The sequence below is a fragment of the Lontra canadensis genome, unplaced genomic scaffold (assembly GCF_010015895.1).
Source record: "Lontra canadensis isolate GAN:19392208 unplaced genomic scaffold, GSC_riverotter_1.0 scaffold192, whole genome shotgun sequence".
Classification (NCBI taxonomy): Eukaryota; Metazoa; Chordata; class Mammalia; order Carnivora; family Mustelidae; genus Lontra; species Lontra canadensis.
The window spans coordinates 463,715-535,803 of NW_022631186.1; the positions used below are offsets into that span (position 1 = coordinate 463,715).

The window sequence follows — 72,089 nt, forward strand, 5'->3', positions numbered from 1 at the left end:
AACCAGAAATGGACCAGGTCGACAATAAGAGCCCCCTCCTCAATTTACTCCCCATCCAACACTCCACCCATTTGCTTCCTTCAGCCACTTGCCTAAGTAGGAGTGAAGGAGAGGGCCATGGTAACCACTTCCACTCCTCTCCCCCACACACCCACATACCCTCATCCTCCTCTAGGGTGGCATGTTGGGAAACCCAGCCTTGCAGTCCATCTGCCTCAAAGCCTTGCAAGGGCCAGAGTTTCCTCCTGTCACAGGGAGATCTTTCAGCTACTTGCCTCCTCATTCACCCTGCCCCCTCCACCTGATGCTCCTCCTTCACCCTTCAGCTCCATGAACACAGGGGTCCACCTCCCCCCAGCATATCTGGACACAGAGGCTCCCTTCAACAATAATAGGGTGCCCCCACCTTTGGGTGGGCAACCTACAGTTTCCAGATGCTCCCATATCCCTCATCACATCTGACCCACCCCACCCCCAACCCTGAGAGGCAGCTGCTCTTATACCTATTTTGTCTATGGGTAAAGTGAGGCCAATAGGGGAACTAAATGCCATTTTTCAAACCCCTTTTCCACCAAGGCTCTCTCCACCCTTACTTACAGAAAGTAAGGAAGTAAGTGAATCTTTCTGTTCCCCTGACTTCTCAGAAAGTCTGCTTGCTGCTCCGGGAGACAGTACCTGCTGCACCCAGGCTCACTCTTCCTCCCAAGGAAAACTCTGGACAGTGAGTGGCACCATAGCCCCAAGATCGACGCATGAAGACTGCAGAAGCTGAGCCAGAGTCCTTGTGCACCGCCCCACACCCACACCAGCCTGTCTTATGGAGGGAGAGGGATGAGGAGGGGAGTATAGAAGAGTAATTTTAGGAGTTTCTAATCTGCCTTTCCCTGAGAATACACAACATTGTCTTCTGGGTTCCTCTGTGTCTCAAAATGGAGATAAAACTCCAAAATGAATTCTTCTGTGCCTTACTCCCTTGGTCCTCTTATTATTCAATAGAATTATCACCAATGAGGGCTAATTTCCAGGGCCTTGTTTAATTCCCACAGACCCCCAAAGGACCTTTTGTCTGGTTTGGTTATTGGATGGGGGGAGAACAGTTCCTGGGAGGCCCTGCTTTTATGGGAAAGAACTTGTGTGTCTAAGTAATCAACATAGCTAGCTCAAAGTGTCCCTCTTTTCTAGACTTCCAGTGTTTGGTGTTTTTCTAAGCCTCAGAGAAGGGATGGAAAAGAGTAGCAGATAACCTGCAATTAAAGCTTGGGAAACTCCTGAGTCACCACCTGTGGAAAAGAAAAGGGGAGAACATGCCTAAACTTCTGTCCACACACTTCAGTGAGGTGGACTTGTCCTGTATATGCCTCTCAGCAATTGTGGCCATTACCTTCTTCATCTCCCGTGCCCCAAGGTTAGAGATTCCCTATATCTGCAGGGGAACTTGGCCATCTAGCAGTCCCCACCACACAGTACCATTGTTTGGTAAGATCTTAATCCCTGATCCCAATAAGCTCTAGCCTAAGCTTTTCCTACAGGCTGAACAGTTTCAAGCATCCAAACCAGGTACCTCCAAGGTTAGGACTCACCTGTCAACCACGCTGGTCCTGGAAAGCAAGGACAGCCAGATTTCAGGGAAAGTCAAGTTCTAGGCAAAGCTACTTCTAGTTCAGTAGCTCTATAAATAGTTTTAACTAATGAACTTCAGGAGCACTTTAAATACATTGACAGAGCACCAGAGTTTCAAACAAACTTGACTTAATTCTCTCTTTCTAGCCAACTGAGTTCTTTCTTCACGATCATTGGTCAGTACAATTAAGGGCTGTCATACCAGAAGGAAATCAAAGATCCAAAGAAGGTCAGGATTAAAACAGTGGAGAGCTTCAGGTCCAGTAATTTTCACACTGTATTCTGTGACTCTTTTAGGGGTTTCACAGAGTTACCTCAAAGTCCACTGAAATTTCTAGGACTGATTTTTCCCTATTCCACCTATGGAAACAGATAAAAATGCTGAATAGTATATGTATATATATACATATATATGTGTATATATATACATATATATATGTGTATATACATATATACATATATATGTATATACACATATATATATATATAAATTTAAGAAGATTCTGAAAGGTGGAGATAAGTCAGACCAGCTAGGGACCTCAGAACCAGGGGGTGACTCACTTGAAGTGAGTGCTCCAGGTTTCTTCTTTGCCTTATATATCCCAGACTTTGTGCTGGAGCAGCCAGAAACCCAAAAATGCCAATGAGCATTAATATAAAAATTCGGTGAAAATCTTTCCTTCTCTAGCCAAAGAATCATGAAAGGGTCAGTCTAGAAAGATAGAAACTTCTGTACAATAACCATTCTACTTCAGTCAAATACCATGGAAAAAACTGTGGTCCCAGCCCCACCCCAGCCAGCAAAGGCAAAGTGGAGAACCTGGATTTCCACTTTCATCTTGCTGTAGCAAGTAACATCTTCCCCATTCATCATCATGGTGGTGTCACAGTAGGCCAGGTGTGGAGCTCAGACTTTCATCCCAGCTAGGCAGAAACACATGCCATCCCTGTCCCTTGCATCCCTGGTGGTATCAGAGGAAATCTAATGAAGTACCTGAACTCCCACCCCCACATAGCAGTAATGAGAAGCCCCTCAATACTGGGATATCAGTAGTGGTCCAGTGGAGAACCTTGACAGTAATGAGGTAGTATACACTTCTTCCTGTGGCATGCTGTCAGAGGAGGCCTGCTAAAACAGACTTTTTTTTTAAAACCCCACAGCTTCATTACATATTACTAAAAATGTCCAGGTTTCAATCAAAAATCATTCATGACTCAAGGACATCATACCAGACCCAAGAAAATATCAATTTGAGTTAAAAAAAAATGACAACAATGAGATGGCACAGATATTAGCACTATCTGACAAGGAACTTAAAGCGGTCGTCATAAAAATCCTTCAATGGGTATTTATAAGCATGCTTAAAATAATTGAAGAATTAGAAAGTCTCAGCAAATAAATAGAAGATATAAAGGGATACCAAATGGAAGTTTTGGAAGTAAGAAAAGAATAATGGAGATTTAAAAAAAAAAAAAAAAGCTCAATGGATAAGTTCCACAACAGAATAAAGAAGAAAGAGGAAAGAATCAGAGAACGTGGAAAAAAGGCCAATATTAATTATCTTGTCTAAATAAAAGAAAGGGAGATGCCTGTCTGGCTCAGCAGGTAGAGCATGCGACTCTTGATCTCAGGGTTATGAGTTCAAGCCTGCCATGTTGGGTGTGGAGCCTACTTAAAAAAATAAACAAGAGAAAGGAAATAAACTGAAAAAAATGAACAGAACCTTAGGGAACTGTGGGACTCCAACAGAAAAAATATTCATGTGATCAAAGTCCCAGAAGGAAAAAAGAAAGGAGGTGTGGCTGAGAAAATATTCAAAGAAATAATAGCAAAAAAGATCTTAAAAATAGTGAGAGAGAAATGACACCTTAATTTTTAAAAAAGATTTTATTTATTTATTTGACAGAGACAGAGAGCACAAGTAGGCCGAGAGGCAGGCAGAGAGAGAGGGGGAAGCAGGCTCCTTGCTGAGCAGAGAGCCCGATGCAGGGCTCAATCCCAGGACTCTGAGCTCTTGACATGAGCAGAAGGCAGAGGCTTAATCCACTGAGCAACCCAGGAGCCCCTACGACCCCTTAATTATGGAGGAAAAAACAATTAGAATGATAATGGATTTCTCATCAGAAACCATGGAGGAGAGAAGAAAGAAGTAACAAATTTTTTTAAGTGCTGAAAGAAAAGAACTATTATCTCAGAATTGTATATTCAGTGAAAATATCCTTGAGGAACAAAGAGCAAATCAAGACATTCTCAAATAATGTAAAACTAAGAGAACTTGTTGCCAGCAGACCTACCCTAAAAGAATGACTAAAAGAAGTTTTACGGACCGTAAAGAAATGACAAAAGAATGAATCTTGGAGCATCAGGAAAGAAGAAAGTACAATGAAAATGAAATATGAGTAAATACAACAGATTTTCCTTATCCTCTTGAGTTTTCTAAAGTGTGTTTAACAATTGAAGCAAACATTATAACAATATCTGATGTGGCTCTCAATGTATGTAGAGGAGTCATTTAAGGCAATATTACAAATAGGGGACAGTGAAGAGACAATAAAGCAGGTAAGGTTTTTACACTTCACTGAGTAAAATATTAACACCAGTAGACTGCAGTAAGTTATGTACATATCAAACCACTAAAGAAGCTGTGTAAGAAGATACCTTCAAAAGCACTAGAGATAAATAAAATAGAATTCTAAAAAAGTTAAAAATAAAACGTACAGGAAGGCAGGAATAAAGCCAGAAGTGAAGAACAGACAAGACAAACAGAAAACAAAATAAAATGTCAGACATAGGCCCTAATATATCAATAATGACATTAAATGTAAATGATTTAAATATATTAATTACAAAGATTAGCAGAGTAGATTTAAAATGACACAGTGTATGTTGTCTACAGGAAATTTACTTCAAATATCTAATGATCTGGGGCGCCTGGGTGGCTCAGTAGGTTAAAGCCTCTGCCTTCGGCTCAGGTCATGATCCCAGGGTCCTGGGATCGAGCCCCGCATCGGGCTCTCTGCTCAGCGGGGATCCTGCCTTCCCCCCTCTCTCTCTGACTGCCTCTCTGCCTACTTGTGATCTCTGTCTATCAAATAAATAAATAAAATATTTAAAAAATATCTAATGATCGGTAGGCTGGAAGTAAAAGGTTGGGAAAAGATATGTCATATATACATTAATAAAAAGAGATGAGAGTGGCTATATTAATTTTTGATATGGTAGACTTCAGAGCAAAGAAAGTTACCAGAAAGAGAAAAGGACAAAACATAATAATAAAATGTTTAGGCTACCAGGAAGATACAACAATCCTAAACAGTGCTTCAAAATAGTTGATGCAAAAACAGAAAACAAAGGGGAAGTAGACAATTCCACAATATAGTTGGAGATTTCAACACTGTAGCTCAAAAACTGATGGCAAAACTAGACAGAAAAAAAAATGAGTAAGGACATAGAACTAAAAACACCATCAACCGGGAAGATCTAATTAACATTTAAGGAACATTCTACCTCACAAGAGCAGAAGACAGATTCTTTTCAAGCACCCATGGAACATACACCAAGATAGATCATATCCTGAGCCATAAAACCAACTTTAATAAATTTAAAATAGTTGAAATCATACGTTATGTGTTTTCTCAGTACAACGGAATCAAATGAGAAATCAAAGCCAGAAAGAAAATAGCAAAGTTTCTAAACAACTGGCAATTAAACAACACAATTCTTAACAATGCATAGATCAAAGAGGAAGTCTCAAAAGAAATAAAAAAAAAATACAGGCAACAGGGTGCTGGGTGGCTCAGTCAGTTAAGCCTCAGACTCTTGGTTTTGGCTCAGGTCATAATTTCAGGCTTGTGAGATCAGAGATTGAGCCCCGCCTTGGGCTCCAGCCTCAGTGCAGTCTGCTTGAGATTCTTTCCCTCTCCCTCTGCCCTTCTCCCCACTCATGCTCTCTCTCTCTTTCTCTCCAAAATATGTAAATAAATAAATAAAATCTTAAAAAAAGATAATCTTTGACAATAAACTTACAAGTTAAAAAAAATACAGGCAACTGAATGAAAACCAAAATGCAACATACCAAAATATGTGGAACAGAGCTAAAGCAGTACTGAGAAAGAAGTTTATAGCACTAACAAACTGAGGGTTTTAGAGGGGAGGGAGGTGGGGGGATGGGTGCACCTGGTGGTGGGTATTAAGGAGGGCAAGTATTGCATGGAGCACTGGGTGTTATACGCAAACAATGAATCATGGAACAGTACATCAAAAGCTAATGATTGTGATTAATATAATAAAATGATGGTGATTAACATAACATAATAAAAAAATTTTTTAAGATAAATGCTTACATTATAGATTGGGAATTATTTCAAATCAATAATCTAAGTTCCTACCTCAAGAAACTAGAAAAGAAGAGCAAAATAAAGCAAGCAAAAGGAAGGAAATAATAAAAAGGTAGAAATCAATAAAATCAAATACAGGGAAACAATAGAGAAAAACCAATGAAACAAGAAGCTCTTTGAAAAAAAAATCAGTAATATTTATAAACTTCTCATAAGACTGAATAAAAAGAGAGAAGATCCAAACCACCAATATTTGGGATGAAATAGGAAATAACATTTACAGATTCTGCAGCCATTAAAAAGATATGAGAATACTGGGGCGCCTGAGTGGCTCAGTGGGTTAAAGCCTTTGCCTTCGGCTCAGGTCATGATCTCAGGGTCCTGGAATTGAGCCCCACATTGGGCTCTCTGCTCAGCAGGGCGCCTGCTTCCTTCTCTCTCTCTCTGCCTGCCTCTCTGCCTACTTGTAATCTCTGTCTGTCAAATAAATAAATAAAATCTTTTTAAAAAAAGATAAGAGAATACTATGAACAACTTTACATTCATAACTTTAATAACTAGAGGGAAAGATTGGACAAATTCATCAAAATCCACAAACTACAAGAACTCAACCAGGAGGAAACACATTACATGAATAGTCTTATAACCACTAAAAAAATTGAATTTATAATTTAAAACTTCCCCAAAAGAAAAGCCTAAATGGACTCATTGGAAAATTTTACCAAATTTTTTAACCATTCTTCCAAAGAAGAATTAATAGTAATTTTATACAATATCTTCCAGGAAACTTAAGATGAAACTGATTCTATAAGGCTAGCATTACCCTGAATTAAAATATGTAAACCAAATATGGGGGCACCTGGGTGGCTCAGTCATTAAGTTTCTGCCTTCCACTCTGGTCATGATCCCAGTGTCCTGGGATTGAGGTCAGGCTCCCTGCTCAGTGGGAAGTCTGCTTCTCCCTCTCCAGCTCCCCTGTGCTTGTGTTCCCTCTCTCGCTATCTCTCTCTGTCATAAATAAATAAAGTCTTTTTAAAAAAATAAAACCAGGGCACCTGGGTGGCTCAGTGGGTTAAGCCTCTGCCTTCAGCTCAGGTCATGATCCCAGGATCCTGGGATCGAGCCCCCCATCAGGCTCTCTGCTCAGTGGGGAGCCTGCTTCCCTTCCTCTCTCTGCCTGCCTCTCTGCCTACTTCTGTCTGTCAAATAAATAAAAAATCTTTAAAAAAAATAAAAAAATAAAACCAAAGACAATACAACAGTAAAAGAAAAAGAAAATCATAGACCAATATCCCTTTTGAATATAGATGTAAAATTCCTTAAAAAATATTAGCAATGTTATTCAACATAGTACTAGAAGTCCTAGCCTCAGCAATCAGACAACAAAAGGAAATTAAAGGCATCCAAATAGGCAAAGAAGAAGTCAAACTATCACTCTTTGCAGATGATATGATACTATATGTGGAAAACCCAAAAGACTCCACTCCAAAACTGCTTGAACTTATACAGGAATTCAGTAAAGTGTCAGGATATAAAATCAATGCACAGAAATCAGTTGCATTTCTCTACACCAACAACAAGACAGAAGAAAGAGAAATTAAGGAGTCAATCCCATTTACAATTGCACCCAAAACTATAAGATACCTAGGAATAAACCTAACCAAAGAGGCTAAGAATCTATACACAGAAAACTATAAAGTACTCATGAAAGAAATTGAAGAAGACACAAAGAAATGGAAAAATGTTCCATGCTCCTGGATTGGAAGAATAAATATTGTGAAAATGTCTATGCTACCTAAAGCAATCTACACATTTAATGCAATTCCTATCAAAGTACCATCCATTTTTTTCAAAGAAGTGGAACAAATAATCCTAAAATTTATATGGAACCAGAAGAGACCTCGAATAGCCAAAGGAATATTGAAAAAGAAAGCCAGAGTTGGTGGCATCACAATTCCGGACTTCAAGCTCTATTACAAAGCTGTCATCATCAAGACAGCATGGTACTGGCACAAAAACAGACACATAGATCAATGGAACAGAATAGAGAGCCCAGAAATAGACCCTCAACTCTAAGGTCAACTTATCGTCGACAAAGCAGGAAAGAATGTCCAATGGAAAAAAGACAGCCTCTTCAATAAATGGTGTTGGGAAAATTGGACAGCCACATGCATAAAAATGAAATTGGATCATCTCCTTACACTGCACATGAAAAAAGACTCAAAATGGATGAAGGACCTCAATGTGAGAAAGGAATCCATCAAAATCCTTGAGGAGAACACAGGCAGCAACCTCTTCGACCTCAGACACAGCAACATCTTCCTAGGGACATCGCCAAAAGCAAGGGAAGCAAGGGCAAAAATGAACTATTGGGATTTTATCAAGATCAAAAGCTTTTGCACAGCAAAGGAAACAGTTAACAAAACCAAAAGAATGGGAGAAGATATTTGCAAATGACATATCAGATAAAGGGCTAGTGTCCAGAATCTATAAAGAACTTAGCAAACTCAACACCCAAAGAACAAATAATCCAATCAAGAAATGGGCAGAAGACATGAACAGACATTTCTGCAAAGAAGACATCCAGATGGCCAACAGACACATGAAAAAGTGCTCCACATCACTCGGCATCAGGGAAATACAAATCAAAACCACAATGAGATACCACCTCACACCAGTCAGAATGGCTAAAATTAACAAGTCAGGAAATGACAGATGCTGGCGAGGATGCGGAGAAAGGGGAACCCTCCTACACTGTTGGTGGGAATGCAAGCTGGTGCAACCACTCTGGAAAACAGCATGGAGGTTCCTCAAAATGTCGAAAATAGAGCTACCCTATGACCCAGCAATTGCACTGCTGGGTATTTACCCCAAAGATACAAACGTAGTGATCCGAAGGGGCATGTGCACCCGAATGTTTATAGCAGCAATGTCTACAATAGCCAAACTATGGAAAGAACCTAGATGTCCATCAACAGACGAATGGATAAAGAAGATGTGGTATATATACACAATGGAATACTATGCAGCCATCAAAAGAAATGAAATCTTGCCATTTGCGACGACGTGGATGGAACTAGAGGGTATCATGCTTAGCGAAATAAGTCAATCGGAGAAAGACAACTATCATATGATCTCCCTGATATGAGGGAGAGGAGATGCAACATGGGGGGTTAAGGGGGGAGGAGAAGAGTAAATGAAGCAAGATGGGATTGGGAGGGAGACAAACCATAAGTGACTCTTAATCTCACAAAACAAACTGAGGGTTGCTGGGGGGAGGGGGTTTGGGAGAGGGGGGGTGGGGTTATGGACATTGGGGAGGGTATGTGCTATGGTGAGTGCTGTGAAGTGTGTAAACCTGGCGATTCACAGACCTGTACCCCTGGGGATAAAAATATATGTTTATAAAAAATTAAATAAATAAATAAATAAATATTTAAAAAAATTTTCAAAGAAAAAAAATATTAGCAAAGCAAATCCATGAATGTATAAAGAATTATGCACCATGCCAAAGTGAGATTTATTCCAGGTATGTGAGGCTGTTTCAATATTCAAAATTACATCAGTGTAATGTACATACCAGCAAATTAAAGATGGAAGAATCATATGATACTATCAATTAGTACAGAAAAAGCATTTGACAAAATCTAATACTCATTTATGATTAAAGACTCTCGTCAAGTTAGTAATAGAGGGGAACTACTTCAACCTCATAAGGAACATCTAAAGCATCTACACCTAATGTCATACTTTATGGGGAAATACTATATTTTCCTACTAAGATCAGGAACAAGGCAAAGATGCCCATTCTTACCACTCTTATTTAAAATCCTAATGGAAATTCTAGCCACTGCAATAAGCTAAAGAAAATAAATAAAATATATTCATACTGGAAAGGAAGAAATAAAACTGTCTCTATTCGCAGATGCCAGAATTGTCTACATAGAAAATGCCAAGGTATCTACAAAAACTTTATAAAACTAATAAGTGAGTTTAGCAACATTGTATTATGTAAAATCAACATACAAAACACACAAAAATCAAGCACACATTGATATACCATCAATGAGCATGAAGAAACGTGAAGTTGAAAACACAGTAACATTTACAATCATTACAAAGAAATTGAAATCCTTAAATACACACCTAAAAAATTATGTACTAGATCTATATGCTAAAAATGTTAAAGTACTGGTGCAAGAAACCAAGAAAGATCTAAACAAGTGGAAAGACATGCTGTGTTCATGGAATGGAAGACTCAATATGGTAGTGATGTCTATTTTCCCCAAACTGATACAGAGTTTTAATTCAATTCCTATCAAAATCCTAACAAGATTATTTTGTAAATATGGAGATTATTCTAAAAATTTTATGAAGAGGTAAAGGAATTAGAATAATTTAGACAATTTTTAGAAAGAAGAATTAAGTGAGAGGAACCACTCTGCCTGGCTTCAAGACTTATTATATAGCTATAGTAATTAAGACTGTTATATTGGTAGAGAGATAGGTATATAGAACAATGGAACAGAATGGAGACCCCGACATAGTCCCATGCAAGTATAATCAACTGATTTTTTTAAACAAAGGTATGAAAGCAATTTAAAGGAGAAGCTATAATCTTTTTAACAAAAAGTGTTGGAGCAATTGGATATTTATAAGCAAAAAGGAAAAAAACCCTCAAAATGGATCATAGACTTAAAAATAAAATGTAAAACTGTAACACTTTTAGAAGAAAACATAGGAGAAAACCTTTATGACTCAGGGCTTAGGAGTTTCTTAGATATGACACCAAAAGCACAATCCATAGGGGGAAAATCAATTAATAAATTGGATGTTACCAAAACTTAAAATTTTCGCTCTGCAAAAGACTCTCTTAATAGGATGAAATGACAAGCTACACACTGGGAGAAAATATTTACAAGCCACATGAACCATATATCTAACAAAGGACCGATATCCAGAATATATAAATTAAGCTCAACAGAAAAAACCCAAACAATCCAATTAGAAAACAGGCAAAATAGATGAAGAAACATTTCCCCAAAGAGGATATATGTATGGCAAATAATCACATAAGAAGATGTTCAACATTCCTTGCATTAGGAAATGCAAACTATGATTACAATGAGATATTATATACTTATCAGAACAGCTAAAATAATAAATGGTGACAATGTCAAAAGCTGGAAGGATGTGGAGAAAATAAATCTCTCATACATTACTATGAGAATGTAACATGTTATAGTCACTCTAGGAAATAAGTTAACAGTTTCTTTAAAAGCTAATCATATATTTGCCATAAGACCCAACAATTACATTTCTGGGCATATATCCCTGAGAAATGAAAATTTATGTCCCCACAAAATCTCTACACAATTGTTCACAGCATTATTTGTAATAGCCCAAATCTGAAGGCAACCAAAATGTCCTAAAATATAGATGAATGGTTAAACTGTGGTACATCCATATAATGAAATACTACTCAGCAGTAAAAAGGAACAAACTATTAATATATGCAACAACCTGGATGGATCTCAAGGGTATTATTCTGAATGACAAAAAGCCCACTTTAAAAGGTCACATACTGTGTTATTGCATTTATATAACAGTCTCTGAACGGCAAAATTATAGAGATGAAGAAGAGATTAGTGATTGCCAGGCATTAGAGGGGGTGGTGGTGTGGGGGGAATAGGTGTGAATATAAATTGGTAGCATGAGGGATCTTTGGGGTGATGGAATGATTCTATATCTTTATAGTTGTGGTGGTTATACGAATCTACATGTGATAAAATGGCATTGAACTACAGATGTACATTGTACTAATACAAATTTCTTTGTTTTGATATTGTACTATAGTTACCTAAGGTGCAGTCAATAGGGGAAACTGGGTGAAGGGCATATAGTATCTCTCTTTATTATCATTCCAATTTCCTGTCGATTTATAATTATTTCAAAATAAAAGTTTAAAAAATTTAATTAGCTGGGAAAAAATAGTCCAAATCCCTTTTTTTGCAAATAAGGAAACTGAGATGCCAAAAGGACAGGTAACTGGCCCCATGTTTCACAACTGTCAGTGCAGCACTGAGACTTTGCAACTTTTATTACTGTCCTGAAACCTAACCTCTCAAAACTCATTAACTTTCACCAGTGTACTTTCCAGCATCAACTTGTCCACACTTCCATCACATTCTCTTATACCAAAGTTCTTCTAGTTCTTGCTGGTCAGATTTCCCTTAAGAGTCTTCCTACCTACTGGCATTTCCCCTCTAGATGGCTTAACCTTTTTTTTATTTCAGCCATACACTACCAAGGTAGATTTTCCAATCTGTACTTCTAATTTGTTACACTAACCCTTAGGATCTAGCTTAATCATGCTTCAAGGTTTCTTAGAAGCTTCTTGCCTACTTCATGATTTTTGTGTTGAGAAATGGCCCATTCACCAGCTAGGCCTAGCAGTTCAAGTCCACTGCCAATCACTACATGGTGCCGCCTACTGAAATAGGGGAAGGATATTCCACAAGTCTAAAGTACCTGTAAAATAGTCAGGCTGAGATGTCCAGCAAACAACTGGAGAGAGGTCAGGCCTAGAAATACAGATTTTTGAGTTATCGGGGTATGGAGAATAGTTAGAACCATGAGGAAATTTCTTCTGAGATAGGAAGATAAACAATTTTACATAAAGGAACAATACCATAGCGGTGGATAAAATCAGTGTTAACTAGAGAAGAATGAAGGGGTCCAATAGTCCTTTTTTTCTCTGAGCAATTATCTCAGGTGGTTGAAGCCTTGAACTGTCCTGAGCATATTAAGGAAAGCATCAGGGCTTTGTGTGATGGATGGGGTAATGCAAAGAGAGATTCCCTCTAGATGAATTGTCTCAGTGGTCTTTTTGCAGGTTGTTTACTCCTTTCAGAAGAACAGAGGAAAATCTCAGTTCAACTCAGACCTGGGGCTCAGATTACAAACAGAATGCTTCTGGATAAAGTGTCTAAAATGTTGCTAAGGGATACCTGAAAGCTGCTGTTCCTAGAGAAGAGGACCTCAAATTATAAGAGAAAGGGAAACAGGAAAAATTGTAGGTAAGATTCTGGGAGTCATTTGTTTCTTTTTATTTTATTTTATTTATTTATTTGACAGAGAGAAAGAGATCACAAGTAGGCAGAGGGGCAGGCAGAGGCAGAAAGAGGGGGAAGCTGGCCCCCTGCTGAGCAGAGAGCCCGATGCGGGACTCGATCCGAGGACCCTGGGACCATGACCTGAGCTGAAGGCAGAGGTTTAACCCACTGAGCCACCCCCTGAGTCATTGGTTTCTGACAGAACCTTTCCCTGGGCCTAAGTTCCACACTTCCTACATTTCTTTTCCTCCTCAATATTTTCCAACTCTATCAAAGACATATTTTTTTAGCATCACTCAGCATGCGTGGAATTTTTGTTGAGCCACATGCAAGTTTTAAAAGAACCATTGTAAGATGCTTCTTTTAGCATTTATCCTATTTAACAGATTTTTTTGGTGTGTTTTGTTGTTTTTGTTTTTGTTTTTTTTTGCACCTGGTACTCTAATTACTTGCCTATCTAGCTATGGTTGAAGCCTCTAAACAGTGGCTATATGCTGAGCAAAAAGAAAAAAAAATAAGTTTGCCATAGCAATGAATCTTCAGCCATTGATTTGATTTGTTGTTTCACAGGCAATTATGTGTAACCCTAGTTTACCTGGTAAAGCAGAGATCTGTTACATGGGCTTTTGTTTTCTGTCTCACAATGGACAGGTCCCATCTTATTCTAGAAAAACTGTGCCTGTCAACCCGCCTATCTCCTTCACACAAACCTAGTAGGATTTCTTGGACATTCAAAGATCATTGTTCAGATGCATTCATATTTATTGAAGCTGGTTTCCTAGACTATGTGCTCAGTGTTCTTTAAATGTCTCAAAATCGGATGTATGGATTTCACAGTCATTGGAGGATGGTTCAGCCACCCTTTCTACACTGGCAGTACTGCTTTCCTATCTTACCAATATCTTAAATAGAATGTCTCATAAAGTGCTAGAGAATTTACCTGTGTGAGCACTAAGCTTCTCAACAAAGTAGGCATTGTTATCCCTGCTTTGCAAAAAGGAAAACTGACTCAGAGAAGTGTCATTTAAAACCACACCACTTGTAAGAGGCATTATGAATCTAAGTCTGACGGGCTCTTAACCTATGTCAGTTTCACTGCATCTTTAGGTCTAAATAACCTCTCTAATGGGCCTTTTGCTCAATAGAATCATTGTTGCTCGTTATTGTCAAGGCTTGGACCTTATATTGCCTCTTTAAGTTCCTGCGGGCCATGTGTCCTTATCCAGACACAATCTAATAATTCAGTAGGATTTCCAGGTGAATAGATTCTTTCGAAGGAGCAAAGATAGAAGGAAGTTTCGGAGTTGGGGGGAGGCCAAGAGTTAACTTTTCCAGGCAAGTGTCTTACACAGGAGTAGTATCCATATCAAATATACTATTTGTGGAGTCCTTTGTCATAATAACTTAGTAACATAGTAACTTAGTTTCCACACCTGTTGAACTAGGGCCTCTTCTCACAACTTGCTTAGCCTGAGAGGATCTGCAAATGAGTCTGCTCCATTTGCACTCACCTGCAGCTCTGAAAATCTCATCCCAACAGTTAGTGGTGGTGTGGCAGAGGTAGGACCTACCTAATGGACTAGGAAAGCAATATTTGCCACCATAACAAGCAGAAGAGGAGCCAGTTTCCACGTGTTTGGTCCTGATTCCTATGCTGTAGTTCATGACTGCCTTTACTCTGGCCCTATTTTATTTGGCCCTTTGCTCTTATATCTGAAATCCAGAAGATGAACTTTGACACCAAGGTTGGAACCCTTACTTCATGGTTAGGTTAAGGCCTCATATCCCCTGAACAACTAGAAGCATTCAATCCAGAGTTTCCACTTTTTCAACCATCAATTCTTTCTCAGGATGGTTTGCATGTAGACCTGCATTGATGCAGGCAACAGAACTGGGTGACTGTCACTCATAAAACGGCAGGGCATATTAGCTAATCCACAAATGTATGTTGTTTTTTTTTTAAGATTTTATTTATTTATTTGACAGACAGAGATCACAAGTAGGCAGAGAGTCAGGTAGAGAGATAGAGGAGGAAGCAGGCTCCCTGCTGAGCAGAGAGCCCGACGCAGGGCTCGATCCCAGGACTCCGAGATCATGACCCAAGCCAAAGGCAGAGGCCCAACCCACTGAGCCACCCAGGCGCCCCCACAAATGTATGTTAAATTTACTGGATTCATCTGAGTTTGTTGGATTCAGTCTACCCATCAGTAAAATCAATGGCAAGTAATGAAGTCACCTAGAGGCATCCAATGAAAAGGATTTTAGTAATCGGCTCTTTAAAAAAGTAGAAACAGCCGCCGTTTGGTTCATTGTATGGGCAACCCCGCCCCCTACAGTTATTAGCCAAGAAAAACAGAGCAATGTTGGCCCAGTTATCAGTGAGAGGCTAGTTCCATATTATTTGTTGCATTGGGTCCCCGTTAACTGAGGATTTCTCAATGACGGCAGAAAAATCACTCAAATTGGGTGACAGTGAAATAACATAAGGAGCCACCTTGCTGTTTATATGAATCTCACAAACCAAGCTTCTTAGGAAAACAAGGAAACCTTGAGAGAGAAGTCGAAATCTTGGAGCACTGCAGAACCATCTCCACTGGTTACTGTGGACCCAGCTTCATTGCACTTCCACTTGTAGAAGGAAGGGGGCAGGGAAGGGTGTCATGGAACATGCAGCAGCCCTAGAGTCAGATCTGTTTTGTAGCTCAGATTCTGCCGCTTAGTAGATATTTAAGTCAGCACACTTCACTTTCGTGATTGAGACTCCAACAGCTTCTCATCTCAGAATAAAATCCTATTCTTCCCTGGACTATAAAACCCTCACAGACTGGCCACTGACTCATTTCTTCTCCCCTCTCTTCAACATTACTCCCTTTCCTCCCTCTAAATAATGACCTGAGCTCATTTCCTGGGTCTGGAATGTTCTGCTTCCTATTCATTCGGGTCTCAGCTTGTGATACCCTCCTCCATCTCAGTCACAATCACATCAGACCATTTTATTTTCTCCCCAGCATTTAACCAGTTTTAATCTGTATTTACAAAGGTATTATCTGCCTCTCCCTACCAGAATGTAAGCGCCATGAATGCAAGGATCTTTGTCTTATTCACCACAGTATCCCCTACACCGGGAATGTTGCTATGTAGATTCCAATAAATTTATTTTGGATGTTTAATATTAGCAGTGGGAACCAGAGGATGTCACTTAGCCTCTGATTCTATTTCAGTCATAAAGTGCAAATATCCGATTGCCAACGAGTTGGAGTATCAAATAAGAGGACAAAAGTGAAAAGGCCTGCCTAGCCTGCTAGCTGATAAACAGGTACAAATATCTATCGATCTATTAATCAATCCATAACCATCTCTCCAGCTCCCCTTCCGAAGCTTTCAGGGCCATGCTGGCAATTCACATTAACCTTTCAGTAGAACCAGTGTTTGTATACAGTTCTGGTGATTGGAGGGTGGATCCTGGAAGTCACAAAATGCTTTTGAGTGGGTCCCACAGCACCTCTTTGGAACAGTTAATAGGTAGGTATTGTCATCCACAAAAATGTTAAGGGTCAGTAATTTAGCCCACTCGGGTTTCTAAGTGCATCTTTATTAAACTGGCATTTTAAACAAGAAATAAGGCCTAAACCAGGCCTAGTTAATATATTCTGGACAAATAACTTGTAAGGTACTCAAAATCAAATGTACCAGTAGTGTGGACTGAAGGAAACACATTGGGGTAGGATGGAAAGAAAGAGTGAGGGCTTTTCCAGCTTTGTTTTCCAGGTGATTTTGACCTCAGACTTTTAAAAAGTAACCGAGAAAGGGCCCAGTCAGTGCCCATGTCTGTACAAGTGCTGTTAGATAAGGTCTACACCAAAATGAAATTTGGAATGTATTTTGACTTAGCAGATTAGGCTGAATGATTTTCTTGTTTAAAAATGTAGATGCTACTTTACTGGTCCCCAAATGTGGAGAAAAGGGATTAACTCAGATGCCAGAGAAGACAGCATTAATTACTTGGGGAGTTTCCTTTTCATTCGAGCAATATGGTAGAATTTGGGCTTAGTTGCAGAGTTGGTCTCCTTCTTAGAAAACAATCCTGTACTTTGTGCTAACAGTTTCAGACACTGTTCCATTCTTCCCCTTATCCAGGAAAGGGCAGAGCCAAAACAAAACAAAATAACTCTTCCTGAATTTTCACCTTTAATCTAGAAGGGCTATACCCAAAATACTGAAAAAAGGGAGGTGATGTGCTCCTGTGGCCTCGTCCAAGCAAGCAGTCCAATTCACATGCTGGAGATTTGAGTCACACATGACAGAAACAAATATCCATCTTCTACTACTAAATGGATTTTCAGATTCCTAAATAAAAAGGCCACAGAAAATGTTACAGTATATTCACACAGAAAATACAAGTAAAGCCATTGTAAATGAATCAGATTCTCCCCAAACCTCAATTCCAAGGGCTCTTCTTTCACAGGAGTTAATATTTCACTCCATGTTGTCGAACAAAGCAAAACAAGCTTTCAGCAATCGCATCAGAAAGACTTGGGAGTTAGGAAATACTTGCTTTCACTTGGGCTGAAGTCTGATTTGGTAGCCTCTATTCTGTCAGCTTTCCCCGCTTCCACTCAAAGTCATTTAAACATAATGTATCACTTACTTTCTAACTAAAGTAGAAACATGAATCCAGGTTAGCCATTTCTAACAAATGCCAAGAATATTCAAATGCAGTGATTTCAGATGATAGGACAACTGCTTGGAAATTATTTGTATTGTTTTCATGTAAGTGAACGAAGAGAATCCACATAAAACTTTGGGTCCTTGTTCATGCAATAAATAAATGTGACAACCGCTACTTGTTGGCTGCTACATAATGCTGAAGTTGTGATGGACTGCCCTAATTTTTAATCACTGAGCCCTCAACTGGCTAAGGTCTTTTGCCAATTCTTAATAGTTAGATTTCACACTTTGGTAGGGAGTACATTAACCTCAAAAGGGGAGGATGATGGTACTTTTGTAAGCTTGGATGGACACTCTTAAAAAAAAAGGTTTATTTGAGAGCGCACATGAGTGGGGGGAGGGGCAGAGGGAGATCTTCAAGCAGACTCCTTGCTAAGTGTGGAGTCCAGCGAAGGGGGCCCCATCTCCCAACTCCTGAGATCATAACCTAAGCTGAAACCAAGAGTTGGACGCTTAACTGAGCCACCCACGCACCTCAAGCCACTCTACTCTTAAGCTAGTTTTGACACAGAATTAAAAATATGATGCCCATTTAGTTTTAGGGTGGTGTAGGTGAGCAGGTAAGATGTGAGTATCTACAGGTGAACTTTTAAAATCCATCACCAGTTGCATTCTACTTACTGTTAACCATTCTCTCCCATATTCTAGAACTGCACTGTGCAATATGGAAGCTGCTAGTCACTTGTTTCTATTGAACATTTAGAAATGTGCCTTATCCAAAATGAGACATATGCTAAGTGTAATATACCAGGTTTTAAAGACTTGATTTGAAAAAAAAAACCTGTAAATCTCAATTACTTTTATATTAATTCAACATTAAATTAAATTAAATTAAATTAAAATATCTTGACCTTATTGGCTTAAATCAAATTAATAATTTCACCTATATCTTTTTTACCTTTTGTATTGTGGCTGCTAGAAAAGTTAAAATGACATATTGTTATCCTCCTACTGAACAGTGCTATTCTAGAACACTTGGTGCAGACAAGGAAAAAGTGTGCATTTATTTAAAAAGTAGGTACATCACAATTACCAACATTGTCCATTGATAAACTCTGCAGTATTTCAGAGGCTTCAGGTCCCCGTCATGCCAAAACCAAAAAATCTCAGACCAGCACAATGCTTAGAATTTAACGGGAGCACAACACACATTACCTATTAGCTGATGAAACTCTAAATTCAGATGAGCCCATTTTTACCGCATTACTCTTCACTGCTCCTCTCAAATATCATTTGAATGGGGATGGGATACTTACAGCATCTTTTAAGGTTTTTGTATTTCTTAACTATTTACACGTCTCTCCACTGAAATACCTGCACCTTGTGAGTAGGGATGAAATCTCCTATGCTTTACCTGTTGAATGAGGAGTGATAATCATTTCGAAGTACTCACCTCAGCAGCCATTTACTTAAATACTACTTACTACACGTATTATTTGAAATGTCTTGTGATTGCCTTTAGAGCACATAGTAGATTCTTCTGAATATGCTTAAAGAAACTGAATAGGGCTGCTTTCCACAGTTTATAAAATTGTTTCTGAAACCAATTTTGAACAGGCTCCAAGTGTCTTCTCAGCAATGACATTCTTAGAATGCCTATGGCTGCCCAAGGCAATTTCAAAGGGCACTTACTTAGATGCCAATAAGCTAGCTGGCATACTTTTATAAAGCTGCCAACTTTCCGAGTCATATTTCAAGTTGAGTAAAAGGGGGGCCAAGAGCACATGTAGTAAGGGGCTGAGATGACTGTTAACATTAAAGATTCCCAAAATGTATTCATCCTCCTTCTAAAATTTCAGAAATGAAACACCTTGATATACCTAGTACTAAGGCCTATTTGGTAATGCCCACAGTGATTTACTGAATTTACAGTATTAACATTTACTCCTCAGATTTGCCATTTAAGTTTTCCTTGGCAAACTATGTAAAACCCACGTTTATTCTAAGAAACCATACCTTATAAGCAATCTAGTCTAGGGCTTGGGGTAATACTTAAAAATCAATTAGGAGCCATACAGGAGCAGGGTGAAAAGTACAATAAAATTAAGCTCTGGAATCAGAGATGACTGGAAATACTTGCTACTTACTATGTGACCTTGGGAAAAATTACCAAATGCCTGTATCTCATCTGCATCACCTATAAAACAGGGTGGTAATAACACATCTCAGAGTCACTTTGAGGACTAAATCATTTACAGAGTGCCTGATACAACGTCTAACAGGAATCAGATAAATTTAGCTATTTTTAGTATATGTATACTAATAATCCATTCAGAATGTCTTACATATAATATCTTGCCTGAATTCAAAGACCTCAAAGAAACCGGACCCCAGATTTCCTATCTTTTTAAAATGATCATTGAAAATATAGTTAATACTCCACTCCACTCTGATTAACCAGATCCTCTGTTCCAGGCAATGGTCCCTTCCACCGAACTTCTCTCAAGATCCTTGTGTGTTGCCTTACTTTGCTGTTGAGAATGTCGACTTTTCAGTGGTGGTCTTGAGCTTCAAATAGAATCATGAACAACACTTATGACCCTGGGATGGTCATAAGGCAGAGCTGACCATATCAAAGTTATCCCAAGGAACTGAGTTCCTATGCCAATGACAGGGCTCAGTGGGCACCAGAGGAAATGAAACTAATGAAATTCACCATTGGCTTAATACCAGTACCAGGGGGAAGTCTCACCCAGGTTATCAGAATGTGACAACCTACTTATGAAATAAGGACATCTTAGTGGCTTAAGCAACACGTATAAGAGGGTGGAGATAGGGATGGAAAACAAAAGCTACATGAGCACACGTGCACAACTAGACAAGTTTTTGTATTTGTAGAGGTCAAGCAAGAGGGTAGGCAGAGCAATGGTGAAAATACAAGTAACAGCAAAGATGCACCTACTTAAAATGTCATTTACATAAGTCTTTCTAAGATTCTTGTATTGGAATATACCTTAATCTTTATTTTACCACTTGAAGATTAAGCCATTAAACTATACAACATAAAATGAGGGTTATATACCATAAACCAGTATCTGCTCAAACTCACAGTGAGGAAATAAAAAAAATCAAGGTTGCATGAGAATTCCACTTGATTCTAAAACTCAAGTCTATTTGACACTGGTTGGAGGAAACAACCATTATCAGATTCCCTTTTTAAAGAAAAACCCGAGAGATGATCAAGCACAAATGATCACTTCATGCATTTTATTGATAGTCTATATTTTAAATCTGCAGTATGACATCTTACATAGGGAAAAAGCTTCTTCCTAAAAGATAACTATTAATAATCAAACCAGCTTTAATATGACTGACCTTTCAAGGTCTTGTTTTGCATTAAACAATTTAATGTTTAGCAGGTATAAAGCACTGTACAAAAAAAAAAAGGAAACTGGGTACATTCTCAAAATTTAATACAGGGCTTCCCAACCAGGAGTCTTCTGGGTAGATATTGGAGAAGGGTGTTATGTTCAGATTTAAATTGAAAGAAAATGAGAAACCAGATAAAGCAAGCCGACCAAATTCACTTCACTTTGTGCTCCTTTCTGCTTTTTTGAAAGTCTCTCCCAGAGGTCAGGAAGCCCTGGTATAACAATCACTTTAGTCTTTACAGAACATACATTTATGTGCTTCATGTTCAAAGACATAAAGGCAGCTTTTGTTACTACCCCCCCTCCAAACCCCTTCAGGTTCTTTTGGCTTCAGAAAACTTTCTAAGACTGCTGCCCAGTTCTTTATATATGAATCCAAGTAAACATCTATACCAAAGCAGCTCTTCCTGGGAGAAGATAAAACAGGCACAGATACACAACCAGGCCAACTGCGTACCTACTCAATTTGATACCTGATCACATGGCCCTATATCTTTAAAAGCAGCACCAGGGACAAATGGAGCTAACAAGAGGTAAAAATCCAAACATCAGACAGTAAAAACACATACAAATCAATCAGATAAAAGAATGTTAACAGAGGCGCACTAAATAGAGTTAAGGCTGGGCAGCTGGTTCAACCATACCTTGGTATTGGAATAAATCTGCAAGATCAGGAACTGAGAGGAACCCTGAAATAACGAGGCACAGTGGTATGGTAGGGTTCACTTTCATTTCATATATTTAAAGTTATCATTCAACCCAGGTGACTATAAAGCAGCCTGTGGGTCTTTAGTAAACAAATCCTAATCAAAACCTAGTTATCTCACTGTAATTGTATTTGAGAGTGTTTGTTTCCTTCAAATTCGAATGAAAACACCTATAGAGACATGAAAATAATCCTAAAACTGATACAAACTGTAATCCCTTGGAAGTTTGAACACTTCAATAACAGCTCTATTCTGTGCTGTATTTTAAATACAAAGTGGAGTTATTAAATCAAATGAGATCACTCAGCTGCTGGGACTATTATAGTATTTTAGAAATGTTCCAGTTAAGAACTCAAATTCAAAATGCTAAAACTTTTAAAGGGCAAGTACTCAACTCATAGCTGTTTCTTAGTTGCTTACTAAAAATCCAATTTCAAAATAAATGAAATACTTGTTCCTCAGACCCTGCACTTTTAACTTTCCAAATGAAGCATATTATTTTTGTTGATTTACATTTTTGAATGTTTTCCAAAAGCATGTAATTTACTATTTAACTCCATGAATTACAACACGGCTATTGAGTATTAAACATATTTTAGAATTACTATTCTTAAGGGTAAAAAAAATGCCTGACACCTTCCTATGTGCCTTATCAATCTCTTGCATCACTAAGGTACAGAATACTTTAGAAAGTAGCAATCAGCACAGTCTTACAAGAAAAGAATAAAAGTGCCCTGCAAATGTGGCTTCTATGTACTTAAGATTGGTAATACATCTGATAGGGAAGCCAGTAAGGTAAAACTTTAAAAACCCAAGGCAAATCACTAATAATTTGTGTTCACAAAAGAACAAAGGAGAATAAAAGGGTTGCAGGGGAATACCCTCCATTTTTAAAAGAAAAGTATCAATAACCACCACAAGGTGCCACTGTATTCTAGCAAGCAGTAAAAATGGCCTTTTAAGAGGCATTTTCCAACATTCACCTCCCTATCACATGGGTATTTTGGGAACCGACAATGTCATGACTGACGCTTGACCCATTTCAAGTCATGGACATTTGGGAAGCAGGTGGTTAAATTAAAAAGAAACGTATTAAGTGAAAACCCTTCATAAATACAATCTGAGACACTGACATGAGGAGAACACTTGGCACAGAAAGGACATGTTTTCCCAAGGGGGGTAAAAATTACTTGAGGTAACACTTACAGCTAAGCAGTTTCCTAATCTTAAAGTCTGGATAAACTCAACAGTCATGTTTTTAGAGATCATATGTGTGTGTGTGTGTGTGTACGCGTGCCTGTGCGCACAAGTAGACATACACACATCACCACACATATAAAATCCCAGCACTAAACTTTGTTAACTGTACAACTGATAATTTCCTACACTTTCAACACTAATGTGATCTCTCAATCCCCACCTCATTAACCATTAACACCACTGAGGTATAACTAATGTGTTCTTTTTAGGGCAAATATTCCAAATGAACAACATGGCTCATCTTCTAGTGTTGCTATAAAGTCTGCACACTTTAAACCTTACTTGCTCAATTAAGTTTTAAGTATTAATAAATCTCAACCTTGTCAGCTGCTTGGAGTTAAACGGACATAACACCTCAAATGCTTCATACCAGTAAGTGAATTTTTTAAAAAATATCTGAAATACTCAAGGAACTCAGTTTTTAGTATTTTTCCCTATGCTTTGAACAATGTAATTTCCCAACATTGTTTTTTCTTGTTCCTATTAACTGCATGAAGTTCAAACTAGGTCTTCAAGACAGAACCTTCCTGTAATAAAGAAAAAGTGCAAAGATACAAAATGAAATGTAAAGTCTTTTGCAAGAAAATGCTGCCTCAAGAGAATAGGTGTTTTGGATGCTGGTGGGGAAAAAAAAAACTCTTGCTCTCCACTGTACACCTGACACCTATGAATGACCTTGTCTTCAATGTCCACAACACTAATAAATACAGTCATGGACCTCGTACAAAATAAAAATTAAGTAGCAAATTCCACTAAAATATTTGTATCCATTCTACACAATCCAATGGGAATCAGTGAGTGCTATTGAAAAAGGTGTCCACATGCACATGTCCAGTATGTGCATTCTACTGAAGGCTAAAAACTTAAAATCCTATTTCCAGTGTTTATGAATAGCTTCAATATCTACATTCATAACCAGCATTCTGCATGAATTACCTCTTACTTTAATACTTCACAAATGAGTAATACATCTTGGGAGGTTAGGGAGGTACCTGTTGTCAATAACTTTCTTTTATGCTTAGAATGTGCTGCAGTTGTTTCTCAACTATTTAAAATGAACACCCTTATAATGGGACGTTTTATACCAAGAGGAAAATGGGTTTTTAGCCTATCAGGACTACCCTGCAGATCTGAAAAATCGTAGATTACACCCTTAGGAAAGGAGACAAGGAGGCTCACAAATATAAAGGAATCCTGACTTTTACATGGACAATTTTTTTAAAAAGATAAAATGTATTACATAAGCGCCATAAACAGTGAAATCTGGTTATATTAAAAAAAATAAGTGAAGCTTTGTTTGGACATTATTTACTTGCAAGAGCAGTACATATCCTTAGTAAACAACTACCATATTTACAAGTTAATCTCCTTGATACTTAGGTAGGAGTGAAAGCCAGAGGAAAACATGAAAGAATGAGCTTCGAAATAACCTTTACAGCTAAGTTGATAACAGTTAAGGTAGCCAGATAATTCCTGAAGCAGACCTGTTTATTTTGTACAGTATCTGACTATACATGGTTAGTTTTCACTTTAAAGATCAAGGATGTGTGCAATTCCTCTTTTGGCCCACTATCTTCTCCCAGATAAATAAGTCCTCCACATTCAGACTAAATCCTAACCCCAACTGGCCTCAAAAGAGAAATTCAGCATGAGTACACTGGGGTTCTTCACGAACCTAATCTCATTAACTAAGGAAACAACACAAAACGCATGTCCCATAGACTGTGAGTCAGCAGCCTCATCTTCAAACATGGGCAGCACAATTAAAATGTGAATCTCAAATGACCCAACATGATTCATTTTCAACAAAGGATGAACATCCCTTAATTCTTCAATTGGCCTTTAAATGTAAGATGTTAGCTCTGTGTTAAGAGTAATGAAGTATTAACAAGTGTGCACTGGTACCTTAAATGACAAATCTCGAAAAGAACGCAAATTTGACACTTTCCTATTAGTACACACATCTGTACCAACTTCAATTCTTATGCTAAAAGTGGTTTATAGTCTCTTTCCTCCACCTTCCCTTTTTCCTTTTCTGAGGAGCAGACTTGTGAAAACATCGATGTAACTTGTGCTAGGTGGTAGTGGTTTGTTTTTTGTTTTTAACCAAAACTACCAAATTTGTTAATCTACTTCATCAGCTCAAGCAGAATACTGTGTCGAGGACCTCACCATATGAAACCAGTTCCCGTCTGTATGATTACTGTCTTCATAAAAATTTAAAATTCTTCAGAGCAGTTTTCTTTACTCCTCCCATCTTTCATTTCCTGCCTAAATCCAAGTTAAAATACCAAGTTTCTATTGGTAATGCAGCTCAATTCTGCACACTGTCCTTTCTTTTGCATGTCACAGTAGCTGTTCACATACATTAAATACTAGATATGTTCTGCTCTTGACATCTACACACTTAAAAAAGCAGCTTTGTACTTTGTTTGGGGTGTGTGTGTGTGTGTGTGTGTGTGTATGTGTGTATGTGTGTTTACTATCTTGGCTCACAAAAAGCAGTTTTTTTTTTCATTTCTAAGCATGGTACTTTACAATTTTTAATGCATTAATACAACAGTGCATTGGAAAAGTACTGAGCCTCTACAAAATAGCTTTACATTTTTAAACAAATGAATGTGATTTTTCACTTACACAAGCATAGGCTTTTTAATATTTCCACAAGATAAATATCTCAATTAAACTATAAGCTCACTCTACAGTGTGCCACAGTGATGGGCTTAGGAGACAGTTTTACACTTAGAAGATCCTAACCTTAGTGTTATTTACACTGACGTCCAATATCACCTCATCTGAAAGGTGAACAAATGATATTCAGCATTTAGCTGAATTTGTGCCAACTAATAACTGGGAATGGTATAGCTTTAAGCAATCACTTATGAAACATGTACTGTAACTTAGTCTAAACTGGCAGTTTCCTTTGCCCCTCTCCTATGGTGTGGGAAATGTTAAAGATCAATGTGAATGAAATGGATAAAGAGCCATTGCTAAGGCAGATCTTTAAAGATAACAAAGGAGAAACTGATAAGCATATATGACAAATCATCAGTAATATCAATTACTGGTACTGAAATCAGATTTTTATGTCCTAAAACATTGCTTTTTAAATATTTCCTTTTATTCTGGAACAGAAACTGGAAAAAGGACAATGATTCACTCAGAAAGCAATGACTCAATTCAGGTTGCTACTTTACATTTAAGCACCACTCAAAAAGTGGGCAGAAAGCAAGTGATTCCTGTTTGCCCATCACTATACCAGCTACATAGCTGAGAGTTCAGAACTTAATTACACAACGCTTTCTCTGTTACCAGAAGCTAACACTGCTCTGCGACAAATAGGACAGGTAGAATTCTCAGACAACCAGCGATCGATGCAGTGGACATGGTACTCATGGGAACAAGGTAGTTTACGAAGTTTGTTGCCTTCTGTGTATTCTGTAATGCAAACACTACAGGTTTTTAATGCATCGTTTTCACCAAAACTTCTCATTGCCAAGTTGTCAATCTGTTCTTTGGTGAGTCCTCTAGGTTGGTCATCATCATCCTCATTTAAGAGGAAAAACTGAGCCAGACTAAGGAAGGGCAAAGAGCCACTTTCATCAAATGTTACCGGGGCCCTGTGTCGACCCTCTCGTCTGGCACCTGATGAGCCTGATGATGAGCTTCCTTCATTACTGCCTTCAAACACCTCTGAGCTAGTCTCTGAACTTTCACCACTGGAACTGGAACTAGGACTGGAACTGGAACTAGAACTGGAACTGGAACTAGAACTTGAACTGGAACTGGAACTGGAACCAGAACTGCTACTACCACTAGAACCCCCTCTTCCATTCCGTGACTCTGCCCTTTCCACATTTCGACTTGAGACTGAGCCACTGGGCTCGGAATCGCTATCACTGTACATAAAGTAGCTTAATTCACCAAAACCTGTCATTATCTGCCTTAACATGGTCTGAATTGCAACAGATGTGGTCTCACTTAAACCAGTATTTAAGATTCTACGAATTGGAATTCTGATGGTACTGACATAGGTTCTCACACCTGCCCGTTCGGAACGTGAAAATGTACGCCTAAAACCTCCTCGTTCACTTTCATAAGTGACAGTATTGTTTGGCGTCTGAGACCTTGACCGAGTTCTGCTAGCTATGCTATCTCTCTGACGGTATTCTCCAGGACGAACTCTTCTTACTTGCAGATCAAGGACTATGGTTGGAGGTCTCTGTCCTGATCCTGCAGATTCACCACTGCTGGTTGTGTCTGAAGAACCTGCTCCTTGTGAGGCATTTCTTGTTCCAGAAGCTGCAAAAAGACCTCTACTTAGCAAATCAGGTCCACTTATTTGCTGTCTCAATGTCACATGGTGTCGGGTTCTAGAACTTCCCTCAGTCTCATTTACCAAAGGATGCTCAAAAGTCTGAGATGAGATACTATGATGAGATCTCCGTGGAATTTCACTCATTGGATGCAGAGGTGACCTACTTCTTTCAGCTCTCGCTCGGGTTCTCCGATGGTCTGGGCTCCTGCTTCTTGCCCTTCTCTGACCTCTGGTAGGTGCGACTTCTCCCGTTAATGCCTCAGTTGAATTTCGTTCTGATCTAGATGGCCTTGCAGATGTTGATTCAGATCGTGGATTTTCCACTTGCCTTTGGCTGCTGTTGTCTGTATTTTCTCCACCAGAACGTCTTGCAGATGGCTCATTTTCATTCTCTGGATTTTGGCTCCCATTATTACGGTTAACGTTGATCTCTAAACTGAATCTGAAATCACCACTGTTTGGATTAGTCCGGCTCACTGCTCTCCAAGATTGGTTTCCTCTTTGACCACTTCTTGTTGTATTTCCAGTTTGTCTGACGGAGTTAAGCCAGTCTATTATAGAGTCACCATTGGACACATCATCTGAAGAGTCTCCACCTATTTTTAAAACAGGGAGGGGAGAGGGAGAAAAAGGAACTACTAAAATTAGGACAATCATGTAACAGTGCTCTGAAACTGTGTTAAAAAACAGCAAAGATTCTGAACAGACCTCACATTTAAAGATTTTTGTGAACTACACTACACAGATTTGCAAGTAAAGGCAGGAATGTTTCAATTCCATTTTGAAAAAGCAAGCTAATCCTAGAGAAATTCAGAGAAAGTTTTTTTAAAAGGTATTCTGGAGGAAGTCTATTTTCAGAACTTTATCATATACAGAGCCTAGGAGACCACCGTGGGCTGTCTGAAGACATTTTTCAGTCCACTGTCAAAACATTAACCAAACAAGGTAAACATTAGTTAGGGTACAGGGCTAGTATTTTTGTTCAAGTCACGTTTTTTTTGCATTTTTGTTAGTCTACAACATTTCCTCTAGGATCTTGACTTAAGTGCCTTTGATAATACAGGACCTTTAAAATACAAGACTGACTACTGCAGCCACTGCAAAAATATAAACAGGGTCTACTGGTTCCAAAGAATTTCAGGAAATCTTCGTATTACCAAGATTTTAAATTAACATGAAATTCGAGACCAGATAAAAAATGAATAGTTTGAACCTAGCATGGTGCATATAAGGGCATGCTCCAGAACCAAAAACTGTTATTATAGCCTCTATGTCAGTCAAATTCCCTACAATCCTACTTAAAATTAAAAGCAGGGTTTCTCAACAGTGGCGCTATTTCCATTTTGAGCCAGATAATTCTCTGTTGTAGGGGCTGTGCTGCTGTGAATTTTAGGATGTTAGGATGTTTGGCAGGATCCCTGACCTCCACGCACCAGATGCTCGTAGCAAACCCTGAGCTGTGGCAATAGCCAAAAATGTCTCCAGACATTGCCAGCGTCTCCTGGGCAGGGGTGGGGTGGGCATATAACCCACTGAGAGCCACCAGGTTAGAGAATACAGCATTTCTTTCCGCTGGTGGAGAATGCACATGCTTATAAGGAAGAAGTAATTTGGTAGGTGGGAGGAAATTTCAGCAGAGGTGCAAAATCAAGAAAATAACCAGCACATTTAAATAGGCCATTTCTCACTATGTCTCAATTAAATACAAACCCAAAGGTGAAGCAGAAAAAAAAACATGTTGACATTCTCACCAAATACCAAGAAAATGCCAGTTCCCTTTTTGTTAACATTTCCTTAGTACTAAATTAATCCGTGCTGTTTCTGGATAATCTTCAGCTGACCTTTCCTGGAGTTCCTTATCTGTTCCATCCTCTACCCACCCCCCAAGGCAAAATATACCTCTGTTTTCATCTGAGTTTTGTGGTGGTGGGCCCTCTTTAATTTGTTGTAGTCTTCTCAGCAACTCTTCCTCAGTACTTTCACCTGAAAATAGTTTAGAAATGTGTGCCAAATTACAAATAAAAACGGAGATGAAAACCAAAAAGAGTAGGAACGTGGGTAAAATTTACTTCTTTGGGGGCATGACATGGCAATTTATTCAAGTTTCTTTCCAGTTCACTTAATGCTTTTGCATGCGATTTCTCATTCTTTCAAACTGAAACTCTGGGAGGTAGATATCATCTGCATTTTAAAACAAGGAAACTGAGACTAAGTGAGAGACTGCTGTATTAATAAATGGCAGGGCCAGAATACCGACTCAGGCATTCTGATTCACGTCTGGTATTGTTGGCTAAAAACGCACTCCCTCTTCTAAAAGTCATGCTAACACCTTACCTTTCAAAATTTAAACAATAACGCAAAGGTCAGAATTAAACAGAAATGAGGAGCACCAGAGATGATGAATTTTAATTAGGATCAAATGGGACCTAACTGGGCAAAAGAGAATAACCAAACACAAAGTTCTGAACTGACAAATTTACCCAAGGACAGCTTTGGAGGACTACAACTGGAACATAATCTGGGAATCAGAGATGACCCCCCCCCCCAAAAAAAAAAGCTTGTCCTAGGAATCAACATTCTCATTAGCTCTTCCACATTTAAATTTATCTCTAGTAAATTAAATGAAGCTAGTGAAAACAAAAATATTGTTCAGTTCCACTTTTTCAGTCAGCTCACTATAAATTCACAATGTAAATCATAACTAAAAGATGTCATATAGGATAATTCCAAATAGGAGTGAACAGAATGAGGCAATAAGTACAGCAATAAATGTCATTCTGCATCCCCTGTATTAAAATGACACTTCATAAAGGCTGAAGAGACAGATTTTTAAAACAAGTTGAAAAAAAAAAGACCAGCAATTTACATATATAAATCTTTACACATCGCATACCTGGGGTGCCTAGCAAATTGTTATCCCTCATAAGTCTATAATCTTCTTCACTCAGGTTATTTACAAATTGATAGAAAGCTTCTTCCCGATCCAATCGGTCCATCTGACTTCTGCGCTGTGCTGCAGACTGATCACCACTTCCTTTATCGTTAGAATCTGAGCTTTCCATCTTGATGAACAAGTGGAAAATAATCTAAAAGGAGAAAGGAGATGAATCTTGAAAACAAAAGTTAGCATGTGTTCTGTAGAACACTTTTAATTATGTGAAAATCCAGAATGCAGGTCAAGATGTGAATTTTAAGACCTCATATGAATAAAATTTCATAGAAGAAAAACTCCTGAAAAAGCCCTGTTATGTTAGGAAAAAAGGAGGTCAGGAATTAGCAAGCTATGGACCATGGGCCAAAATCAGCCCTGGTGCCTATATTTTCCTTGAGATCTAAGAGTGATTTTTTTACACTTTTAAAGATCGCTTTTTGTGTTTTTTTTTACAAACGGGAGATGATGTTTTGTGATGTCTAAAAAGTACATGAAATTCAAATTTCAGTGTTCACCAAATTTTATTACGATACAGTCATACAGCTTCACTTACATATTGTCTGTGACTGCTGTTCTGCCTCAACGGCAGAGCCAAGTAGATGTGAGAGACCGAATGTGGCCCTCCCGCTGCTTTGCACTGGTGAAGATCTGTGCCTTCTAAGCTGCAGTGATGCAACCTGACAGCATTTCAAGGGCCGTGCACATCACCATTCTGTGACATTTTAAGAAATCACCAACGCGTTCTCATTTCAAATGAAGTGAAAGTGCACTTCAAACGTCACCCTCAAAGGCACAGGAGGGCATGGGTCATTTTGTTGTGAGAGGAACAGACTGAATTCACTATGCAAGGGCACTACTTAACTGTGCTAAAAGAAAATACACGTTCATACTATCAGACCAAGCATTCATCACCATGTTCCCAACTCACAGCTAGAGCTGTAGTCTGAAAAACCGGAACATCTGAAACTAAATATCTCATCACCAAATATTTTCTCACAAGAATAAAAAACAAGGCTTCAACCACAGTAAGCCTCCAAGTGACTTATTTGTTAGCTAAGCAAAAAAAGCTGTATTATTGATGGTGAATTAAACAAACTGTACTTGATTTCAGAAGCTAGAGAAATGTGTCCAAAGATGTTTAAGATTATTAGCTTTTTGGGGAGTAGAGTTGCTCAAAATTCAAGGATACTCAGATGTCATAATCAACTGAAAAATGAGACAGCAAATGATTGAGTGGTTTTTCTTGGGCCTTGATGAGTCGACAAATGTAACTGATACTATTCAGTTGTTTATTCAAGGAGTCAAGTGTTTATTACTCGAGTAGTTTGAAGTAACCACAGAGGTAGCCTCTACAAATAGTCTGCTTGGAGCAACTACAGGTAATGTTTTAACAAAGTTGAGAAAACACTAAGCACAGTTTGAAGTGGAATCTGCTAAGATGCATTACAACTGAAACGGTGGTACATGTATGTGTAGAGCAGAAAAGACAAGTTGGACAAATTTCGGAAGCCTGTGAAAATGTAAAGTGCTTCGAGTCTATGGGTATTCCTTATATTATGCATCAGCAGGTAGCCTGTAGAAACTATTTGAATCTATTATATTGCTGAACCAGCAGTGTTAATGGTGAACTTCATTCGTGTGAACTTTACCATCACCAGCTCTCTGAATTTTTTGTCAGAAAAAGAAGCTGAATATCCTAACTTGCCCCACTACTTGTTAACAGTGCTGACATGCAAAACTCACTAAAATGATTTCAGCAACAACTGACACTGGAATCATGATGTCAAACAAGATGCTTCATGCACTTCTTATGCTATCAAAGAAATGAGAGCTCTGTTCCCATACAAATTTGTAGCAGATTTATTTTCTAAGCACGAATTACAGTTCCAGAAGGACTTTTTTGGGCCTCATTGCAAGTACAAAGAACACTTCCTTATTTCAAAATCCATTTAACCGGGGGCGCCTGGGTGGCTCAGTGGGTTAAGCCTCTGCCTTCAGCTTGGGTTCATGATCTCAGGGTCCTGGGATCGAATCCCACATCGGGCTCTCTGCTCAGCAGGGAGCCTGCTTCCTCCTCTCTCTGTCTGCCTCTCTGCCTACTTGTGATCTCTGTCTGTCAAATAAATAAATAAAATTAAAAAAAAAATCCATTTAACCGTCCATCTGAGGAGCTTCCACCTAACCTTCAACTGAAAGTGACAGACAACTCTGCTGTGTAATGATATGCTAAAAGGTAAGTATCAAATGAATTCTATAAATGCCTTCTCTAAGGGATAAATATACTTCATTAATTTATGCTTGTGGATTGATTAGACAGCAATATAGGCATACTGTGTTTTGTTGCACTTCACAGATACTGTGTTTTTTAACAAATTGAAAGGTTTGTGACAACCTGGCATGGAGCAAGTCTGTTGGTGCTATTTCTTTAGCAGCATTAGCTCTATCTCTAGCTCCTATCTCTGCCTCCCATTTTGGTTAATTCTTGCAGTATTTCCAACTTTTCATCATTATTATATTTGTTATGGTGATCTGTGATCAGTAATCTTTAATGTTGGAATTGTTTTGGGGTACAATGCACCATACCAATACAGGACAGCAAAGTTAACAGATAAATGTGTGTGTTTTGACTACACCATCAACCACCTGTTCCCCCGATTCTCCCCATTTTCTTGGGCTTCCCTATTCCCTGAGACACAATATTGAAATTAGGCCAATTAATAAGCCTACAATGGCCTTTAAGTGTACAAATGAAAAGTCACACAGCTCTCACTTTAAAACAAAACCTAGAAATGATCAAGCTTAGTGAGGAAGCCATGTTAAAAGCCATGATAAGCCATAAGCTAGGCCTCTTGTGCCAAACAGGCAAATTGTGGATGCAAAGGAAAAGTTCTTGAAGAAAATGAAAATTAAAATTCACTCTAGTGAATAGATGAATGGTAAGAAAGTTCAACAGCCTTTTTGCTGACACGGAGAAGTTTTAGTCATCTGGACAAAAGATTGAGCCAGCTCCAACATTCCCTTAAGCCAAAGCCTAATCCAGAGCAAGCCCTAACTCTCCTCAACTCTATGAAGGCTGAGAGACAAGGAGGCTGCACAAGAAAAGTCTGAAGGTTGGTTCATGAGGTTTAAGGAAAGAAGCCATCTCCATAACAAAGAAGTGCAAGGTGAAAGGGCAAGTGCTGATACAGAAGATGCAGCCAACATCGAGGCAAGAAACTCTACCAGCAAAGATTACCGCTCACTGAAAGCTCAGGAGATGGTTAGCACTTTTTAGCAATAAAGCATTTTTAAATTAAGCTATGCATTGTTTTTTAGGCATAATGCTACTGCACACTTAACAGACTACAGTACAGCGTAAACGTAACTTTTACATGCTCTCGGAAACCAAAAAATTCATTTGACTTTTGTTGTAATATTTGCTTGATTATGTTACTCTGGAACTGAACCTGCAGTATCTCCAAGGTTTTCTTGTACCTGTATGTGTGAAGACATTATAAAAAATGAAATATGGAAAATCTCACTTCAAGTCAGTAACACTAGATGAATGAATATCTGCCAATCATTTTAATGAGTAATACATTTAACCCTAATTACGCAAAATGTTATCCCTCCAAAAAGAATGCCATTCTTCGTGTTATTAGACCTGTACTACAAAAACACTAATCCATTATTATTACTATTACCTTTCGAGTTTAATCAAGAAAAACTTTTGTAGAAATTTGGGCTTCTCTCCCTATCTAAATAACTATGTAATATGCTCAATTTTGCTTTTTAATCAGCAAAGCAAAAGAACAAATCACTACCTGGCTTTTCTATTACTCTCAATTAACCACTCCAGTGATAAACAGTGGTAGTAAGCAATCTAAAATAAGACTCCAAACAAAAACTTTCATCCTCTAATTCTTTTCCTTCCAACCCCAGACTGACCTTAAGTTCACACTGGAAAAAATAAAAGTTAAGTCCATGAACATACGAAAATCTGATTTGTGAAAGAGGTAATCTATATTGATATTAAGATTTAATCCCACACACAACACATAAAGTATCTGGATATTCCTAATTCAACTAAAGGGAAAAATAAAAACAAACCCTCTTTCAGATAGTGAAAAAACAAAAGACAAAGAAGCTTCTCTAACTGTCTGGTTTTTTATAACCTGAAACTTTAAGAAAATTGGAAATCAACAGCTTGAAGTTATATAGGCCAGGAAATGAAAACAAACAAAGGAAGCCAAACTTTCCATATGTAGCTAGGGAATACAATTTGGTATTGGGAACAGTAAGCAGCTAACTTAAAACACAGAAAAGCTCAAAGGAAAAAGAAACTACAGCCATAATTTTGCATACCAAATAAAAGCACCAGTAACATTTGCTAATATTCTGAAGCACTTAGTATCATGAAAGTTAACAACATGAAAGGACAATGTCCACTTGTGAATGATCAGTAAATAGTTCTAAAAATAAATCATAATAATTTTTTTGAGAGAGAGCAAGCATGTGTTGGGGGGAAAGGGAGAGAGGGAGAGAAAGAATCTTAAGCAGGCTCCATCTCATGATCCTGAGTCCATGACCTGAGCCAAAATCAAGAGCCGGACACTTAACCAACTGAGCCACCCAGGTGCCCTAAAAATAATTTATAAAAAAGTACAACTCCATAGGGTTGAAAGGCTTTCAAAACATAAATCTTCAAAGAAGACAAAAATGCCTGTTAAGTGCTGACATTTGAAGGACATGAGCCAAAGATAACAGAAAACATACATACTAAGTACTGTTTTAAGAATGGCACAAAGTCTTAAGAACAGTGTCAAGGAGGTTAAAGCCCATGTGGAACAGAAACTTGCAAAAATATGGGAGATTTTAAAAATGGCTTTGAAAAATATAATAATAAAAGGAAAGAAAGAAACCTGAAATCAGAAAGGGGTCTTGTATTGAGTGTGGGGGGATGGAAATGGTATACTAACAGAAGATGAAAAGTAGAGGCACTCAATTTCAGTTTTGTTTCCATTTTATTTAATGAGGAGAAATCACCTTTCAACTGGAAAGAGAGGAAAAACAAACTTCTCAAAGAGAGAATCAAGACCCCAAACTGCAAAACTTCTAATGATAACCTCTGAGAAATCAGAGTACAGGAGCGATGCTAAAAATACTAGATTTTAGAAATGATCAAATGTTCAAATAAAGCGTAGTCTATAAACTGTAGCACAGCAAAATCTGACAATAAACCTAGGGAAGTTCTGCAACAGACTATCAGATATACTGCAAACATGCAGAAGAAAATGTATTCATCAGAAGTGGGGTTCACTGCCAAATTAATCTCATCTGCTTGACAGAGGGACGGTTCTCAACCTTGGCTTACACATTAGAGTCACCTGGAAAACCTCTGGGGTTGGCCAGACGGCAGTATTTTTTAAAAGTTCCACAGGTGGGGCACCTGGGTGGCTCAGTGGGTTAAAGCCTCTGCCTTCAGCTCAGGTCATGATCCCAGGGTCCTGGGATCAAGCCCCACATCGGGCTCTCTGCTCAGCAGGGAGCCTGCTTCCCTCCCTCTCTGCCTACTTGTGGTCTCTGTTAAATAAATAAAATAAAATCTTAAAAAAAAATGACACCTTAAAAAAAAATTCCACCGGTAATTCTGTTGTTGGGCAATTAGGGTTGAGAACCTCTTTGACAGGGACGTGTGACGATAACACTGCTGACTAGTCTGGCCTGATTTCTGTAGAGTGTGAGGAGATTATATATCCTTAAATGTCACAGAGAAATGGAGGCTAGATCAGCGTTTCTCTAACTTCAGCATACAAACGAATCAACTGGAAATCTTGTTAAAATGCAGATTCTGATTCAGTATATTTGAGATGGGGCCTGAGAACCTGCATTTTAAATAATCCTCCAAGGGTTGCTGGTCCTAGAATCACAGCTGAGTAGCAGAGTCTGAAGACGATACAGTTTAACAGATTCACAGCTGTCAAATACCACCCTCAAAGATTATAGAGCAATGTTAACCTGCGAAAAGCCCTGTCTTTAGCATTTAAAAGAGAGCCATGTCAGACATGCTAACCAAATCTCAGCAATTTAAAGCTGGGTGTTAGTAATGAAGATGTATGCATATGACAAATAATATTCTGAATTCTCAGTGGATTGTGAGGATGAGCTGAAATCAACAAAAAGATGGTAAATACGCTATCCCGAACACTTTATGAAGAATTATCAGGCTGAAATAACCCATTTTAAGCGTACAGAGTAAGGGGAAAACCTACTCATGTGACAAAGGCAGTTCACATGAAGAAGACCTGAAGGTTTTTAGTTAACAAAAAGCTCAATAAAAAGCCTGTTTGACCTGGCTAAGGAACCTAACAAAGACCCATACTGCTTTCACAGACCACAGTGTTCAAATAAAAATAGTAACAGACCCACTGCAACCTGTTGTTCAGATCTAGAGTGACCAAGATGATAAGCCAGGTAACACCATAAAGGAAATGCTGAATTACCTGGAGATGTCTAGCCTGAAGACAAGCCAAAAAATGGGCACAATTATGAATGTCAAATATTTAGAGTAATAACATGAAAGAAAGCAGAACCACAGAATCAAACTAGGGCCACTAGTTGAAGAACTATGGAAGCAGATAATTCTTCTAATCCTATGGGTTAACAATTAAACTGTCCAAAACTGGAGATGCCACCAGCCTCCTGAAGCAAGCAAACTACCCATTCCCTGGAAATATTCAAGCACAGGCTGGATTATTAAGAGGAGATTCCTTATTAGGTAGGAGTTTGAACCAAAAGACCCTTTGGACTAAAATGTCATTAAGGACGGGAAAGTCTTGGTTTTCTACTCTGAGCCTAGGATCCTATTTAAGCTATGTATTCCAGCACCACAATTTTGCTGTAACACTTTGACAAGACCAATCCACTTAAGTTGTTCCATCCCCACCCTCCAACACACTTGGTCATTTACTACCTTCACACTTCTACAAACCCTGTTCCCTCAGCCCCTTCTTAGTCTCTCCCCATTTCACTCACCCTTTAAGTTTCAATGAAATATTATCTCCCAAGAAGCTATTACTAGCTCAGATGGCAACTTTTTCATCCACCTCTTCACACAGGGTTTGTGCCACTAAGAGTGGCGCTTTGTGCCTTACGTGGTCTTTTTTATTTTTGAAATAATATGTATCCATAACTAAAGTATCATTTTGACATGTTATCAATATAAAAAAACTCAAGAGGTTTTATTTTCTTTTTTTAAAACACTGAATCTTTGAAATGTGTATTTTATATTCACGGCACATCTCAAGTTGGATACTAAATTTTCAATGGTTAAAGTAAAATGTAGTCCTATCAAAACAACAAAGTTGTATTTAATGAGAAAATATACACTGCTTCAGTTTTCATTTAACTTAGTTAAAATTAAAGAAAATCAAAAGTTCAGTTCCACAGTTATATCAGCGACATCTCTACCTTACAGTTTTGAAAACAACTAAAAGGTAGAGAAATCACACACATGGAAAGAATTTCAATGTGTTCCCAATATACTGTTCACAATCTATAAACCCACAACTTCTACATCCTCTTTAAGTTTTTAAAAAATAAAATAATGTTGAATACTCTACAAATACACATGGAATAGATGATTCTTTCCTATGCTCACCAATCTTCAAGACTCATTCCTGACCTTTTAGAATTTCTATCATTTCCTACATGTTAAATAGAGATTAAAAAAAACACTATACCTCTATTCAAAACCCTACTGACACTGTGATTTTAGGAACCACTGAATCCTAAATAGCTCTTGCCTGGTGAGCTTAGAGGTTAGTTGATTCCATGCAAGAAGAATTTCTATCTTCGTTTAATTTTATCTTCCAATTCAACATTTTTAACAATGAGACACACTCACAAAGTAACACATGATTGTCCAAATTACTATTACTTACACAATCACATCCTGCTACCCTTTCCCCCCTCTCATACTTACATACCAGAGAAAATCAAGGGCAAGAATTTCCCCACATGACATTCCTGCAACATACTTATTTCAAAACTGTGAACAGACCAGCAAGGCTTCATTAAACAGAACACACAATATTTCGCTAAGGTATAGGTTTCCATTAAAAAAGCAGTTTGGTTTTTTTGTGGTTGATTAGGGGACAGGGAGAGAAAAATTTGATTTGCTCCCCTATATGTGCTTCCTTTCTGCCTTACTCTGCATTTCCCCTAGGCTGGGAATGGGGGTCAAGAGATTTCAGCACTGACAAGTGCTCTACCTCTACCCTTTGGGGACACTTAAGGGGTGAGTTATGGCTGTAACACGTGCAGAGTTCCCCGGGACTAGAAGTAATTACGTTTTGGAAGGAAAACCAGAATGTTAAACAATGCTTTCAAATGCCTTGTAAAATAATTTTACACACAGACAACCCCCTATCCCCACCCCTGAACTTGGTCTTATTATCTAAGTGGCACAAAATGAAAAAAATACAGCAAATCTAAATCACAAGTTCAGCCCCTGGTAGATGTAATATCACACTGGTGAGTGAAAATGAACATTTTAATGGCTAAAGCATGCCAAAGATGCCAGGACACCATAGTTCAAATGATCAAATACAGAACTTTCTCCATTCTGGTGTCAAACTTTAATAAAGAATTATGTTACCAAAATGTGTCTCTAGAGTCTACTCTATGGTGGACACTGTAATACATTTCCAGTTTAACTAGTAAAAGGAAAGAAGGACTCCCACACTCCTGAGCTCCTTCTATCATCATAAAAGAGAGAATCTTAAATCTACTTAGTTATCTTACTCTCAGGTATAATAGTCATGTGTGTAAGTCAGAAATTCTGGATTACATGTATGATTAGCATCAGCCACTTTTAAACTTAAATATGCCTATGAAAAGCTTACCAATAAAACAATTTAAGAGAATATGTAATTGTTAAATCACTTAGGTCTTTCCCTAGTTATAAACAATACCCATTACCATATATTCATACAGTACTTCCACTTATATTCCATTTAATCCTCACAACAATCCTGTGAAGTAGGAACATCACCTCAATTTTGCACCTAACAGATATATAGGAAGAAAAACTGATTTACCAAAGGCCATGTGGCTAGTAAGCGGAAAGAGCCAGTAATTAAATCCAGGTCTCCTAATTCCAAATCCAGTCAACTTTTCACATATGAACAACTGCCTCCCCATAATATTCCAAAACTATAGACTTTAAAACACATCCCTTCAAGCCCAATAGGCATGTCTAAAGTAATCAACCTCACTATGAGATTTTTATACCATGTTCACTCTGGGTATGAAAACTTCTAAAACAACAAAGCACCTTTTTAAGCAGTATGAACCAAGCAGGACTTATTTTAAAGTAAGTCAAGTTTTAGTATTTGTGTTTTAAAAACAAAAAATAGCATACTTTACTAACCTTATTTCTTTCAGAGTACTGTGTGCCAATATATCCAAATCCATTCCTGGAAACGAGCAGCCAAATTAGAAATTTTGCCAGTCATTTCCAAAACTACTCGTTTGGCCAATGAATGTGTGACTGTGTCAGGTAAATTCAACTCTAGTAGGACAAGCCAGCAAGAAAACCAAGCCTGGGGTTTATTCTGTAATCAGGGAATTTAAGACAGATTTTATTCACCTTGATTAAAGCACTGTTAGTGATCCCCATTTCTTCTACAGTCATTACCATATATTAGTGTAAGTTATGCAGCTTACTATGTTTCTGACCACTATTATAAGTATTCCATTAACTCTCTTCAACCATGTACTCCAAATTTTAAAAAATGTAAATTTTGTTATATTAGGGTGAAAAGGGTTCTGGGATCAAGCCCTGCATTGGGTTCCTTGGTCAGTGGGGAGTCTGCTTTTCCCTCTGCCTGCTGCTCTCCCACTTGTGCTCTATCTTTGACAAATAAATAAATTATTAAAAAAACAAAACAAAACAAAACATGGTCCAGTACTAATGGGTCAGGAGACATGGTGCTAAGTACACACATACTGTACTCAACAGACATACTGCATACTGCATCACAGTACCCAATGAAGACGACTGAAGGCACCAAAATATACTGTTAAAAGACTTTATAAAAATAAATTATGAAATTTATTTTTTATGAAATGTTTGTGTCAATATCTATTTAATAATAAGCCCCATCTATTAAGTCTGGAATAAATAATCTCTTCTTAAAAACAAAAAGGTATAGTGGGAGGGAGGAATCAAGGTAACCTAATATCAACTAACTACCAAAGCAGCTTGAGCATTTTTATCTTTTGTGTTCATACAAGCTCCAAAACTCAATAATGTTCTAACTCAGAACAGGCCAATTAAAAAAATGATAGTATCTAAATAAAAATGTTTCATACGGAAAAAGAACAAGTATCATTCTGCTTGCAACAGAGCTTCATGAAGAACCTCAGAGAATACATGAAAACTAATGACATGCAATCCTTGTCACTAAAGCTCAATAATACCACTGCCAAAATGAAAAATACCTCATGCAGTTTTTAAAAAAGTCAAATCACAAAGAACCACTGAATTTGAGGTCAGAATATAAAGTACCAATGTGTATGTAGTCACCAAAAAGTGTTGAGAATTCTTCACATGCAAAACGTTTAATTAAAATTTTATTAGCATTTGTAACAAATAAAAAATGATTAATAACCAAACAGCTTTTCTTATCCTATCAGTAAAAGGATAAAAGTAAAAAGGGTGGAATTTAGTTCTGTGAAAAGGAAAATATAGAGGAGGTACTGGGTTCTAGTCTTGGCTGTAACATTAACCAGCTACGTTAATTTGGTCAATTCACTTAACCTCGTGTGCCTCAGGATCATCATCAATATTAAGAGCACTGGAATAAAACCATCCATAAGGTACCATCCAGTTCTATGAATCTGGACTATGAATAAAATATAACCCAGGTCACATTACGGTAATAAGTCAAAAATAAAACTAAAGAAACAACATGAATAACTAGGATGTAAGCTTAAAAAGCTGCGCTTTTCTCACCACCATTTCACTTACGCACTTCTATCTCCCTTTTGTGACTATCTTACATTTTTCAAAACAAATATAAAGCATCCCTCTCTAAAAAACATGACAGGGTTGACGTTTATTTCACTGCCTTTACCTACTGCATGATACCTGTCACCACCCACACAATTTGTTGATTATTTCCAATATTGGCCTGTCAGAGGATGCTACCAAGACCTCTACTACTGTTGATACTATCACAGCAATACAAAATTATAAAACATTATCTGCATGGCAGTGTTACTTTAGCCTCATTTATATTCTTCTACCACTACCACTTGAAAAGAACAGCAAGAAAAAAAAAAGGATTCAGAAATGTCCCTCATGTGTCTAATCTCTTGGCAGGAAGTCTACTGACTTGCAGCTCACAAACAGTTCTATTACAATTCTCAGAAACAGTTAAATCGAAAGATTATTAATACAAATGTCAACAAATCAGAGTACAGAGATCAAACCAAATGGTGCCAGTTCACAGGGACAAGTTAGTTAAAAAAGGAAATCATTGTGATGACATTTCTATTCACGCAAATACTTTAGACAGTAAATTTAATCTTCGAATACCCGTTTCATGTTCTTTTTATTATTGAGCTACATTACTAAATTAGATCTTGGTCTTATCCACACAAACTTGACTGTGCCTTCTCATTATTCCCAAGAAGTCAAAAAATGACTCAAAAACCCAAAATGTTCATGTGTTTATGAAGAAAGTTATTAATGTAAGTCACTGATTACTGGCAATTTTGGTAAGGTAGTATCTTAATTTAAGAACATGAGCTTTCCATCAAATATTAACTTTTTAGTAAGTGAAGCAAATTTTTAAAATTAAAATCCCCTGACCAAAAAAGAAAATACTATCTACACAAATGACTTATGTTATTTGAGGAAAACAATTTTGTGTTACAGAACCAAACATGCTGACAACTGTGCTTCCTGAACCAGTATTCCTACAGAAATGACGACAAAAATGACCATATGTCCCCAGTTTGTCCAGAAGAGTAGCAATCTACACCTGTTGTCCCACAGTAATTAATATGGCCCTCTTTCACTCTCAAAAGCATTCCAGCATGGATAAATTAATATGGTCACCTTAGATGTAATTGACACTAATAGGAACTTTGGTCAATAAAAAAATGAAAATTATAATTAAGAGTTAACTTCTTTTTCCCTACAGTTAAGTGGAGAGTAAGAGGAAAGAGACCATTTTTCATTCTAAAGAAAGTTTAAAACATTGAATACAAAAATCTCGTCCCCGCTGCAAAGTATCTTTTTCATCACCATGCAAACCTCTAGAAGAGCACCTCAATCTGTAGTCATGAAATTACTGCACAAGGTCTACAAATCTATATACACACCACAAACTGTCTATAAATATTTGTCTCACACATATGTAGGTACTATTAGGACTGATGAAATTAAAGTCCTGGGTCAGAAAATCTACAACAAAAAGATCAACTATGTATTTCAGAAACAAAATCACAAGTTCACAAGCATATGCCTGAACTATTCAAAACTGCCAAGATTTTCATATTTTAAAAAATTTCAATTGATGACTGGAAAAAGAACTGTTTGATTATCTGGGAAATTTCCATATTCAAGGGTGGCAAAAAACATCAAAGGAAAAAACAGACACAGAATACTTTCTTAAGCTGGTTATCAAAACTTCAAGGGATTATATAAATTGGTATTTTTTTAAATTGATGGGCCATAAGGTTTTGGAAATCTCTGTGTTATACAGAGATGATAAGGAAGTAGACTTACAAAGAAAACAAAACATGTCCTAGGCAGTGGCCCAAAATTCTAGCACCTTGCTGGTCTGGATTTGAGAAAGGACTTTTCACTTTCTAATTTGTTAACCACTCTATGGTAAATCAAGACCGAAGAGGCTGGTGAGTGATTTGCTCTATTTTGCAATCTACTAGGGCTATGCAGAAAGTAATATACACAATTTAATTCCATAGATACAGATGTCCCATTTGACCTACTGTATTATCTAAGTCCCTACAACATGTTCACTAACCTCAACGAATATATCCAACCAGCCTAACATTTCTAGATATCACTTCATTAAGCTATTTCTTAAAACCATGTGTGCTTTTAAATTAAGTGTGTCAAATAATATCACAAGCAGTAATAGCTGAAACAGAAGCCATGACATAAAAAAGGGAAGAGTGTAATTGCTAAAAAAAAAAGTCTCTCCTGCATCATAAACCAGATTCTAAGTGGGAACAAAAGTTTTTGATACGACATAACCTGTAGATTTTTTTACTGCAACCTTTATTTTCTTTCCATCTCCAATCTAATTAGAGAGCAATTAAGTCTAGAGGCATAAAAGTTTAGTGACTTCAGCATCAGAGACATCTGGGTTAAAATGGGGGCTCTACCACTTATTAGCTATTTAATTGAGGACAAATTGCTTAACCTCTTTTGAGTCTCAGTTAACTCTGTAAAATAGTTAATATCCTCATGAGGCTCTGCTGTGAGGATTACAAAGTCATGCAAGTGAAGCACAGGACACAGCACATAAGCATTCAATACAAGTTAGCTTTGAATTTAGGCTAACTAACTCCATCACAGTTTGCTTGGGGCAGTCTAGGTTTGCACCTGTTGTCCAGGCATAACTATTAATAATGTTCCTTTTGCTCTTAAAAGCATCCTGGCTAAGGCAATAAATCATGTGGTTACCATAACAATGATGACGATGAAAAGAGTTAATATCAGAGTATTTTTTATCAATTATGACTTTCTGGATCTTGAAGGAAATAAATGAACACCAAACAAAATAATGTAAGATTATATTCCTGTAAGATGTTCTACTGATATTCATTTAGTTATTCAATGAACATTTAAATGCTATCTATTTAGACCTATCCCACCCCAACAATGACTTAAGGCAGCAAATTTCCATTTTGTTCTTTCTGTTCTATACACGTACTGGTAAACTTCATATATTATTTTAGAAAGGGAAAATTCACAGATAAAACACTAGTGGAGTTCCAGCTATTCAGACACACTACCCTTTGAATCCCAATAAAAAATACCCACTCTTATTATGAAGAATGCCCAACACCAACAAACATGTATCAAATAAACCCATCCAATTACAGGGCCTGCAAAACAGAATAAATATTTTTAAACATGCATTCTACACAAAAATCATCAGGAGACGCAACAAAAAATAAATTACCTGACTGTTATGACATAGTATTGTAATACAATAAACTGGATTTTAGTTTTCTTCACTCTCTGCTCTAGAAAAAAAAAGAATCCATTATTCTTCCTCTTTCATAAGATACACATTTTCTATGAAATAGACACATCCTAAAAAACATCCTATATATTTTAAGTTACACACCCCATAACCCAACCTAATTTAATATTACTATTAGGATATTTGGGGAGATGGAAGTCAGAGGAAACCAGGAATCTTGTGTAAGATGTAAGATTTCCTTTAAAGGCTGAAAGCCAATCTACCTTTTAATATAAGCTTGCTTAAAATAGGCCTTTCCTTATCAGACCAGTAATATTTTCAGATTCTGATAGTTACTTTCAAGGACTTATCTGGCACATTACAGTAGCCTATGGCAGGAGCTAAAGTATGAGAAGATCACTAGGACATTAGGTCTAAAGAATGAAATATTTTTCAGTTTAACAGTCTCCTAAAACCATAGTTTAAAAATTATTTGGATTGGTTTTCCTGGGTACTTTATTTTTATAATCTAGAAAGCTGATTTTGGGGGGGCAATAATTGTGCCTGCCTGGTCTCAAGTTATCCAGGATGGACATAATGTACCTAATAGGACGATATGAGTAATTGTGTCTTTAATTTCGAAGAATCAAATAAGTGATTCTAGTAGTAGAAACGACTAGTAGTACATTTGTTTCTTCCTCCCTTCAATCATCTAAAGCGACTGCAGTTAATTCTGATTCAGGAAATGCGAGCTCTTTATTTGCACCAAAAAATTATTGTGGGACCTTGCAAATGGTGGATGACAACCTGATATAAATGCTTCCTCTTGCCCCCAAACGAAAATAATGACCTAAATAACAGGACCGCTAGGCCTCAGATTCCCGGACTAACCTGTGGAATAAGTATGGGGAAACTGTCTAAGGAAGGAACGTGGCTGTCTCCTCCATCTTGAAATTAATCAGCATAAGGCAAAAAAGGGACTGAGTATTCAGGAAGCAGAAGCCCAACCGGTTAATACTAGTTACTAAAGCTATGGCGTACGTGGCAGGTACCGCCCGCAGAAGCCGAGACCCTTAGGCTTTTCTTTTTTGGGGGGGTGGGAGGGGTTGGGTTGTTGCCGGATTAAACGGAAATTAAGTTGAAAATCATTTGGCCCAATTCCCACCCTTACCCAGGGAAAAACAACAAACACGCAATGGCTTTCCCCTGCCTTTTCGGGGGATCCTTGCAGTGATATCTGGCAAAGGATACGCCAGGGTTACTCGAGTAAGGGAGTAAACCACAGTTGCCCCAGATCCTCAGGGAAGATGTCATCGTGGCCCCAGGGGGCGCCTAATTTATAGTGCCCAGCAGAAGGGCTCAAAATGGGGTTTTGCAAATCCTGGGAAATCTAAAGGCCCAAGAGTTCCCAGCATCTGACTTAGAGCAACCTGATTTTTTCCCCTTTTCCCAAACCCAAGCCCGCCATATAAAAGGGGGATGGGGAAGCGAGGGAAGCCTCCAGAGAACCCAAGAGAAAAACCTGAGACGATCAAAGATTCTCACGCCTGAGGCCAACACTCAAAAATCGCCTCCCCCAAATTCTTAAGGCTGTGGAGCGCCCCGGCTTTAGCTCGCACCGCCACGGAGAGGAAGTACTACCCACCTCCTTCCCCTTCTTCAAGAGACTGTGACTATACACCCAACTAAAATGGCAGCGGGGACTACGCCACGGAGCCCCCCGCAGCAATCAGCGCCTGGGGTCCGGAGGCGGTACTGAGCGTCCGCCACGACACGACATTCAGGCCATTTTGAGAGAACGCGGCAGCCGCGGCGCCGCTGTCTTCCCCTCGCTCTCCATCCATTTCTCAAGAGGATTTCCCAAGGCTTCACTTACTCGGTTTTGGGTGTCGGGTCCGACTCTGTCGGTTCGGCCGCCGCCGCCGAGGCTCCTGCGCGCCTCCCCTGCCTCTGCTCTCAAGCCCGCCTCCGATGAGTCGCTGGTGGAGACCCGCCTCTAGCCCAGCGCCTGCTCGGAGACGTTGCTCAGGCAGCCATTATCTTCCCCATTGTTACCAAGCAGCGACAGGAAACGACTGCCCACAACAGGAAGTGATGATGCGGCGTCTCGGCCCCGCAGCCCCACTCCCAGCCTATTAGCCAATCCCAGGCGATTCCTCGAAAAGGCTCGGCGGGAGGAAGAAGGAGGCAGCAGACGACGCGGCAAGGCGGGCCGCGGTCTGGAAAAGGAGCGCGGCTGTGACGCCCACCATGTGACAGGCCCCACCCTCCTCCGCCATTTTGAACTGTGGCGAGAAATTCGCGTCCTGGGCGCTGTGGGAACCTGAGTTTTCCCGGTTCTGGAAACTGAAGACTGTCACCGCCTGACTGCTTGAAGCCTTTTTCAGAGAGCGCGAAATGCGGTATTAGTCCAACCTGATGTCGATTCACACGCTTAATTCAGACTAGTTCGTACAGCATCTTACCTTTTATTCAACATACATTTATTGAGTGCCAACTGTATGTCAAGCACTGAAGATGTTGGGAATGCTGCGGAAATTAAAACGGACCAAAATCCCAGTTCTCATGGTTCTTTATATTCTATTTTCTCATGGTTCTTCATACTCGGGAGAGGGGACAGGAATTACTATATATATGGATATATCTGGTGATAAATACTAGGGAGAAAAAGCAGAGGAAAGAGGGTGGGGTGGGAGAGTGCCTGGTGGGGGCAAACGGGAATTACGATTTTGAAGAGTGGTCAGAGATGGCCTCTCTGAGATGGTAATTTTCTGAAACACTTGAAAAGGGTCGATGATTGTAAAAGGGTGGGAAAATCTGATAACATTGGAAATTGTAAAAGGACAGTTACAGAAGGCCTTTCTTAGATGGTAATGCCTGAAGGAAGTTAGGAAACCAGCCACACAGCGTCCAACACCGGTTTTCGCAGTCGATTTAGAAAAACAACCTTACCCAAGTTTTTAGAGTGTTTTCCGTTTTTCTTTTCCCATTTTTTTCTGTTTTCTCTGTTTCCAGGTAGCACTCCAGTTACATGCTTTCTTACTTTTCTTCCAACAAACCAAACTTTTTCCCACTTCTACAACTTTATATAGGCTAGAATATTTCCCCTTCATATCTTTGTTCTCAACAACCAAACCTCTTCTCAATTGTCATTTCCCCAGAGGAGTCTCCCTAACCACGCTATCCTAAATAACAACTTCTCCAGCACCTTATCTGCTTAATTTTCTTTAAAGTACTTAGTCTGAAAGTATATTATTTATTTGTTTACCCTACCCCTTAAGAGCAGCAAACCTCATTGTTTTGTTTATTGTTATAACACCAGCGAACTCATAGTAGATTATCAAATATTTTTTAACAGTTAACATTTTATTGAATAATTACATGTCAAACACAAATCTAAGTATCTTCAAAAGTGTTATAAACTAAGTATATTATAATATTATACCCATTTTTTATATTTTATTTTATTTTTTCAGTCTTACAAGATTCATTGTTTGTGCACCACACCTAGTGCTCCATGCAGTACTTGCCCTCCTTAATACCCACCACCGGACTATCACTATCAAATATTTTTTGAGAGAATGCACCCTCTCAGCATGATGGCCATTTCATCAGCCTGAATATAAGTATTTCACTCCAAGCAGTTAGAATAATATTCTCACACTTCCTGCTCATCTTCCCATCAGACTTGATATTGTCATTTTTTAACAGTATGTACACATAATTTAGGTGCTATCAGCTTTTGTCTTATATGATGTAGTCGTGTACCAGAACTTTTACTGAGAATGCGTAAAATGAATTCTTCAGTAGCCTGCAGGTGTTATTAAGCCCGATAGTGAGCATTGGTAATAACATTAGCCACTCCTTTACATGTTCTTGAGGCAAACATGGCCTAACGTGAAAGTTACAATTATAAAGGAAGCAAGAGAAAATGTAAGTGAATATGTCTACATCCTTGGGGATGTGGAATTACTTTCTAAACATGACACAAAATTTTTAAAAGGAATTACTGTTAAATTCCTTTACTGTTAAATAATTTTAATAATTTTAATAATAATTACTGTTAAATTTTAATAATAATAATTACTGTTAAATTTTAATAATGATTACTGTTAAATTCCTATACTGTTAAATAATTTTAATAAAAGCTTCTGAATGTCAAAACACAAGGTTAGTGAAGTTAAAAGAGAAATGAAAAACTGAAAAAAATAATTTCAATATGACATATAAGAGCTAAGAGGTAATACTAGTCTATAATAAAATTAAAAGACAAATGAAAAATTGGTAAAAATATTAAATATATGATAAACATATATGACAAATATCACAAGTCAATAAAGAGCTATTAAAATTGATTTTTTAAAAAGATAAACCCCCCTTATGCTAAGGACATAAATAAGCAATTCAAAAAAGGAGAAAACATTTGCCTGATAAGCGTATGATAATAGGTTCAACCTCACTAGTAACTAGAAGTGAAAATAAAAACTAATTTTTTCCCTCTTAGAATGCCAAATATTAAAAATTTGATAATATTAAGTGTTGATGAAGCTCGTATGAAATAGGCACACCTGAATGTTACTGGTACAAATTGATATAACATGTTTTGGGCAACTTGGCAATGTATATCAAATGCCTCAATGTCCTGTTTGACCACCAAGTCCATGTACAGAAATTTAAGGAAAAGAAGTGAACACATTTGCAAAGACGCATGTAACAAGTATACAAAGATTTTGATCACAGTGAGGCTTATAATATTGAGATACTGAAAAATCAGGAAACTATTCAACAATAATTAGTGAAATATTTTACAGTACACCTACTTAATGGATTCCTACATCGCCATTGAAAATTAGGAGCTAGATCTGGAAATATGTTCAAGTTACGTTTTTAATGGAAAAAAAAGCAATTTACAAAATAGCATGTGTGATTCTATTTATATATTAAAAATACATGTAAATATGCATGGAAAAATTCTAGATGTGTACACATGCAAATAAAATATGAAGGGATGATTATTAGTGACCTTTCTTCTTTCCTCTGTTTGCATTGTCTTGAATATTTTGCAATGTGCATGTATTACTTGATATTGGGAGAAGGGGCCATTTTCATATTGAAAGAAAATTCTGTCTGAATCTGAAAAAGAAAAAAAAAACTATCTTTACATCCACCTGTTTTTTTTTCTTCATCATTTAATTATACCCTTTCTCTCTTTCTTTTTTCTGTCTTTTCTTTTTCTCTTCCTCTCTTCCATATATTCTTCCAGGCTGTTTTATAAGCAAGGAACTGCTTACTTCCAATATTTTGGAAGTGACTTCTCAAAACAATTTATCCTGTGATGACATTCAGTGCCACCCTAGACCCCAAGGAAACAACCACTGACTAATTTTCATTCAGCTTCTGTTCAGTCTAATTTCTCTCCCACGCACTTCTTACATATGTGTGATGTTCAAATGATTTTTACCCCTTCCTGGTGAGACGTCCTTTAGGAGAAAAAAATAAAAGATTTTCCCAGTCTTTCTTGGGTTCATTTATTCAACAAAATGGATAGATCATCTGCTATATGCTGGTCACCTGGAATAGATCAGTAGACCAAAGACAGGAAGACCCTACCCTTGTGACAAGACAGACATTGAACAAATACTTATAAATGTAATGAACAAAACGAAGGAGACATGGGTACAATGGGAGGGGTATATAAAAGGAACATTTAACCTAGAGATGATGCCACTTTTAGCTGAGACCAGAGCTGAAGTAAGAATGCCAATTAGAGAGGGGGGAAAAGATTAAGGAGGAACCCTGGAAGAGGGAATGATCTGTACAGATGTCCTGGGGTGAGAAAATGGGGAGCTGGACGACTATCTCATTTTCTTTAGCAAATCACTCTGTGTAGTTTTCTTCTTAGCATTCACCACACTGAAATTTATTTATCTTGTCTATTTGTTTATGTAGTTTACTGTTTGTATGTCTAGGTTTCTAGCCTGTCAGTCTTCCCACTGCTCTGTCCCCAGTGTTAAATTCCATGGGTATTTAACATTATTTAACAATATTTAAATATTGTTTATTAATATATTAATAAATATATATAAATATTTAAATATTTAACAATATTCCAAAATATTGTCCCACTACTTCACCACTGTATTTTCTGAGCCTAAAATATATAGTAGACAATCAATATTTCTTGGATCAATCAAAGCATTAGCTTGTAGTTCATATTAGACATTTTGAATCTTAAGGGCAATGGGAAGTTGTTGAAGAGTTTTTAAAACATCATTTAAAAATTATCTGATAAAGGTATTTTTTTAAAAATATCTTCATGACTACCATATTCTTAAATTGCATTTTCTTTATAGTAGTTATACTTACTATTTTTTTTAAGTAGGCTTCACACCCAGCCTGGGGCTTGATGAGGGCTGGAACTCACAACCATGAGATCAAGACGTAAGCCAAGATTAAGAGTTGGACACTCAGTGGACGGTGCCACCCAGGAACACTGAGTATACTTACTACTTTAAGATTCAAAACTCCTTTATCTTTAGGAAGATCAACTGGTTTTGTTTTTTAAAAAATGACACCCATGAAATATCTATTTATTTAGTTTAGATATTGTCTGTAGGGTCTCAGGAACTTTTTAAAAAATATTTTGAATAAGAAAACAAACAAGTCAAAAAATGCCCAGAAGACATGAACAGACACTTCTCAGAAGAAGACATACAAATGGCTAACAGACACATGAAAAAATGTTCATCATCATTAGCCATCAGGGAAATTCAAACCAAAACCACATTGAGATACCACCTTATACAAGTTAGAATGGCAAAAATTGACAAGGCAAGAACAACAAATATTGGAGAAGTTGTAGAGAAAAGGGAACCCTCTTATACTGTTGCTGGGAATGCAAGTTGGTGCATCCACTTCGGAAAACAGTGTGGAAATTCCTCAAAAAATTTAAAAATTGAGCTACCCTATGACCCAGCAATTACACTACTGGGTATTTACCCCAAAGATACAGATGTAGTGAAAAGAAGGGCCATCTGTACTCCAATGTTCATAGCAGCAATGTCCACAATAGCCAAACTCTGGAAAGAGCCAAGATGCCCTTCAACAGATGAATGGATAAAGAAGATGTGGTCCAATATATACAATGGAATATTACTCAGCCATCAGAAAGGATGAATACTCAACTGTTGCATCAACATGGATGGGACTGGAGGAGATTATGCTAAGTGAAATAAGTCAACCAGAGAAAGTCAATTATCATATAGTTTCACTAATTTATGGCACATAAGGAATAGCATGGAGGACATTAGAAGGAAGGGAAAAACGAAGGGGAGGAAATCGGAGGGGGAGATGAAGTATGAGAGACTATGGATTCTGAGAAACAAACTGAGGGTTTTAGAGGGGAAGGTGTGGGGGCATGGGTTAGCCTGGTGATGGGTATTAAGGAGGGCAGGTATTGTATGGAGCATTGGGGGTTATATGCAAACAATGAATCATGGAACACTACATCAAAAACTAATGATGTACTGTATCTTGACTAACATAACATAAAAAAAAAAGAACTACTGGCCAAAATCAATTTAACCAGAAAACCAATGTCTGCATCTTAGTGATTCCACTCTGCCTCAGTTTGCTCCTTCAGGGGTTCACAATAATATTCAAGATATAAATGAATTCTAAGTATTTTCTCCAGTTTGCCCTGAGGAAGAAAATAGCAGGATGGGAAGGAATAAGTGAAAGGCAATCTATTCATGTATTCAGTTATGTCATTCATTCAACAATATTTATTGTGTGCCATGGCATTGTGCTAGGCTTTGGGGTTATAGATAGAAAAGATATAATTGCTGTCCTGAGAACATTCACATCCAGAAGAAAAGAGGCAGGATGTAGTTTTATCTACAGTCAATTTGTAAAAATATGTGGAAGCTAAAGCTGATGTGTTGGTTTCACTGTAGGAGTCCAGGCAAAATGTTTGAGAAAGTCATTCACAAATTTGTATTTATAGAATGTTATAGGACTTAAAAATAAATGGAAGATTAGGGAGTGAAGCACACAAAGCATAAAAGCTCTTTTACTCCTTAACACCTGTATAAAGTATTTAAGATTTTATTTATTTATTTATTTGGCAGACAGAGATCACAAGTAGGCAGAGAGGCAGGCAGAGAGAGAGAAGGGGAAGCAGGCTCCCCACTGAGCAGAGAGCCCGATGCAGGGCTCGATCCCAGGACCCTGGGTATATAAAGTATTTTTAACCTAAAGGACTTAAGAATGGCAATCTTGTAAATTCACCTTATGGTGACAGAGGAGGCTAGTAAAAAGATTACAATTGTTTTCATTCCTAGTAGCACAATGCCATGTTTATACTAGTATTGCTGTTGAAAACCTAGTTGCTCTATAACTCAGTTTATTTCTTTGAAAAGGGTATATAGTGATGGATATTGTTTCTCCTACAAATGTTGTGTAATTAATTAACTGGGGTTGTTCTTCTGTATCAAAATATACTCTAGAAATAGGAAGTATTATTGGAAATATTCAAACCATAGAAACAAAATATGTACTGAGTGTCTGGTTAATTACATTAGCAGTAGGGGAACTCAGTAGATTTAGTGTAGTGCCTTTTTTCTGGCTATTACAGCAGCAAAGAAAGGTCTCTCTTTACACTTTATGCTTTCTGGGAATATAAAAACAACCTGCCTAAGGAAGTAATATCAAGCACCTTGTGTATCAAACATGAAAGTTTCAGATGCTCTGGTATAGAAAGCAAAAAGCAGTTTTCTAAATCATGCCAAAGCAACCATAATGTAAATTTCTGTAGCAAATTAAGTGCAATAAAGCAGGGAGAAGACAGAAGATTTGGATTAGAAAAGAAATACCCATCTTATCTCCAATTAGTAATCTCTTTTACTAAATACATAGTCATTTAATCATTTAAAATACTCTGAAGAATAAATGTTTAAAGTAGGTTAGGTTGACTATGCACTGTCTTTGGCATGAAATAACTGTGGAGACAAGATGATTCTGTCCCTGTTTCATATCTCTAACCTCCTCTATCACCATAAAAGCCTCAAGCCCACCTAAAAGCCTCAGCACCCACCTAAACTTTCATCTCCATAGAGGTGAGCTATAGGTCCACTTCCATCTCTATTTCCACTGTTTTGCATCCCCTCAACACTTTCTACTGAGCCCTCTGAAATCATGCATTCAATATCAGCACATAACCCTGGATTCTTAGTCTCTTTCCATTGAAAGGTCTATCTTTCTTAGCACTTTGACTGAGAAGTGGTAGGTTCCAAATGGCCTCCCCTTCCCCAAGATTCACTGAGGAAAAAAAAATGCAGACTGTTTTTCCTACTTCATATCTCAAACCCAGAAGGAGAGATGGAAGGGGCACTGAATTAAACTACAGATTCCTACGCCTCACCCTAAGATTCTGATTCAGACGTTTTAGAGTACAATTCAGGAATCTTCATTTTATTTTATTTTTTAAAAGATTTTGTTTATTTATTTGACAGAGAGAGAGAACACAATCAGGGGGTGGAGAAGAGGCAGAGGGAGAAACAGGCTCCCCACCGAGCAGGGAGGCCAACTTGAGGCTCCATCCCAGGACCCTGGGATCATGACCTGAGCCAAAGCAGACCTTTAAGGATTGAGTCACTCAGGCACCCCAGGAATCTTCATTTTAAACAAACTCTCCAAAAGATTCAGATGCAGATTATCCGCAGAGTAGTGCTTAGAAGGTGAACTTAGTCCCAGGCTTTGGATTCCCGGGAGCAAACTGAGGGTTACAGAAGGGAAGGGGTGGGAAGATGGGGTAACCTTGTGATGGATTTTAAGGAGGGCATGTGATCTGATGAGCACTGGGTGTTATACACAACTAATCGATCATTGAACGCTACATCAAAAACTCATGATGTACTGTATGTTGGCTAATTAAACCTAATAAATTTTTTTTAAAAGATGGACTTGGTTAAAACAATAATAGTTATCCTCCACTGTGTACCTACTATGTGCCAAGAATATTATGCACATTGTCTTATTTAACTCTCTCTCATACACGAACACCCTTGAAAGATGTTATGAGCATTTTATAGTTGAGGAAAATGAAGCTCAAAGCAGCAAAACCAAAATTTGCATAAGATCATACAACTGTAAATAATGGAGATAAGTTTGTACTCTAAGTGCATGCAGCTTCTAACAATCCAGATCTCCTAGCTCCTAAACCAGGGCTCAAGTGAATAATACATTTTAAAAAAATATTTCCTTAAAGGTGATTGAAAAGATAAAAAACCCTGCTCTGCTAGACCCACTATTCTTAAAAAGTTCTATATATCTTATAATACTAAAGATCTTGAATGGGCATTTTTTCCAAACAAAAGTTCTCTCTTTCTTCCTTTTTTACCCAACTTCCTCTATATATATTGCAGAAATCTGCTAATGTCACTTATGCCTTTGGCTAGGTTAATACTTTTTTTTTTCTCTTTGGCAGGACAAAAGCACCTGGAAATACCTAGAAAAAGGATGAGATCTCTGACTTCAGGAAAGCCTGGTCAGTGCTCAGCTGCTTTTAAACATTTAAGGTAATCTAGCTGCAAGAAAATTGTTATCAATCTTCCATAACTCTATTTCAAAGAGAAAAAGAACGGTGTTTAAAAATATGCCTTACTACCTACATATGTAAATACATAATAAAATATTTGTTATGAACTTAAAATGTGTCAGGCTCTATAAGAACACTAAACAGTCCTCTTATTTAATGTTCACAATAAACCTGTGATATATGTATTGTTATGCCCACATTAAAGTTTAAAATAACTCTATCAAGCCATACAGCTAGTAAGTGGAGGAGCCAGGGATACAAACCAAATCTGTGTGACTTTAGAGTCTTGGTCATGTGCTTAATCCCTCTACGAAACCATGGCAAACCAACCTTTCAGAAAAACAGCGCCTTTAGACAGAAAAGGAACTGCAAGTGAGTTAATAAAGACGCACTCACATGATCCAGAATAGGGAGTATAAAGGAGTATTTTTATTTTGGTTGCTTTTGTTTTCTCCATGGAGCACTGGGCCAGCAGATGCATCCATTTTTCACATGTGAAGTGCCCACCCCCCTCACAACCACTTCATGTTGATGGTAGCTGTCTTGCACTGTGTTGAGTGCTGTGCAGAGAAGAGGAAATACCGCCTGTTCCTTTTCACTCAGTGTACTATCTTCTCCATAGTGGTCTCTCAGTTATTCTCATATTGGAAAGAAGACATTCACTTTCAAGGGAAGGATTATTGCTTAAATCTGCCTGATTATGAATACCTATAAATATCTCCTTCTTGACAGAGGTGAGCCTGTTTCTTAAAGAGCAAATAGGAAACTGCTTTTCTCTGATCCTGGATGCCAGGGTCTTGGGTTACCATTCCATTTTTGAAGAAAATCTTTTATAAAAGATTCTATCTTTTCAAAAGCTTTCTATCTATACAGTAACACAAATATCATCATACTAAAATACATAAATAGATTTCCTACTCTCTTCTTTGGTCCAGAACTTGATGCAACAAGAAGCCTAAAATCATGAATAGGACATCAGACTTCAATAACAGTGTAGCTCGACTGGTCACTTTCCATTAGTATAAAGTTGAAATTGTACAGTTTGACTCACACTGCCAGTTGAATAAATGTAGTAAAAGCTAACACAAGATGAGGTGAGGAACCTAAAAGACACCAATAATAGTTGGTATTAGCTCTGATCGTGAGCAAAGCTGCCAGGTAAACAAAGCTTATTTTGGTTGTCCCTTCAGCGTTGCTCCCCCAACTAGACTTCCAAACATCTACTTGTCAGTGTTTAGCCAACTTTAGTTATTTCTAACCATATTCAAAAGTTTTACTATAAGCCTTGCTGTCAGTAATTTTTTCCTTTAAATTGACTTACCTTTTCAAATGTAAATCATTTATTTAAAAGGATATTCTGCATCAACATTATAAATGGAAAACCAGTATCATTTGCCCTAAATGGAAGATAGCCAGAAAAATTAATACATAATTAATAAAATACAAGATATTCATTTGAGTATCATCTAAGATCAAGCAGATTACATTTAACATGCTGATTAACATAAACAAAGGAAAACTTGGTCTTCCTGGCCCGAAACCCAATACTGTCCAGAGCATTGCATTATCTTCCTTCCTTCTCTTCCCAATTAAGCCAGTTCTATAGTTTTTCCTCTTAGGGCTCAAGCCTCCTTGGTTACCTATTCCAAAGTGATAATTAGCTCAAATTGAATAAGCAATTTCCAGCTTTGGAAAAAAGATTGGAAGATATTCTTTCCAGATAATATACACGGGTTTTAACTTTTGCCATCTTGAGGTAATTGTTACCTTTTTTTCTTGAAACCTTGGAGGAATGACCTCCGAACCTCCTAATCATGGGTGCCAAAGCTCACCCTGGCAACTCTGATTCACTAAGACTCAGGTGGGGACAGATATCTGTATTTAAGGAATACTTGTTGTGATAAGCATTGGGTGATGTATGGAATTGTTGAATCACTATACTGTTCACCTGAAACTAATATAACACTGTATATTAAATATACTGGAATTTAAAAGAAATTAAAAATTAAAACAAGCAAACAAATAAGCCTCCCTAAGTAATTTGAATGTGAAACCTGTTTGGTAACTTTGATATAACCAAAAAAGAAGTCTTCTGGGGGAGCCAGAGCAGATTGGTGGGGAACATATTTTCAGGTGAGAGTGCTTGTTGACACTTGTCAAATCACACTGCAGGCAGTTACTACTGGTGAGGTTAATTCTGTAGACTTGATTACCTAAAGAAGAATTTAATTGGGAGCAAATAACATATATTATTATTATTTTAAGAAAATTTAAAGAAGTTGTGGAGATGCCAGATTAGATTGATGGGGGGCGGGGGGGGGGAGAAAGCTCAAATCATATGCAAATATTCCAAATAAATATCTGATAAAGATGGCATTTCAAATCAACTGAATGACAGATTACTTTTTAATCAGTGATGTTGAGATAATTCATTAACTTTGAACCAAAAAATTATAAAAATATACCATATCTTCTTTATCTATTCATCTGTTGATAGACATCTTGGCTCTTTCCACATTTAGGTTATTGTGGACATTGCTGCCATAAACATTGAGGTGCAAGTGCTCCTTCGAATCACTATGTTTGTATCCTTTGGATAAATACCTAATAGTGCAATTGCTGGGTCAAGTGGAATATTACTCATCTATAAAAAAGAATGAAATCTTGCCATTTGCAACAACATGGACAGAACTAGGGGGTATTATGCTAATCAAAACAAGCCAGTCAGACAGAGAAACATACAATATGATCTCACCCACATATGGAATTTAAGAAACAAAACAGATGAACATAAGGGAAGGGAAGGGAAGGAAAAATAATATAAGATGAAAATTGAGAGAGAGGCAAACCATAAGAGATGCTGAACTCTAGGAAACTGAAGGTTGCTGGAGGGGTGGTGGGTGGGGGGAAAGGATCATTGGATGATGGGTATTAAAGAGGGCACTTGATGTAATGAGCACTGGGTGTTACAAGCAACTGATGAATCATGAAATTCTACCTCTGAAACTAATTTAAAAAGTACAAATAATAACATCCATGTGAATAAAACCATTTTATATATAAAAAAATGAAATTCCTGTAATTTGTGAAAGTGTATATTTGTCCATTCTTTTTGAAGTAAAATTTGACATTATACACAAAAGACTTAAAAATGTGCATGCCTTTTTCTTTAGCAATTCTGTATTTAGGACTTTATCCTGAGAAAATAATCATCTAAGTGCACAAAGCTGTATATTTAAGACTGCTCATCAAAACATCATTGTGGGGGCACCTGGGTGGCTTAGTTGGTTAAGGGTCCAACTCTTGGTTTTGGCTCAGGTCATAATCTCAGGGATGTGAGATCCAGCCCCACATGGAGCCCCATGTTGAGCCCCACACCAAGCCCTTCCGGGAGCCCAGATGAGTCTCACTGAGCCCCATGCTCAGCATGGAATTTGCTTAAGATTCTCTCCCTCTTCCTCCCCATCTGTCTCTCCCTCCCTGTCTGACCCTCCCTTGTTCACACGCTCTCTCTCAAATAAATAAATAAATAAATAAAAATCTTTTAAGAAAACATTGTTAATAATAATACAAAGCTAGAAATAGTCAAAATATTCAGAAATACAGTATTTGTTACATAATGTATGGTATATTTGTATAGTGAAATGTATGAAACATGATTATGTCTGTCTATATTGGTATGGAAATATATTTGAATGAGTGAATGAAATATGATTATGTCTGCCTATATTTATTGGTATGGAAATATATTTATATGTTATAATATGAAAATGCAGGTTACCAAATATAGTGTGCTCCTTTTTAAATGTAGATACTAATATATACAAAGAAAAAAAGTCTGGATAGTCGCCAAAATATTAATGGTGTTTATCTAGTGGAGTGGGCTTTTATTTTCTTGTTTGTATCTTCGGACAATTTCTTTAAAAATTATAAGCTTGTATCATTTTTGAAATAAGGAAAAGCAATAAAGATATTTCTATTTTTCTCATGCTCATTAGTTTAAGATTTCTAACTCTAGGAATTTTTCCTAAAGAAAGAATCAGAGATATACACACATGCACAAAATAACACTCAAGTATTGTTCATTATTAAATTATCTATAATAGCAAAATATTAAAATGTCCTCTCTTCTATAATTAGGGTGTTTTTTAAAGTATTTTTTTAAAATCATCTTAACCATTTTTAAGTGTATAGTTTGGTAGTAAACTAGGGTGTTTGTTAATAAATTATGGCACACCTTACGGTGGAGCATTATAGCACCATTAAATGGTTTATTTTAGTTTAATGACATGGAAAATGTTTGTGACACACTGTCAAGTGAGAAAAATCAGTTTATCACATATGCATGGTATGATTCTAATTTTGTTTTCAAGAAATGTTTTATAAGCATAGGAGAGATAAATCTGGAAGGATATATATTTAAATGTTAATATATATTTCTGGTCACTGCCATTACAGGCAATTATTTCCCAAAGTGTCTGCAAGAAACATGCATAACTTTTGTCCTCAGAAAAAAAGTAAATGTTATAGAAGAAAAGGAGATTTTTTATCTCTAGAGTAATCAGTTTTTCTCATCTTCTTGTGCATTGCAAATTGTCCATTAGACTGTAACTATCATGTGGGCAGATTTTAGGTTTTTAAAAAATTTCCCCTGGTACACCTGCCACATAGCATTCTGCATTCAGTAAATGTTGACTAACTGAATATGTGCATGTGCATGCATAAAAGCCTATACCAATGTGTTATGCATATTTAAATATGCTAACCTCATTTAAATATGCTAACCTCTTTCTCACCAGTGATGAGAAAAAAAGTGAAACGGAGTTTTTTGAAAAGTGCTATACGTCTATAAGCCTTTTGTCATATATTAGGAAAGGAAAGTACTTGTCAAGGCTAAGAGTTCAATGTGAACTGTAAAGATGTGTGGATCATACCAGTCAAGTTTGTCAACCTTATTTGAAACAATTGTTTTCTTATACTATCGTTGTTTGGGTAATCTTGAGTCTCATCCAGATCTTCTGTGGTTCTACTAATTAGCCTGTCTGGGCACTTCACTAGAAATTTTTAACTAAAAAGCCATATACCGGGGTGCCAGGGTAGCTCAGTTAGTTAAGCGTCTGCCTTTGGCTCAGGTCATGATCTCAGGGTCCTGGGATCAAGACCCGCATAGGGCTCCCTACTCAGCGGGGAGTCTGCTTCTCCCTCTCTCTCTGCTGCTCCCCCTGCTGCTCCCCCTGCTTGTGTTAAATAAATGAATCTCTCTCTGTGTCAAATAAATGAATAAAATCTTTAAAAAAATAAATAAAATAAAAAGCTACATACCACTGCAACCAGTAAATGGACTATCTGTACCCAATCTCAGTTCCTTCTTACAAGCCAGTTTTAAATCAGCTGAAGTGGCCCTTGTTCTCTTGGGAAGCTGGCAAGCAGGTTTACAGGTCTTCAGTCACATTTCATTTCTCATCTCCAAAACTCCATACTCCACATCAAAACTGAGATAAGAGTATGAAGTTTATATTTCAGGATATCAGCAGGTGCCCAAGAAGGAGTGAGTATTAAAACCTCTCAAACCACCAAATTATTTAAAAAGCTTCTAACAAGCCCTTCGGAATCAGTCAGTAAAGCTTAAGAATTTATACATTTGATATCAAAAATGGGAAGACAGGATAAAGTCCCAATTTGAGCCCTTGATGATTTGATTTTTTAATAATAGTTATGGCTGTGTGAGGAAGGCAAGGAAAGTGGAGGATGTTTTAAAGGCAGATCATGGTTTATACTTAATTATAGCTTTAGATGAGCTGAGAACATGGGTTGGGGCCTAATCATGATTCAAGTTTTCCCTCAAAGGCAACTCAGATAATTGGGTAGGGCTCCTGCTTGATTGAAGCTGCTGATAGAGAATTACTGATTCTAAAATCTGTAGGATGTTTTTACACAATGAGGTAGGAACAAAAGAAGTGGGAGTTTAGAAATCTAGTCAGATTGACCAATCAAGAATTTATACTGCTTCATTATGCTAAGCCATTAGAGGCTGCATCTCGGGGACACACTAATGCCACTGTCTTCTTACATATTTATTAGCTGTCAAAGTATAAAGTGTCACTATTAAAATCCGAAGTACTATGTAGTAGACTTTGGGTTACTATTTCTTCTGCTCATCAGCAAGCCCTGTAAGTTTCTGATATCAAAACCCTGACAGCAGGATCCCTACTCTCAGCAAAGATTTAATAGAAGAAAGTACTAGTAAGGTCTCACGTGACCCAGCTTTACTGCTTTCTCAAATTAACTTGGATGTGTTATCGGCAAACAATTAAAAACCCTAATCCAGTTTGGGGCCTCTCAACCACATCAGATTTTATACTGGGAGTGATACCTACTAAAAATCCTATCCTTCATATTTTGTGGGAGATGCAGGGGGTACCCTGTGATAAAGAAAATAACAGAAGTGGCATAAGAGTCAGTGAAAATTACAGGGTTTCTGAGCAATACATTTACTAAAAAATAAGTTTCCTTGTCCAGAAGCCTATGGCTCCACTTACACCCTTGTGTGTAAACCCTTGTGTGGTGGTGAAACTTCTATACCACCAGCAAAATCTGTACCTAATAGAATATACTCACAACCTCTAATCTAGTGAATATACTCTCAGGCTCACCCTTGTATATTAGGGATTAAATACATGTCTGGTAGATAAATGAATAAATGAATCTAGGGAGATAGTATTTTTCAGTGCCTGCTAGTGTTAAATTGAATATAAGTAAACTTTCAAAATACAGTCCATCTTAAAATGTATGGTGAACTACAAAGAGTGGACCCCTGAAAAAGAGGTTGTCTAAAAGTGACCAATAAGCATGAGTTCTAGATATATATTTTTAAATTTGACATATTTAGTGAATTTACATTTAATATAGTTGGGTTTTGGCTTACCACTTTAGAATTTTTCTTTTCTTTCTTTCTTTTTTTTTTTTTTTAGAATTTTTCTTTAGCAACTCAGCTTCTAAGCTGAGCCACTCACTTCCTTTTTTGTTCCTTACCCTACAGATTTTTGAAAAGTCAGAAATATGACCTCTGTAGTTCTTAAAATCTGCACACTGGCTACTTTTATTGCCTCTGACTGAGTAATTTTATATTCTGGTGTTTTGTTTTCACAATGCACATTTATTGTTTTATTCTTTTTCATTCCTGTAGAGGACTCCCATTTCACTTCTCCATTCTCCTAATGTAGGTATTCTAACATGTTTATGAGTACCTTTTAATTTATAGGTATTCTTGGGATGCCTGGGTGGCTCAGTCAGTTAAGTGTCTGACTCTTGATCTTAGCTCAGGTCTTGATCTCATGGTCATGAGTTCCAATCCTGCATTGTGCTCCATGCTGAGAATGGAGCCCACTCAAAAGCAAAAATTACAGGTATTCTCGCAAAATGCCTATTATCTTATGTTTTCACCTGTATATAGATGGAATTACGTTGCATAATCATTTCCCCTCAAGCACTGTATTTAAAAACTCCACCCATGTTGCTATATGCAGATCTAGCACATTGCTTTTTTCCCTGCTGCATTACTCAACTAGCATCTCCAGCCACCCCCCAACAAACGGTGGTGCAATGAATAATCCTGACTGAATCCATGTAAGAAATTTTGGGGGGATACTGACTCAGGAGCAAAATTGCTGGAGTATGAGACATACATTAAATTTAATTAACTGCTTTGGATTAGTTCTTTAGAATGATGGCACAAATCTACGCTCCTACCTGCATGTACAAATCTACATTCTACCAGCACTTGACATGACCCCGCTTTTTAATTTTTATCAGTTTGATGGGTATAAAGTGATATTTCCTTGTTTTTTTAAATTTACATTTTTCTGATTATTGCTCAGTTTGAGCATCTCTACATATGCTTATTACTCTTATGGGTTTGCTTGTATGTACATAGCTTGTGGATATCATTTGCCTATTTTTCTACTGAAATTGCTGATTTTTTTGTTGTTCACTTGCCAGAGATCTTGTATACTTTAGGTATTGTTGGTTTCAGAGACTGAAAATATTTTCTCTAATTTTATCATCTTCCTATTGGTTTTATCCATGGTGTTTTATGTCAAATAGAAATATGTAATCTTAACATTTTAATTTATCAAAGATTTGTTTTATTTTGACTTCTGGAATTTTGTTTCAAAAGTTCTTTCTGGGGCCCCTGAGTGACTCAGTAGGTTAAGCACCTACTGATTTTGGCTAAAGTCATGATCTCAGGGATTGTGAGATCAGACCCCACATTGGGCAAGAACATGTGGTGTTATGTATTACAGGATATAGACATCAATACAGGGTCTTATCTAGGCTATTTGCTCAAATATATTTCTTGGCTTCGAGTGCATTTGCTTTTCCATTCAAAGCTGGATACATCCCACCTACATGGACTGGAAGTGGAGCTACAAAGGCAAACAGTGCTGTTCATTTCCCAAAGTGTATGTGCATTCTCCCCTCACCTTTCTGGCATTCACATTGTCATGGCCTCTGTAGTCCATAATGAGGACAGTTTGGATTAGATAAAGTTTTTTATTTTTGATAAGACTTAAGTGTACCCACCCCCAAGCCCCCCTTATACAATGTTAGTAGTCAGAATTACAAAAGTTAACATTTCACAATGGACTGTGATGCTCAAGCTAGTTGATTGTGTCAAATGAACAGAGAGTATCAAAATCCATTCGGGTAACTAGTCACCAGGTACTATTTAGTGACAGAGGCCTGGTTTCCAAAAGTTCTAGCACTGGTATCTCTAAAGAGGAAAGATTGAAAAAAAGGTAAGGGTAAGATTTCAGAATTGGAGGAAAGGAGAGAAGTGAAATTTAGAGGATATTTAGTAGATGAAACCATAAAATAGCAACAACAACAACAACAACAAAAAGGATAAGAAAAGATGTAAAAAAGAAAAGAAAGAAAATAGTCTTAGTGAATCCTAGGCTGAGAGTCTAGGCAGGCCTAACCAAATCACTATGGTTACAAATATTCCCTGCCCTCATCTGGACCCACAGAGCATGATACAGGTTCCCTGACTGTGCACAACTCATCCTTCCCCATTACACAACAACATCTGCAAATCTCCTCCTGTGCTCCAAATTCAGTCTTGATCATCAAGGTATTGGATGGTGTGGTTGCCTTCCTGCTATTGTCTGGTAGCTAGCAACTCACTTTCCAGTTCCACACTGTCATTCTATTTAGTGTTTAGATAACTGAATTAAAACTTTTAGCATTTGAAGAATGAAGAAACTCTTTGGAAGAGGGACTTTAAAGACAAAACCACAAAAGGCCATGCAAACTACAGCTGGTTTGATGCATATAAGAGAAGGGCTCTGTCTACCTGACACAATACCATGGCTGTGGTGTGGATCCAGATTGCAGAGGGACAAGCAGTCTGAGAGGAAAGTCACTGCAAGTGACCCAGGAGCCTGGCAGAGTAGGCCCAACTCCACAGCACACCTGGGTGTGATGGTTAATTTCATGTGTCAATGTTGAGTATACCATTGTACCCACTTTTTTATTATTAACATATAATGTATTTGTTTCAGAGGTACTCATTTATTTTATTTCTTAAATTCCGCATATGAGTGAAATCATATAGCATTTCTCTTTCTCTGAGAGTTTTATAGAATCAAATAGCAAAGCTACTTTTTCCTGGCTTTTTTCACTCAGCAGAATTATTTCGAGACTTATTTATGTTGTAGTGTTTATAGATAATTTGTTCCTTTTTATTCCTAAGTAGTATTCTATTGTATAGTGACAGCGCATTTTGTTAACTGCATAACTGTTTTTTTATCCTTTTTAAAATTAACACATAATGTATTATTTACTTCAGGAGCACAGGTCTATGAATCATCAGTCTTACACAATTCACAGCATGCACCATAGTACATATCCTCCCCAGTGTCCATAACCCACCCATCCTATCTTCCCCCTCCACCCTCCAGCAACCCTCAGTTTGTTTCCTAAGTTTAAGAGTCTCTTATGGTTTGTTTCCTTCTCGGTCACATCTTGTTTCATTTTTTCCCTCCCTAACCCCCCATAATCTCCTGCTTGCCTCTCAAATTCCTCATATCAGAGAGATCATATGATAATTGTCTTTCTCTGATTGACTTATTTTGATTAGGATAATACTCTCTAGTTCCATCCACATCATTGCAAATGGCAGGATTTTGGGGGTTTTTTGATGGCTGCATAAAATTCCATTGTGTGTCACAGACACACACAACACACACACACATATATATAATGCAGCTTCTTTATCCATTTATCTGTTGATGGATGTCTAGGTTCTTTCCATAGTTTGGCTATTGTGGACATTGCTGCTATGAACATTTGGGTGTACATGCCCCTTTGGATCACTACATTTGTATCTTTAGGGTAAATACCCAATAGTGTGGTTATCTGTATAACTGTTAATGGACATTTGGGTTGTCTTTACTTTTTGACTCTTATTAATAACACAAATATTCACATATATATCTTTGTATGGACTTATGTTTTCAGTTCTGTAAGGTAGATTCCTAGAAGTAAAATGGCTGGATTACATGATAAATGTGTTTCACCTTTATAAGAAATTACCACTTTTATCCAAAGTGATTATATCTGTTTATATCCCCATCAGAAACATATGAAATCTCTATTTGTTCCACATTCTTACCAACATTTAGTATGGTTAACAATTTTTTTTAGCAATTTACTTACCTCTTGGATATGAAATGGTGTATTAGTTTTCTATTGCTGCTGTGTAAATTACCCTGGATTTAATAGATTAAAACAAAAATAAATTTATTATCTCACAGTTTTGGAAGCCAGAAGGTTGAAAATGAGTCTTATGGGACTAAAATCAAGGTGTCAGCAAGACTATTCCTTCTGGAGGCTGCAAGGGAACTCCATTCTCTTGTCTTTTCCATATTCTATAGGCCACATAACATTCCTTCAGTCATGCATGGCCTTGTCCTCCATCTTCAAAGCATAGTACTTCAACTTTGGCTTCTGATGTCACATCTCTTTCTTTCAACTCTGATGCATCACCATGTCTTCTTAAAGGACCATGGTGATTATGTTGGGCCCCTACAAATAATACAGGATAATCTCCTGAGCTCAAGGTCCTTAAATTTATCACATGTGAAAAGCCCATTTTACACTTACAATGTAATATATTCCCAGGTCTCAAGGTTTAGGATGTAGCAATCTTGGGGGAGAGGGAGCATTATTTAGCTTACAATAATTGATTCCTCATTGTATATGTTTTTTTTTAAGATTTTATTTATTTGTTTGACAGAGAAAGAGAGCAAGCACAAACAGGGGTAGTGGCAGGCAGAAGGAAAGGGAGAAGCAGGCTTCTCTCTGAACAAAGAGTCTGATGAAGGACTCAATCCCAGGACCCTGGGATCATTACCTGAGTTGAAGGCAGATGCTTACCAAACTGAGCCACCCAGGTACCTCCCCTGTATATGCGTGTTTTTTAACAGCTTAATATATAATTCACATACCACAAAATTCACCCTTTTAAAATGTTCAGTAGTTTATAGTATATCCACAATGTTGTGTAGCCATCACCCTAATTTTAGAACATTTCCTCACCCCAATAAGACCTCATACTAATTAGCATGCTCCATCCTCCTTATTCCCCATTCCCTTTTTCCAGCCCTAGGCAATCATCAATCTGCTTTCTGTCTTCATGGATTTGCTTACTCATTTAATATAAATGGAATCAAATGCAGTCTTTTCTGACTGGATTCTTTGACTTACCATAATGTTTTGAGGTCCATGCTTTTTGTAGCATGTAGCATAATGTTTCGAGGTCCATCCATTTTGTAGCATGTATCAACATTTTATCCATTTTTATGGCTGAAAAATAGTCTATTATATAGATATACCACATATTGTATATCCATTCATCAATTGATGGACAATTTATTTGTTTTCACTTTTTTCACAATTATGAATAATGCTGCCAGGTATATTGTCTACAGATTTTTGTGTGGGCATATGTTTTAGTTTCTCTTGGAATTGCTGGGTCATATGGTACTTCTATGTTTTTCTTTTTGAGGAATTGCCAAATTGTTTTCCCAAGTGGTCTTATCATTTTACATTCCCACCAGCAGTATTATGAATACTCATAATTCTATATGTCCTCACTAATACTTGTAATTGTCCATTTTTTAAAGCTGTACTAGTGAGAGGAAAGTGGTATCTCACTGCAGTTTTCATTACAGTTCCCTGAAAACTAAGATGTTGAGCATCTTTTCATGTGCTTCTTGGCTCTTTATCTTCCTTGGAGAAATACCTGTTCCGAATATTTGTCTGTTCTTTGAGTTATTTCTCTTGTTATTGTTGAGTTATAAGTTCCTTTATATATTCTGGACACAGTTTCTTATTGGATATATAATTTGCAAATATTTTATCCCACCATTTGGGCTGTTTTTTTTTTTTCATGTTCTAAATGGTGTCCTTTGAAGCACAAAAGTTTTCAGTTTTGAAGTCCAACTTACCTACCTTGTCTTTTGTTGTTTGTGCTTTTGGTTTATATCTAAGAAACTTTTGTTAAACTCAAGGTCACAAAGACTTACTTCTATGTTTTTTTCTAAAGACTTTATGATTTTAGCTCTTACATCTAGGTACTTTATACATTTTTAGTTTATTTTAATGATCTGAGCAAGGGATCCAACTTTATTCTTTTGTTTGAAGACCTCTAATTGTTCCAGTTTATTTGTTGAAAGTCATATTTTTCTCCATGGAATTGTCCTGTTCCCTTTAACAAAAATCAGCTGACCGTAAATTTGAAAGTTTATATGTGAACATTCAATTCTATGCCATTGTATATGTTTACCTGTATGCTAGGACCACACTATCTTGCTTACTGTAGCTTTGTAACAAGTTTTGAAATTAGGAAGTGTGAGTCTTTTAATTTTGTTCTTTTTCAAAATTAATTTGGCTAGTCTGAATCCCTTGACTGTTTACACGCATTTTAGGATGAAGCTGTCAATTTCTGTTTTTTTTTTCAAGATTTTATTTATTTATTTGACAGAGAGGGAGAGAGAGATCACAAGCAGGCAGAGAGACAGGCAGAGAGGGAGAGGGAAGCAGGCTCCCTGTTGAGCAGAGAGCCCAACATGGGGCTTGATCCCAGGATCCTGAGATCATGACCTGAGCTGAAGGCAGAGGCTTAACCCATTGAGCCACCCAGGCACCCTGAAGCTGGTCAATTTTTGCAAAGAAGCGAGCTGGGGTTTTGATGGGGATTCTGTTGAATATGTAGCTCAACTTGGGGAGCATTGACATCTTAATATTTAAGTCTTTTCTTCCAGGAATATTGGATGTCTTTCTATATTTAGGTTTTTAATTTCTTTCCAAAACATTTTGTAGCTTTCATTATACAAATATTGAACTTTTTTGTTAAATTTATTCCCAAGTATTTTATTCAATTTGATGTTATTATAACAGGAATTTTCTTAATTTCATTTTCAGATTCTTCATGTGTAGAGAAATACAATGGTCTTTTTTGTACATTGATAAACTCATTTACTAGCTTTAGTAGTTTTTTTGGAAATTCTTTAGCATTTACTATGTACAAGATTGTGTCATCAGCAAACAGATTTAGTTTTACTTCTTTTTAAATCAAAATGTCTTTTATTTCACTTTCTTGCCTAATTGCCCTGGCTAGAACTTCCAGTACAGTGCTGTATAGAAGTGATGCGATGGGCATCTTTATCTTGTTCTTAATATTAGGAAGACAGCTTTCATTTTTTCACTATTACAAATGATGATACCTGTGGGTTTTTTGTAGATATTCTCTATCATACTGAGGAATCTCCCTTCCATTTCTAATGAGTTGAATGTTTTTATCATGAAAAAGTACTGGGTTTTTTCAAATGCTTCTAAAAAATCTCTTGAATGGGTCACATAGTTTTTGTCCTTCCTTCTATTAATATGGTGTATTACATTGACTAATTTTTACATTTAAAACAAACTTGCATTCTTGGGCTAAGTCCCATTTGGTTGTGGTATATAAGCCTTTGTATATATTGCTGGATTCAGGTTGCTAGATTTGTTGTTGTTGTTGAGGATTTCTGTATCCATATTCACAGGAGATACATAGGCCAGTTAATTTTGCCTGGGCTCACTTCCTATGAACCTGAGGATCTTCCTCTAATATTTCTTGTATAGCAGATCTGTTAGCAATCAATTCTTTCAGTTTCTGCTTATTTGATACTATATTTATTTTGCTTTCATTCTTATAACTTTTTTGATATACAATTATTGATTTATGGGATTTTTTTCTTTCAGCATTTTGAGTATACCATCCTTCTGCTTTCCATTATTTATTTGAATATATTTTTGTGCTCCTTTTATTTCCCCTTTATATGTTGGTGTACTTAATGCTGTACACATCTCTGAGGCTATATTCACATTTCTATATTCTCTTTTCTCTTTATTCTTTAGATTGAATAATCTCTATTAATCTATCTTCAAGATCATTAATTCTTCCTCCTGCCAGTTAAACAGCTTTCAAATCCACTAGAGCCTCTCTAGCAAATTTTTCACTTTTATTATTGTACTTTTAAACTCCAGAATTTTTATTTTAAAAAGTAATTTATCTTTGTATTGAGACATTGTCTTCATACTTTCCTTTAATTCATTATGCAAGGTTTCCTTTAGTTCTTTTTTTTTTTTAGTTTTTATTTAAATTCCAGTTAGTTAACAGTGTAATATTAGTTTCAGGTGTATAATACAGTGATTCAACAATTCCATACAATGCCTGGTGCTCATCACAAGTACATTCCTTAATCTCCATCACCTATTTTACCCAGTCCCCCACACACCTCCCTCCAGTAACCCTCAGTTTGTTCTCTACGGTTAAGAGTTTGTTTCCTGGTTTGCCTCTCTTTCCCCTCCTATGTTCATCTATTTTGTTTCTTAAATTCTATATATAAGTGAAATCATATGGTATTTGTTTTTCACTGGCTGACTTTTTTCACTTGGAATAATACTCTCTAGTTCTTTCCATTTATTGCAAATGGGAAGATTTCATTCTTTTTAATGGCTGAGTAATATTCCATTGTATATATACACCACATCTTTTTTTTATCCATTCATCAGTCAGTGGACATTTGGGCTCTTCCCATAATTTGGCTATTGTTGATAATGCTGTTATACACATCAGAGTTAATGTATCCCTTTGAATCAGAATTTTTGTATCCTTTGGGTAAATACCTAGTAGTGCAATTGGTGGGTCATAAGGTAGCTCTATTTTTAAATTTTTGAGGATCCTCCATACTGCTTTCTGAAGTGGCTGCATCAGTTTACATTTCCACCAATGGTGCAAGAGTATTCCCCTTTCTCTGAATCCTCACCAACACCTGTTGTTTCTTGTGTTGTTGATGTTAGCCATTCTGACATTTGTGAGGTGTTATCTCATTGTAGTTTTGATTTATCTTTTCCTGATGATGAGTGATGTTGAGCGTCTTTTCACGTATCAGTTGGCCACCTGTATATCTTCTTTGGAAAAATACCTGTTTATATGTTCTGTCAATTTTTAAGTTGGATTACTTATTTTTTGGGTGTTGAGTTTTATAAGTTCTTTATAGATTTTGGATACTAATTATCTCTAATTCTTAGAGCATATTTATTATAATAACAAAACTGCAATCCTTGTTTCCCAAATCTAACATCAAGACCCTCTCACTGGCAGTTTCAGTTTCTGCTTCCTTTCTTGTGTACAAGTAATACTTTCCTGTTCTTTTTCATTTCTAATATATATTTATATTTTAGATATTATAGACATAATAAAAATATATTATGAAATAAAATACAAATATTATATTTATTTGTATAATAATAAATGACATACCAATAATAATATATTAATGTTAATTAGTTATTTTAAAATAATCATATTCACATTTTCATATAAATTATAATATATCTATTTATATATTATTAATTTATTGTATGTCATATTATATATAATAATGATATTTAAATAATTAATATTAACTAATATTGATATTAATAATAATATAAATACGGGGCACCTGCGTGGCTCAGTCATTAAGCATCTGCCTTTATGATCCCAGGGTCCTGAGATCGAGCCCCGCATCAGGCTCCCCGCTCAGCAGGAGGGCCTGCTTCTCCCTTCTCCCACTCCACCTGCTTGTGTTCCTTCTCTTGCCATCTCTCTCTCTCTCTGTTAAATAAATAAATAAAATCTTAAAAAATAATAATAATATAAATACATTAATAATAAGTATGTTTTCATTTATTTGTAATAAATATTACATTCATAAATACAATAAATATAAATATTTATATTTTAGATAATATATTACAACAACTCCTTACTGACCTTCCCTCTCTCAGGGCTTATTGTTATCACTGTTTGCTTGTTTTTGTTTTTGTTTAGTGATATGGATGTACTATTTTAGTGAAACCTATTTCCCCTATTATGTACAAACCCTAATGTCATTCTTTAGAAGGCACAGTTTTAGCCATGCATGCACTCTGAAATGACAGTGGCTTTGCAGAGCTCCCTTTTGTTTCTCTGATCTGTTAAGCTGTCTGCCTTTGCTGGTAACACGAGAGCTGTTAGGCACCACTAATTGCCAGCTAATTGCTCTACTGTTTTCAACAATGCCTTGTGGCATTACATTGCTTCTCAGTCTGACCCAATTAAACTTGGACCCCTTTGAAGCGGTAGTTTTTGAGGCCAGCCTTTAAGTTTTGCTCTGACTCCAGGAAGGCTTTTCTTAGTTGTCTCTTTCCCTCAGTCTCTCTAGTAAATTGGCCTATAGTTAATTTAGTGTGTTCTCATGAAGGTACTAGCCTTTTAGTTACTTACCACAAGAATCTCCAGTGTTTCAAGAGCATCCTCTG

At 37.2% G+C, this 72,089-nt stretch overlaps 1 protein-coding gene across 4 annotated transcripts; it reads right to left on the reverse strand.

Annotated features, from left to right (window-relative positions):
- Positions 1-25,617: 25,617 nt before the first annotated feature.
- RLIM (ring finger protein, LIM domain interacting) lies at positions 25,618-46,547 on the reverse strand. Of its 4 annotated transcripts, none has more exons than XM_032847733.1 (5): positions 46,476-46,531; positions 44,597-44,660; positions 30,351-30,543; positions 29,357-29,440; positions 25,618-28,053 (listed from the first exon to the last, which is right to left on the reverse strand). In XM_032847733.1, the coding sequence occupies exons 3-5, from the start codon at positions 30,517-30,519 to the stop codon at positions 26,429-26,431; spliced, it is 1,878 nt and encodes a 625-aa protein (XP_032703624.1). In that variant the 5' UTR covers positions 30,520-30,543; positions 44,597-44,660; positions 46,476-46,531; the 3' UTR covers positions 25,618-26,428. The 4 variants fall into 4 exon arrangements, with proteins under 4 accessions (XP_032703624.1, XP_032703625.1, XP_032703627.1 ...); XM_032847734.1 differs by lacking the exon at positions 46,476-46,531 and adding an exon at positions 45,491-45,627; XM_032847736.1 differs by lacking the exon at positions 44,597-44,660 and having other exon boundaries at positions 46,476-46,547.
- Positions 46,548-72,089: the final 25,542 nt, after the last annotated feature.

Bases quoted from the DNA above. Each gene is read 5' to 3' on its own strand.
- RLIM (XM_032847736.1), bottom strand. From the start codon at position 30,519: ATGGAAAGCTCAGATTCTAACGATAAAGGAAGTGGTGATCAGTCTGCA. The intron at 29,441-30,350 runs GTATGCGATGTG...AACTATTTTCAG, and splicing joins CAATTTGCTAGGCACCCCAG to GTGAAAGTACTGAGGAAGAG. The intron at 28,054-29,356 runs GTATATTTTGCC...TTTTAAAAATAG, and splicing joins AAACTCAGATGAAAACAGAG to GTGGAGACTCTTCAGATGAT.